The following is a 72,089-nucleotide window of genomic DNA, read 5'->3' as shown; positions in this document are numbered from 1 at the left end:
AAATATTTTATGAACAATATTGGTCTAATAATCTAATTACTCTTTAATTTGAAACCCTAATATATTCATGAAATAGTTTTTCCCCCATTTTATTCAATGTATAATAATTACCCACACAATATATGTACTGTGCGTTATCTTCTGATTGGCCAGATCATTTTGTGTCAGTTTGGCTATTTGTATATGACACACATTGAATCAACCTTCAAGTGGATGAGTAGTAAATCCTGTGGTTAGGTTTCAAAACCACAAGAGATTTCAAACTGCCATACAAACCGCTCTTAAGTAAAATTTACCCCAAAGTCATTGTTTGCTTGGCAGATGTCATTCACCAAATGAACTGTTTTTATTGGTTGATTCATATACAGTGATGTCACAGCAAATCAGACATTGTTTTCTAAAGTGTAGCACATACTGTACTATTCTAAAGATGTGGGAGGAGCAGGGGCGTAGCTATAATGGGTGCAGGGTGTGCCAGGCACACGGCACAGTGGGGGCCCACACTGCACACTCTGCACCCATATTATCTAATACTTAGCTCTCCGAGGTCCCGCATCGGGTGTCTCAGCCCTGTACAAAACGCTGGAAAATTACTGTGCATGTGCAGTAGACTCTGGCCCACTCTATTGCCCAGAGTCTACTGATGCTGTGGTTGGCGGTCAGACGCGTCAGTCTGCTGCCGGCCGCCAGGGAGAGAGGAGGAGGCCCTGGTCGGGGAATGAACACGGGCCCCCTCCTCTCATAATACGCCCCTGGGGAGGAGTTGCATCTATTCTTAATGGTGTAGGGAGGTAATACTTTACTTTTTAACAGGCAGCATTGTTAGTTTAATGGTTAGCATTACTGCCTTACAGCACTGAGGTCTTTGGTTCCACTCCCACCCAAGCTCTAACAGTGTGGAGTTTGCATATTCTCCCCATGCTTGCATGTGTTTCGTCCTACAGTCCAAAAATATACTGTTAGATTAAATTTATCACTAGTGTGTACATGTGGTAGGGAATATAGATTTTAGCCTCTACGGGTACAGGGACTGATGTGAATGTACAAATATTCTCTGTAAAACGCTGATGAATATGTGTACTCTATATAAATAACTTAATAATTATAATCTGCACTAGTTTGTCAGGCTAAAAATATTGTATTTTACTTTTATGGTTTATATCTAACTTTGCTACATGAGTACATTGCTTGGCATATGGCTATTATCATATTTGCCATTAATCAAACAGAGCATGAATCATAGTTGCCTACCTTTGGCTTCTCCTCCCCAGGAGAAGCCTTGGTAGGAGAAGCAGGTGGGCTGTAATTGGGGCGGGCCCTGTAGGGTCGCGTCATTAAGCACCACCCCCTTTGTGACAAATTGCCACGATTGGCGTAAATTTAAATAGGGGGCGGGGCTAAATGATGTGATTTACTGAGAATCGCACCATTAAGCCCCGCCCCCTGCACGGGGACCCACAATCGCCGAGGAAATTCTCCCCACTTCACTAGGAAGTGGGCAGAATGTGGGAGAAGTGCCAACCCATCCTGGGGTGCGGGGGGTTACTGAAAAATCGGGAGCCTCCCACGAAAACCGGGAGGGTTGGCATGTATGCCATGAACAGAATCATACACTACAGTATATGGTCATATATCACCAGATGCCATAACTGTGCCTTCGTGTTGAGACAAAGCTAGACCACTATGGTCGGTATCCAATTAGCTCCAGTCATTTTTGCCACAAAGAAAACGGGCTGCTATCGTGATCTTTGCCCGATATTGGGTCATTATTGGGCTATCCATTTAGAGCCAATTTCATGAGAAAGCACACAGGGTCCAAGAAACTTGTGTGTTATTATCTCTATCACAGGCAAGAAACTGAGCTGTTTTGGGGGATTTTGTTTCGCTTGCAGTTAACCAGGGCCGGATTAAGGTACATGGGGGCCCCTGGGTAACAAACTTGTGGGGGCCCCTATATACCACCATTTCTCGTCACCCTAGGATTTTTTTTTCTTTATATTCACCTTAAAGCCCCTCTTGCAATGCCCACTGTAGAAGTGCCCCTTATGCAATGTCCCCAGTAATGGTCCCCCCCTATGCAGTGCTCCTTATGCAGTGCCCCCTGTAGTAGTTCTCCCTATGCAGTGCCCCCTGTAGTAGTCCTCCCTATGCAGTGTCCCCTGTAGTAGTGCCCCTTATGCAGTGCCCCCAGTATTGGTCTTCCCTATGCAGTGCCCCTTATATAATGCCCACAGTAGTAGTGCCCCCAGTAGTTGTCCCCCCTATGCATTGCCCTCAGTAGTAGTTCCCCCTATGCATTGCCTCAGTAGTAGTTCCCACCTATGCATTGCCCCAAGTAGTAGTTCCCCCCTATGCATTGCCCCCAGTAGTAGTCCACCCTTTTACAGTGCCACCAGTAGTAATCTCGCCTATGCAGTGTCCTTTATATAGTGCCCCCAGTAGTATTCCCCCGAAAGCATTGCCCCCAGTAGTAGTAGTCCCCTATACAGTGCCCCCAGTAGTAGTCCCCCCATGCTCTGCCCCCAGTAGTAGTCCCCCCCTATACAGTGCCCCCAGTAGTTGTCCCCCCATGCTCTTCCCCCAGTAGTAGTCCCCCCATGCTCTGCCCCTAGTAGTAGTCCCCCCATGCTCTGCCCCCAGTAGTAGTCCCCCCATACAGTGCCCCCAGTAGTAGTCCCCCCCATACAGTGCCCCCAGTAGTAGTCCCCCCTATACAGTGCCCCCAGTAGTAGTCCCCCATGCTCTGCCCCAGAAGTAGTCCCCCTATGCTCTGCCCCCAGTAGTAGTCCCCCCCTATACAGTGCCCCCACTAGTAATCCCCCATGCTCTGCCCCCAGTAGTAGTTCCCCGGTATACAGTGCCCCCAGTAGTAGCCCCCCCTATGCATTGCCCCTAGTAGCACCCCCCCTATACAATGCCCTCATGAAGTGGCCTTCCTATACAGGGACGCCTGTAGCGCTCCCCCCTATGCAGTGACAGAGCTGCCCCACACGCACACAAAAAAAAACTTACCTGAATCCCCGCTCAGTGGCGTAACTATAAATTTTGCTCCCCCATGCCAAAAAAGTTTCAGGCGCCCCCCCCCACCCAAAGATCAAACACACCCAAAGACTACGTTTAAGGTGTGTGGCTACATGATACAGCAACGTGCCTTACACATTATGAAACACTAAGTAATGCCACTTATAACACAGTGTGCCACACCGGAAAGCCCCTTACAACACATTATGCCACTCCGGAGTGCCCCTTACAACACATTATGCCACACAGCAATGCCCCTTACACATCCCACACAATAATGCCACATATAACACATAATGACATACAGTAAAGCGCTTATAACAAATTTATGCCATGCTGTAATGCCCCTATTTCACATTATGCCACACTGTAATGCCACATATAACAGATTATGCCACATACAACACATTATGCCACACAGTAATGCCCCTTACACATTATGCCACACAGTAATGCCCCTAATAGCACATTGTGCACACAGTAATGCCAAATACACATTATGCCAAACAGTAATGCCCATTACATCCCACCCTGACAGATATACTTCACCAACCCTCCTTTCTGCTCCTGCCAGTCCGTCACCTCAGCTCAATACAGGTTGCACAGTTTTTATGTCCGTGTAGAACCAGATTATTGGGAACATAGTTTATAACCTGTAAACTGTGTATCAAATTAGTGCCCCTTATACAGTGCCCCCTGTAGTTGTGCCCCAAAATGCAATGCCCCCTATACTAGTGCCCCTTATGCAATGCCCCCTGTAGTAGTGCCCCTTTTGCAATGTCCCCTGTAGTAGTGCCCATTATGCAATTTCCCCTGTAGTAGTGCCCATTATGCAATGCCCCCTGTAGTAGTGCCTCTTATGCAACGCCCCCTGTAGTAGTGCCCATTAAAGTAGTGCCCCTGTAGTTGTGCCCATTATGCAGGGCCCCCTGTAGTGCCCCTTCTAGTAGTTAGCCCACTGTAGTGCCCCTTCTAGTAGTTAGCCGCCTGTAGTTAGCCCCCTGTAGTTAGCCGCCTGTAGTTGCTCCCCCCCCCGAGCGCACGCAAACAAACACACACACACAAAAGAAAAAAACAGAAACACTTACCTTTATCCCCACTCCAGTGCTGCTGCCATCCATACCCCGGCGTCCACTCCTCGGCACTATGAGAATGACGTCATTACGTCACTCCCATAGTGCTCTGCGGGACCCGGAAGACGGAGCTCACTCCTGAGCTCCATCCCCGGCGTCCGCTCCTCGGCACTATGGGAGTGACATCATTACATCACTCCCATAGTACCCTGCGGGACCCGGAAGACGGAGGGAGCCGCTGGGGGTTTGAATAGGAGCAGATGTGTGACCGCACCCCCTGCACCCTCCGTAGTTATTACTACTGCCCCCGTCGCCCCCAAGCTACCCAGCACCTCCAAGCCACCGCGGGGGCTGCGGGGGCAGTAGTTATGCCACTGTCCCCGCTCCTGACGTGAGTCCCGGCTCTTCTGTTGCACAGCGTCATGACGTCTCTCACATCATCACCAGCTGTGGGGGGAAGCCGGAAGGCGGAGCTCATGAGTGAGCTCCAGCCGGCTCCTCAGCTGACGAAGCAGCCAATGAAAGTCTGTGTGATTCTCATCGGCTGCTGTAACATACAGACAGTTGCCGCCGCCGGCTGTGTGTATGTCACTGTGTAATGTGGCTGCGCTCACTGTGTGGTCTACACCACACTAGCGGAGGGGACATTAGCGGTGGGCGCAGACAGCGCACTGCTGCTAGTGGGGGCCCCTCCATGTGTGGGGGCCCCTCCATGAGTGGGGGCCCCTCCATGAGTGGGGGCCCCTCCATTTGTGGGGGCCCAGGGACGACCGCCCCTGTCGCCCCCCCTTATTCCGGCCCTGCAGGTAACACACAATCCTTGATAAGTGCCAACTTATTGGATAGCTCGGAGGATCCATTAGTGCCCGAATAATGTTCAGGGTTAATTGGATACCGGACTTTGTGTCAATTTAAAGTAATAAAATTTCACGACACACAAAATTATGATATGTAAATGCACTTCTACAGTCTTCTCCTGATTTTCTGTCAGTTTCCAATATTTACAGTATGTAACATCTAATAACATCTACAACTTTTCGGCACATCAGCCTGTCACCCCCTAGAAGATGGTCTGACATGGGGGATCACTATGGGTACCCCCGATTTGGCCTGCTGAAGGTAATTGGGGTTTTTAAACAGCCAAGGCAGATGCATAAATGCAGCTTAGAAGAAGTAGTGAAGCATAGCACTTAGCTTTTTTTTGGGGGGGGGGGGGGGAATAAATAGTCCCATCAAATTTGGGGTACATTAAAATGGGTGCAAGCATATTTTTAAGTCACTAAAATGATTTTTAAAAATTCTTAAAAAATCCACCTGCCGCAACCACCCGCATTGTAGAAAACACCTGCCGCATACTTGGGGACCCCCCCTGAGTCTATTTCACGAGTTTTTAATTTTGTCCCCCAACTTCTTTTCTTTCGCCCCCAAAATGAAACCACTTTTTTGAGGTGTTCTATGCTTATTTTGAATTTTTTTTATACAGATTACATTAAGAGGACATTCCAAAGGCTGCATGCTATTATTTTTAAATCCTGCACCCCAAAACCACAATTCTGCTTTTATTTCCCGTCACCTATGCAGTGGTGGAAACTTATCCCCGTTTTTTTATTGAATATGGGGATAAGTGAAAATGTTGAAAATTACGTCATCGGCGATAAATTATCGCCGATAACGGACTTTCCACTCCAAATTGAATATGGCCCTTAGTTGCAAACAAGGAAGTAAACAAAAACATCAAACAACACATACCTAATTCTCAAATGCTATAAACAATGCAAATGTTACATTACTAATACTACAAAAATACTATATTGTAAAATGGAATTGCTATCAACTTGGAACTGTATACTTATATCGCAGTCACAAATCTATTCTTGTTAGCTATTTTCAGCCATAGCTGCTTTAATGATTTTTTGTTTTTTTTTGAAAGGTAAGACCAGCAAAATATGTATTTTCACCTCTGCAATAATGTTTTTACAAATACCATTTTTTTTTCTTGTGCCAGTCAGATTTTTCCATGAAAACTTTTAATACCTCTGATGTAAACTTCAAACATATTTAAGGCATTCAGCAGAAACAAATTGCTTTCTGACATCTGTTAACTAACAGGGCGACTTTTATAGAATGTCAAGTGTCAACACTTGTTAAGTAAAAGTGCAAGCTATATTTATTTTGTCAATAGAGGGTATATTATTATGCAGAGATGACATCTGGTGGTGATATGTGGTTACTACACTTTGTATTTATATAGTGTAGTGTCCTACAAATTACAAACATTGTTACATACATTAATTACTAAAGGGTCTATTTATCAAGCTTTATTTATCATAAAGGTATGTAGAAACTGCAGTTTCTGCATCATTTTATGATTTGTTGCTATGTACTAATAGTACAATGCTGGAGATTTAAAAGAATTCTACTGCTGAAGGCTAATTAACACTGCAGATCGTAGTCACTATTATTATCAATGGGGACTACATTCTGACCCTATGTACCAAACTCTGAAAAGTGAAGCTTTTCAGAGTTTGGCCACGTTAGTATACACTAACATGGAGGCTTACAAGCAGGAGGGAGATCTTCTGATCTTTCTCCTGCAACCTTCGCCTTAAACTGTGTGTATGTGCAGGGTCAGCTGGAGAAATTTAAAAGACTTCTACAAATTTCCCAGGGATGTAACTTTGCAGGGGCAGCGGTTATCACAACCGCTGACCCTGTTAGTTTCCCTTAGTCTATGGTGGGGATATATTCATTACAAATGAAAATAACCACAGCGATACTGATACTTAATAATAGTGGCAGTTCTGCGATTATTAATATATAGGCCCCCAAGTGAGTATTGTCTTCCTCTACCATACTGCAGACTAGTCACTATTGCATATCTCTTGCTGTCTTCACTGAGTTGGCAGGACTCTGGACAATAAATAATAACACAGCAAGATATATTGTGTAACAGTAAAAAAATGCAAAAGTAAAAAAAGCTAAAAAAAAACACATGCGGCACAGAATGTAGGAGCAATTATTTAAACATAGTAAACGTTATCCATTTTGTGCTTGTGATAATTATGGTGGTTGATGTAGTGACTCTCCAGTTCAATTTCAATAAGTATTTTTTTTTAAATTGGTGATATCCATTGTTAGACTGACTTCCCCCTAACAATGTAAATAAATTGACAGGTGTGGTTGTCTTTACTGTTATCCATACGTGTCTACTTCCCTGCCTTTTGTATCTGTACAGGTAGTCGAGTAGATTACAATGATTTATTTCCTGCTTGTACAATTTGCTATACATACTGTAATATCCTGTAGCTAAATGTCATCATTTAAATGTTTTAACATCACATACAATTGTGTTTGTAGGCTAATACAAACAAAAACATTTTTTTTTTCTTATTTGAAAAAAAATAAATGATATAAAAGAAAGCTGGTTCCTTCAGTTTATGTCCTTCCAAAGATTGTCTTGTATAAAATAATATACTTCAAACATAGAGTCACTGGAGCGATACCCTATTGTGCACAAGACATGCCCTCTTTGCCAATCCCACATCCCCAATGTTTACACTCCCCAGTTCTAGACTGACAATTGGGACATGGGGATTCAGTTTTTAAAATTCATATTTGAACAACCAATGTGCGTGGTAGGTCTGGTCTGAGAGCATCAGTGTTTTCGTCCTCTAGTTTCCCAAATGTCTCAAATACCAGCAGCTTGAAATCTCTGTAGTAATAGATTTACTTATAAAGTAAAACATTTGTTAAGAAACAAGAGAGGCATGCATGTGGTATATATGATTGACTAACCCAAAATAGATTATAGGACATGTATGGAAATTAGTGCATAGAAGCAAGATGTTGGAAGTCAAAGCAAACAATCAGATTAGATTTTAACAGTCTGTAATTCTAGCCTAATATAGAAAATGATAGCACACCTCTGATTAATTGGTTTGTTTGCATTAAAGCCTGTGGCAGAACTACAGTCATTGCAGTCGGTTTGTTATGGAAACAGAGGCTTGGCCAACGCTACTACTAATGCTGGGCATACACTATACAATTATCTCAGAGAGAAGAGAAAAAGGACTCCGTATGTGGGGCACACTCCTATAGAATTACCAAGCTATGAAAAATACCTTTTATTGAAATGGAGACTAAGTATCAGGTACTTCCTTCTACTCCCTACTGCTCTCTCATTACTGCCAGCCGCCGGGACTCCCTGTGCTGCTGTTAGGCAACAGGAACAACGGTGCGAATTGGCTTTAAAAGCAGAAGCACCTTATCTTCACTTCATTGTGCCAGTACTGGGGACTCTCATTTTCTGTCCTCTATATATTTATAAGACAGGAAACAGCAGATCCCAGGTGTATAAGTACACAACTCTTTCATCTATATCTATCATAATTTTGTTATACTTAGTCTCATAGGTAGAATCGAGGGACGCCTCCACTACCAATATTAATATATTACTGTGGTTATCTGTGGTGTATAGCAATTTTAATGTGTGTATTTTTTTCACTTTCATATAATTTATTACCCATTTATTATTTCACCCCTTTTTTGCACTCTTAGGCCCTCATTCAGACCCACTCGCGAGTGGCTGTCCGCTCGCAAGTGGGTCGATGGTCTGCACTGCGCATGCGCATGACGGAGGGAGCTCCGTCGTGCGCATGCGCGAGACGCGCCGAGCGAAGGACTTTCCTTCGCTCAGAGTGTCTCATCAAACGGGGCGTGCTGTCGATGTTGACTGACAGCACGCCCCCTTTGGTGGGTGTGCCGGGGGCGTGCCTGCCAGACGGAGGCGTTCCCAAGGGAACGCCTACCGTCTGAAGCCGGCCCCACTGACATCACTAGTGATGTCAGTGGGAGTGATTATGGCTCTGATAGAGCCAAAATCACTCCTGGCCTTGCGGTTGAAAAACTCAACCGCAGGCTGTTGCTCGCGACCATCATCCTGCACGCTCGTATATGCTGTGGGTGGTGACCCACAGCTATACGAGCGTCCAGGAGGACGCTCCATATTAATGGAGGTGGGCCCTGATTCAGAGCGAGTGCTCTGGTCAGAGCGTCCGGCTCTGAATCAGGGCCTTAGAGTGCTCATTTCACTTTAATATGCATGTGTTTTATTGCTGTTACCACACTTAGGAAGATTCACTGTTTATTCCTCTATTGAAAATGGATGCATAGCAGAAATCTACCCAGAGGCAATCCTGAATACCTGCATTGCTAAATGCTATATATACAGTAGATATATATCAGAAACAACTGTGATTACCAATTGTCATATATATTTCAATATACACAGGAAACAATTGTGATTGCCGATTTCATTCAATATTGTTTATTTCAATACTCAATGTCCTGTTTTGTGGTTTTTGAAAGATATGAACATGATATATATATTTATTCCATAGGCACTGACTAAATATACAACATAAATTGAGATGACTGCATAGCAAGAATCTGCTTGGAGGCAATCTCGAATATTTGCTTTGCTAAGTGCTATGTGTATGTGCATATATATATATATGTATGCAGGGTCGCCATCAGGGGGGACTGTCGGGACTGGAGGCCCGTCCGCTATTACCGCCAGTCCACCAGTGCAGAGCCTGCAGCCCGAACTACCCCTTTAAAAAGAAACGGAGCCCGGCCGCCGCTGCTACCCAGGGCCGGCACCTGAGGGGCGGCAGTGAGGCTGTGTACCAGAGAGAGACATCATTATTTTACCTGATATAGATGGCTGCCACGGATCCTGTAAGCCGCAGCCGTCGCTATTGCACTTTTCAGCTGCTGCCTGGCTAAGCCCGCCCCCTTCCCTCTCCGCATGGTGGCTGGCTGCTCCCTCCTCCGGGATCAGCCACCAATGAATCCCTTCTTCTTCCCCTTTTCAAGGCTCCGCCCCTCGTCTCCAAGTTCCCACCCCTTTTTTATTTCTCTGTTAGTCCTCACCTGCACTACTCGGCCTGCAGCTTCCTGGTGTGAGCCAGAATGAAGAAACCACAGATTAGAACCTCATGCAAGTATACTGTAGGTAAGTATCTGTGGAGGGGTGAGGAGTATGGGGTTTTGTATATTATTGTTAAATGGGGAAGTATTCATGTTATCTGTGTAGTAATATTGTGTGGGATGGGGGGTGTATTAGCATTATGGAGTTAGGTACTAATTAGGGGTGAGCGGGTTCGGATTTCTGAAATCTGAACCCCCCCGTGCCCCCCCGATCCGAGGCAGATCCAAGTCAGGCTCGACTTTTCCCGCCTGACTCGGATCTGAAATCGAGGCAAAACGTCATCATCCCGCCTTCCGGGTCTCGCGGGTTTTGGATCCTATATAAGGTACCCGCGTCGGCGCCATTTTCTCCCTCGGCTGTGGACAGTGAAGAGGGAGGGTGGGAGTTAGGGCTGGCTGGGCTGTGTAGTGTAGTGTAGTGTAGTGCAGAGTAGTGTTGTGCTGTGCTGTGCTGCGCTGTGCTGCTGTTGTCCATAGGGCCTGTGTCCACTACTTCAAAGTCCATAGGGGCTAGCTGTGTTGTGCTGTGCTGCTGTTGTTAATAGGGGCTGTGTCCACTACTTCAAAGTCCATAGGGGCTGGCTGGACTGTGTTGTGCAGTCAGTTCTCCATAGGGGCTGTGTCCACTCCAAAGTCCTGTGCAGTGTCCCAGTCCTAAAGGGGTGCTGTAGTGTTGTCCAGGGGGTGCTCTGTCTATCAGGGGTGCTCCCCCAAGTGCTAAAAAAATAATATTTTTGCTGTGTTTGTGAATTGTGTGCGCAGTAGCCGCACGTGCATCAACAAAGTAGTGCCAAGCGTGCGCCTGTGTCATAAGTAAAGGGCCGGCTGGCTTGACCGTTAAAGGGTGCTGTAACCCCCAAAGTACACTCCAGTCCAAACCAAAAAAAATAATATTTTCTGTGTTTGTGAATTGTGTGCGCAGTAGCCGCACGTGCATCAACAAAGTAGTGCCAAGCGTGCGCCTGTGTCATAAGTAAAGGGCCGGCTGGCTTGACCGTTAAAGGGTGCTATAACCCCCAAAGTACACTCCAGTCCAAACCAAAAAAAAAATTATTTTCTGTGTTTGTGAATTGTGTGCGCAGTAGCCGCACGTGCATCAACAAAGTAGTGCCAAGCGTGCGTCTGTGTCATAAGTAAAGGGCCGGCTGGCTTGACCGTTAAAGGGTGCTGTAACCCCCAAAGTACACTCCAGTCCAAACCAAAAAAAAATATATTTTCTGTGTTTGTGAATTGTGTGCGCAGTAGCCGCACGTGCATCAACAAAGTAGTGCCAAGAGTGCGCCTGTGTCATAAGTAAAGGGCCAGCTAGCTTGACCGTTAAAGGGTGCTGTAACCCCCAAAGTACACTCCAGTCCAAACCAAAAAAATATATATTTTTTGTGTTTGTGAATTGTGTGCGCAGTAGCCGCACGTGCATCAACAAAGGAGCAGCGCCAAGCGTGCGCCTGTGTCCCATAAGTAAAGAGCCGGCTAGCTCATTTCTTAAAGGGTGGTGTAACCCACAAAGTGCACTACTCTCCAGCAAAAATAAAAAAATATTTTCTGTGTTTAGCCGCACGTATATATCAAATCGATATAACATAAATGGAGGACCAAACTTTCTCCGATAAAAATAAAATAGAGAAAGATCAAGAACCACTTCCTCCTAGTGCTGAAGCTGCTGCCACTAGTCATGACATAGACGATAACATGCCATCAACGTCGTCTGCCAAGGCCGATGCCCAATGTCATAGTAGAGGGCACTTACAATCCCAAATGACAAAGTTCAGGAAAATGACCTTGAAAAAAACATTTAAATCATCTGAAGAGAAACGTAAACTTGCCAATATGCCATTTACGACACAGAGTGGCAAGGAACGGCTAAGGTCGATCCCTAGTATGTTCATGACTAGTGGTTCAGCTTCACATGACGATGGAAGCCCTCCTCCCACTAAAAAAATCAAAAGAGTTAAGCTGGCAAAAGCACAGCGAAGAACTGTGCTTCTAAGAAGATATCACAAATCCCCAAGGAGAGTCCAAGTGTGGTGGTGGTTGCGATGCCTGACCTTCCCAGCACTGGACGGGAAGAGGTGGCTCTTTCCACCATTTGCACGCCCCCTGCAAGTGCTGAAAGGAGCACCCACAGTCCACTTGCTGATATGTAAATTGAAGATGTCACTGTTGAAGTACAACAGGATGAGGATACTGGTGTAGCTGGCGCTGAGGAGGAAGTTGGCGAGGAGGATTCTGATGGTGATGTGGTTTGTTTAAATCAGGCTCCGGGGGAGACAGTTGTTGTCCGTGAGATGAAAAAGCCCATCACGGTCATGCCTGGGCAGAAGACCAAACATTCCACCTCTTTGGTCTAGCAATATTTCTATCCAAATCCGGACAACAACTGTCTTGCCATATGTACCATATGTAAAGGTGAAATAAGTAGGGGTAGGGACGTCAACCACCTAGGAACATCCTCCCTTATACGGCACCTGCAGCGCGTTCATAAAAAGTTACTGTCAAGTTCAGAAACTTTGGCTAAGACCGTAAGCAGTCCAGGGACACCTAAATCCCGTTGTCCTGTTGTATCCAAGCGCCTGCAAACCACACCGTCAACTCCCTCCTCGTCAATTTCCTCCTTAGTCAGGATCGGAAGTAGTCCTGCAGGCCATGTCACTGGCATGACTGACTCTCCTATCCGGGATTCCTCCGGAGGATCCTGCATTGCTACGCCTCCTGCTGCCGCTGCTGCTGTTGCTGCTGCTGGGAGTCGTTCATCATCCCAGAGAGGAAGTAGGAACACCACTACTTTTACTAAACAATTGACCCTCCAACAGTCCTTAGCGAGGAGGATGAAGTACGACAGCAGTCATCCTGAAGCAAAACGTATAACTGAGGCCTTGACTGCTATGTTGGTGTTAGACGTGCATCCGGTATCCGCCATTAGTGCAGTGGGATTTAGACAATTGATGGAGGTAGTGTGTCCCCGGTTCCAAATCCCGTCTAGATTCCACTTCACTAGGCAGGCGATACCGAGACTGTACAGAAACGTCAGAAAAAGTGTCCTCAGTGTCCTGCAAAATGCCGTTGTACCCAATGTCCACTTAACCACGGACATGTGGACAAGTGGAACAGGGCAGACTAAGGACTATATGACTGTGACAGCCCACTGGGTAGATGTGTCACCTTACGCAGCAACAGCAGCAGCGTCACCAGTAGCAGCATCTCAGAAACGCCAGCTCGTTCCAAGGCAGGCTACGCTGTGTATCACCGGTTTCAGTAAGAGGCACACCACCGACAACCTCTTAGAGAAACTGAGGGAAATCATCGCCCAGTGGCTTACCCCACTTACACTCTCCTGGGGATTTGTGATATCTGACAACGCCACCAATATTGTGCGGGCATTACATCTGGGCAAATTCCAGCACGTCCCATGTTTTGCTCACACAATAAACTTGGTGGTGCAGAATTTTCTGAAAAGCGACAGGGGCGTGCAGGACACGCTTTGGGTGGCCCGAAAAATTTCTGGCCACTTTCGCCATTCAGCGACTGCGTGCCGAAGACTGGAGCGCCAGCAAACGCTCTTGAACCTGCCCCGCCATCACCTGCAGCAAGAGGTTGTGACGCGGTGGAACTCAACCCTCTATATGCTTCAGAGGATGGAGGAGCAGCAAAAGGCCATACAAGCCTATACATCCACCTATGACATAGGCAAAGGAGGGGGTACGCACCTGACTCAAGCGCAGTGGAGAATGATTTCCGTGTTGTGCAAGGTTCTCCAGCCCTTCGAACTTGCCACACGTGAAGTCAGTTCAGACACTGCCAGCTTGAGTCAGGTCATTCCCCTCATCAGGCTTTTGCAGAAGCAGCTGGAGAAAGTGAAGGAGGAGCTAAGACGGAGCGATTCCGCTCGGCATGTGGGACTTGTGGATGAAGCCCTTCATTCGCTTTGCCAGGATTCCAGGGTGGTCAATCTGTTGAAATCATACCACTACATTTTGGCCACCGTGCTCGATCCTAGGTTTAAAGCCTATGTGGTGTCTCTCTTTCCGGCCGACACAAGCCTGCAGAGGTGCAAAGACCTGCTGGTGAACACACTGTCAGCTGAAGCGGAACGTGACACGTCAACAGCTCCTTCTTCATTTTCTCCCGCAACTGGGGCTGCCAGGAAAAAACTTAGGTATCCTAAGCAACCCGCTGGCGGTGATGCAGGGCAGGCAGGACCAAGTTTGGACATCTGGTCCGGACTGAAGGACCTGGCAACAATTTCTGACATGTCTACTGTCACTACTTATGATACTGTCACCATTGACAGAATGGTGGAGGATTACATCGGTGACAGCATCCAAGTAGGCATGTCAGACAGTCCATACCTGTACTGGCAGGAAAAAGAGGCAATTTGGAGGCCCCTGTACAAACTGGCTCTATTTTACCTGAGTTGCCCCCCCTCTAGTGTGTACTCCGAAAGAGTGTTTAGTGCAGCCGGGAACCTTGTCAGCGAAAGGCGTAGGAGGTTGCTTCCACAGAATGTGGAGAAGATGATGTTCATCAAAATGAATTATCAGCTCTTCCAGGGAGACCAGCCTCCAGAACGTACAGAGGGACCTGTGGTGGTGGATTCCAGTGGGGACGAGTTAATACTCTGTGAGGATGAGGATGTACACAACACTGAAGAGGGTGAGGAATCGGTGGATGAGGAGGATGAGGATGACATCTTGCCTCCGTAGAGCCAGTTTGTGCAGGGACAGATTAATTGCCAGCTTGTTTTGTGGGGGCCCAAACGAACCAATAATTTCAGCCACAGTTGTGTGGCAGACCCTGGCACTGAAATGATTGGTTTGTTAAAGTGTGCATGTCCTGTTTATACAACATAAGGGTGGGTGGGAGGGCCCAAGGACAATTCCATCTTGCACCTCCTTTTTTTCTTTGCATTATGTACAGTTTGGGGCCTAGTTTTTCAAACTGCCATCCTGTCTGCCACTGCAGTATCACGCCTAGATAGGTCACGTGTTTGTGCCGCCCACTCGTGTCGCTTAGCATAGTCATCCAGCTACCTCGGTGCAACCTTTTGGACATAAAAACACTATTGTGAGGTGTTCAGAATAGCCTGGAAATGAGTGGAAATTAAGGTTATTGAGGTTAATAATAGCATAGGAGCAGAAAAACCTACAAATTCTGTGATTTTAGCTGTTTTTATGCTTTTTTTCAAAAAAATACAGATCCAAAACACAAAACCCAGAACCCAAAACACGGAAGGGTGGTTTTGGCAAAACCAATCCAGATCCAAAACACGAAGAAAGATCCAGATCCAAAACCAAAACACAAAACACGAAAAGTGGCCGGTGCACACCCCTAGTACTAATGTATTGGGGTATGCTGGAGATATTTGGTGGTGTTACAATGTCTTGTGTGTGTTTGTGTGGGGGGTTATGTACTACTGGTGTATTGGGGTATTCTGTAGTTATTTGGGGGTGTTGTAATGTTTTTTTTGTGTGTGTTGGGGGTGTTTTAACATTTTGTGGGAGCTAATGTATTGATGCTTATGTAAATACAGAGCACTTGGAACTTTTTTTTTTATGTTTCTATGCTTTTCTTAAAAAAACCTTGTTTGCCAGTCTCTGGTGATTATACTGGAATGCAATATGTTTTAAACTCTATGACCGTGCATAGGTGTTATCTTTGAAGAATTTGGTGTGTGCGGAGCATGCTGCATACAATATCCTCCAATATACAGTATATATATATATATATATATATATATATATATATAGGCAGCGCAATGAGTGGCACTCATACGGACTTGGCAATAAATCAACACCACACAAAGACAGCCGATCCTTGGACAGACATATGGGGGACTTGAAAAAAATAGCTTGTATTACACTGTACATGCATGTACAGTCCTGATGAAAAGACCTTAGGGTCTTGAAACATCGACAATTTCTGTACCTATGTTTATTTGAACACTTTTTTCTACCTTCACTGGGAGTGCCACCTTTTCCTTGCTGTTTGTGTTGTCGCTATGCGCCACTAAGAGGAGGATTTTATATATATATATGATTCTGTGGAATCCGAACCGCTCCGAACATAGAAGAAATTCGAGTCCACCCGAAGCCTGTTCGGGTGTTCCCCGCCTGACGAACGGCGGCCTCCTGACGTCGGATTCTCGCGAGAGAATCCAACGTCAGGGCTCCTCTAGTGTAGGGCAGACTGCTGTGATAGCGGTCTGCCCTACACAGACAGAAACACACAGCTGCCAGCGGCTGTTTGTAATAGCAGCCAATGAGAGTCAGGCAGACTTGGCTGCTGCACGGAGGGAGCTGGTTGGAGCTCACCCATGAGCTCCGTCCTCCGGCTCCCTCTGCGCGTAATACAGCAGAGCAGAGCGGACGGCGGCGGGAGCAGGGATTCAGGTAAGTTTTTTTTTTTTTTTTTTTTAATATATGTATGTGTGTTTGTAAGGGGGCACTACTGGGGGCATGCTAATGGGGGCACTGCTACTGGGGGGGCATACTCAGGGCCGTATTAAGGTCTGTGGGGGCCCCTGGGCAACAAGGGGGCCCCCATCAATAAGTTATATATATAAATAAATATATAATATATACATATATATATATATATATATATACATATATATACACACACACACACACCGGTCTATCTGCCTGATGTCCAATGCCCCCTGTAGTTGTGCCCCTGCCCCTGTAGTTGTGCCCTTTCTGCAATGCCCCCAGCAGTTGTGCCCCTTCTGCAATGCCCCCTGTAGTTGTGTCCCTTCAATGCCCCTGTAGTTGTGCCCCTTCTTTAATGCCCCCAGTAATTGTGCCCCTTCTGTAATGCCCCAAGTATTTGTGCCTTTCCTCCAATGCCCCCAGTATTTGTGCCCCTTCTTTTATGCCCTTTGTAGTTGAGCACCTACTCCAATGCTTCCAGTAGTTGTGCCCCCTGCAATGCCCCCAGAAGTTGTGCCTCTTCTTAAATACCCCCAGTAGTTGTGCCCCTTCCAATGCCCCCAGTAGTTGTGCCTCTTCTTAAATTCCCCCAGTAGTTGTGCCCCTTGCAATGCCCCCAGTAGTTATGCCTCTTCTTAAATGCCCCCTGTAGATGTGCCCCATAAGGTAGTGCCCCCAGTAGCTCTCCCTCCCCTCCCACACCCCTGTTAAAAAAAACCTGTCTTCGCTCCATGCTGTCACGGCTCCAGAGTCCCGCCATCACTGCTACTGCCACTGTCTGCTGGATCTAACTGGATCCAGTAGAGGCGCACAGGCTCCTCTCCTCTGCAGTGCGCGGGTGATATCATGACATCACCCACGCAATGCATCACTGGGAACGATGGCCTCTGAAGCGATTAGTATTCAGAGGCCAATGTTCCCACTTACCTTAGTTGATTGCGATCTACGGGCGGGAGCTCCGCGAGCTTCCAGTAGATCATGATCAACCTTTTCGCCGGGCATGTGGCCAGGGGTCGGGGACAGTGTGTGGGGGCCCCCTATGTGTGGGGGCCCCTGGACGACCGCCCCTGTTGCCCTGCCCTTAATCCGGCCCTGGACATACTACTGGGGGCATGCTAATGGGGGCACTGCTACTGGGGGCATACTACTACTGGGAGCCTGCTAATGGGGGCATTACTACTGGGGGCCTGCTAATGGGGGCACTACTACTGGGGGCACTGCTACTGGGGGGCATACTACTACTGGGGGCATGCTAATGGTGGCACTACTATTGGGGGACATGCTACTGTGCTACTGGGGCATACTACTGGGGGGCATGCTAATGGGGGCACTGCTACTGGGGGGCATACTACTACTGGGGGCATGCTAATGGGGGCACTACTACTGGGGGCCTGCGACTGGGGGGCATACTGCTGGGAGGCATACTACTGCGGGGAATGCTAATGGGGGCAATACTACTACTGGGGAGATACTACTACTGGGGACCTGCTAATGGGGGCACTACTACTGGGGGGCATACTACTACTGGGGGCATACTACTACTGGGGGGCATACTACTACTGGGGGCACTGCTGCTGGGGGCATGCTAATGAGGGCACTACTACTGGGGGCCTGCTAATGGGGGCACTGCTACTGGGGGGCATACTACTACTGGGGGCACTGCATAGGGGGCCCTACTACTAAGGGGACTGCATAGGGGGCACCACTACTGGGGGCATTTTGTAAGGGACACCACTGCTGGGGGCATTGTATAAGTGGCACTACTACTGTGGGCATTGTATAAGGGGCATTACTACTGTGGGCTTTGTGCATAAGGGTCACTACTGTGGGCATTGTGTAAAAGGGTCACTACTGTGAGCATTGTGTAAAAGGGGCACTACTGTGTGTCGTAACATATATAAGAGACACTACTTTATGGTGTAATGTGAATCAGGGACACTATGTGCGGTGTAATGTGAATAAGATTGTGCACTGTGACTCATAGGGCTGTAGCCTACTGTGTAAACAAGTACTGTGACTCTGCTGGCCGTGCCCCACTGGGTGGGTGCACTACTTTTCATTTCTGCCACTGCTGTGTGGCAATGTGTCATAGATGTGCTTTAAACTGTGGTGTCTGTGCTGCTGCTTTGTCGCTTGGTAACCAGTCAGCTCACTGCAACCTTTGGCCAATAATGGTGAAAACTATAATTTAAACTGTAAGGTGGTATAAATTTACTGTAAATTACTGGAAATTAAGGTTATTGAGGTTAATAATACTTTAAGAAGAAATTTATGTGATTTTAGCTTTTTTTTGTCAATTTTTGTAAAAAAATCCAAAACCAAATCCAAAGCCAGTCAACGCAGTTTGGCAAATCCAAATCCGGACAACAAATTAGAACCAAATCTAAATCCGGCAAAAATGGTCCGGCGCACATCCCTAATATATATACACACTCTCTAGCTGAAGTACCCAGTGTTGCCTGGGTTTAAATTTCAAGATATTAAGTTTTACTATGTGAGGTCGTCCAAATCCATCCAGTGGAAGGCCTAGAACAGGCTCCCTGGGTCAAAGGGCTTCATTCAGAGGCGGCCGTACGGTCTACGACCGCACGGCCGCCTCGATGTTTGGCCAGTGCGCATGCGCACAAGGGAGCCGGCTCCTTCGTGTGCATGCGTGAGACCCACTACGACCGACAGTGCCGGTCATAGCGGGTCTCTTTCCAAAGGGGGCGAGCTGTCGATGTTGATTGACAGCTCGCCCCGTTTGGAAGGCGGGCCGGGGGGGTGGCAGCACAAACGGAGGCGTTCCCATGGGAACGCCTGCCGTTCGGGGGAGGCCCCACTGACATTACTAGTGATGTCAGTGGAGAGCGTCCGGCTCTGACAGAGCCAGAAGCTCTCCGGGGCTTACGACAAGTGAGACCCTACCCTAGGTCTATGACCATCGCGACCATCACCCTAGCGGTCATTAGAGCTGTGGGTGTAAACCCACAGCCTAACGACCGAAACAGAGGCGGCCGGTCAGGATGCAAGCGGCCGCCCAGTTTCTGAGCGACCGCTTGCATCCTCCGACCGCCTCTGAATGAGGGCCAAAGTTCCGTGAGATCCGACCTGGATCACAACCACTCCATTAGACATCCCAGATCAATTGCCGCCCCTCTGTAAAGTTTTCATCCAAATCCATCCAGTGAAATTCCCGAACAGGCTCCCAGGGTTAAAATTCTGCCCAGAGTACACCAATGGAAGGTCCGACTGGGACCTCAACTCCCTACTATGTCTTCTGGTATCTAATGTTACCACTCTGTGAAGTTTTCACCCAAATCCATCATGTAGAAGGCTCAGAACAGGCTCCCAAGATCAACGTTCTGCCCAGGGTACCCCAACGGGAGGTCCAACTGGGACCCTAACCCCCTAAAAGCCATCCAGAACCCAACTGGACCACCACATGTTGGTTTAATTCCAATCAGTGCAGGGGTGTTGGAATGCATAACCCAGAGGTTCCCAAACGCAGTCCTCAAGGCTCCTTAACAGTTCAGGTTTTAGACATATCCATAAAAAAAAGAAATGAGGTATCTGCGCTGGTAGTTACAGTCAGGTCCATAAATATTGGGACATTGACAGAATTTTCATATTTTGTCCTCTATTCACCACCACAATGGCTTTGAAATGAAACAAACAAGATGTGATTTAACTGCAGACTTTCAGATTTAATTTGAGGGTAATTACATCCAAATCAGGTGAACGGTGTAGGAATTACAACGGTTTCTATATGTGCCTCCCACTTTTTAAGGGGCCAAAAGTTATGGGACAAACTAAACAATCCTAAATCTAACTTTCACTTTTTAATACTTTGTTGCAAATCCTTTGCAGGCAATTACAGCCTGAAGTCTGAAATGCATAGACATCACCAGACGCTGGGTTTCATCTCTGGTGATGCTCTGCCAGGCCTCTACTGCAAATGTCTTCAGTTCCTGCTTGTTCTTGGGGCATTTTCCCTTCAGTTTTGTCTTCATCAAGTGAAATGCATGCTCAATCGGATTCAGGTCAGGGGATTGACTTGGCCATTGCATAAGATTCCACTTTTAGCCTTAAAATACTCTTTGGTTGCTTTTGCAGTATGCTTTGGGTCATTGTCCATCTGCACTGTGAAGCGCCGTCCAATGAGTTCTGAAGCATTTGACTGAATATGAGCATATAATATTGCCCGAAACACTTCAGAATTCATTCTGCTGCTTTTGTCAGCAGTCACATCATCAATAAATACAAGGGAACCAGTTCCATTGGCAGCCATACATGCCCACGCCATGACACTACCACCACCATGCTTCACTGATGAGGTGGTATGTTTTGGATCATGAGCAGTTCCTTTCCTTCTCTTCCCATCACTCTGGTACAAGTTGATCTTTGTCTCATCTGTCCATAGGATGTCGTTCCAGAACTGTAATGGCTGTTTTAGATGTTGTTTGGCAAACTCTAATCTGGTCTTCCTGTTTTTGTGGCTCACCAATGGTTTGCATCTTGTGGTGAACCCTCTATATTCACTCTTCTGAACTCTTCTCTTCACTGTTGACTTTGACACATATACATCCACCTCCTGGAGAGTGTTCTTGATTTGGCCAACTGTTGTGAAGGGGTTTTTCTTCACCAGGGAAATAATTCTTTTGTCATCCACCACAGTTGTTTTCTGTGGTCTTCCGGGTCTTTTCGTGTTGCTGAGCTCTCTGGTGCGTTCTTTCTTTTTAAGAATGTTCCAAACAATGTCACACCTAGAATCAACTCCAGATCTTTTACCTGCTTAATTGATAATGAAATAACGAGTGTCCGTCCTGCACTGTCAGGACGGACACGTGCTTATTGATTGCTGCTGGTTATTTTCTCCTCCTGGAGCTCCTGTGCCGCGGTGTCCACTTCGTGCGGGCTGGTGCCCATCCGCCTGTGGTGTGTGCGGGAGCCGCTTTGGTGGCAATATTCAGCTCAACTTCAACATCCTTTGTGCACCACGTTGCACCTTTCAATAACGGATCTCCGCCATCCACCCAGAGTGCGGGCAGGTGCCGCCTTATGGCGCGATTCAGTTGAATATTATTGCCGTTACATTTCCCTCCTGGTAGCCTCTGTGGGGTAAGGAGTTTTATCTACCGACTATACATATTGGGATGTGAGAGCGATCTGTGACATTGATCAGTTATAGAACCACATTTCTTATATTGGGCAGCCCTTTTTGCACAAACTATAGTGTCAATTGCCTATTCCGTTTCACTGGATATTAAGCTAACCGTTGGGAACAACTGGATACAATTTTTATGAATTAATTACCCCAATTACATGGTTGTTTGTATCTTTTATGGCTATAATTTTTAACATTTACTTGTTACATGTGTGTATGTTTTATTGAACTGCAATTCACTATTGAATACATTTTATTTATATTTGTTCTACTATAAAGGTGTCATATATTTATATATAACTACCAGCGCAGATACCTCATTTCTTTTTTCTATTCTGTTTTGAGGGCATAGTGCAGAAGTCCCTCTGGTATCAGCTGCAGGTTTTTATATTAGACAGCAACTGAACATTCAGCGCACCTATCTGTTTTTCTTTTTAGACATATCCATGGTTGAGCATGGGTGACTTAATTAGTACCTCAGTCAATTTTATTTAACCACCTATGATCAACCATGGGTATCTCTAAAATCTGAAGGGGAGCCTTGAGGACCTCGTTTGGGAACCTCTGTCTTAACCGGACAGACAAACATACCAATGAATTTTATATATAAGAGATTATTTTTATAATACAAAAGTCATGTGTGAGCAACTGAAAGGGGGGGAGGGGTGTTTGGCCAAAATTTTGCCTAGGGTGCAGAGAAACCTAGCACTGGCCCTGCCGCTACCGCCCGCCAACCTGGTCCCCGTTGGTGAATGGATGGCTAGGAGTCAGAACTTGGGAGCTGGAAGAGGCAGCCAGCGCCTGCTCGGGCCGCTCTTCCACCAGCTTACATGATGGCAGGGTAGGGACAGACTCCAAAACAATAAAGCTTGTTTTGGAGTCAGCGCACGTGACATCATGACGTCACGGCGCGCCGCTGGAGGGCGAGGTCGACGTTGGAGGAGCCACGGATCAAGAGGAGCATCCGCGTCTGCAGTGCTGGTGGTGGAAGAAGAAGCAGGATCCTTCTTAACGGAAATAAGGTAAGTGGTATAAATGGCTGGGCAGCAAGGCACATAACGGGGTGGGGAGTGAGGTGATGAAAATAAAAGGCAGGCACACAGGGCCGGATTAAGGTCTGTGGGGGCCCCTGGGCAACAAACTTGTGGGGCCCCCTAACAGTGATCCGAGTATGTATGTGTATATATATAATATATGTATATATATATATATATATATATATAATCACATACACACACAGTGTGCCCCCCTTCCCCCCAACCCCACAACCAGCCCACCAGCAGCACCACACTTTAAGAAAAAAAACATTAACTAACTCACCCTCCGGGCCGAGGCAATATCACAGCAGCAGCTCCTCTCTTCGTTTCACCTCCTCGGGCTCCAGTCCAGACGCTACTGTTGAGGGGGTGGGCTGGTGTGGGGCTGCACAGCGTGACCTCTGACAACACGCCTGCATTGCTGTACAGCCCCATTGCACAGTCTGCCCTCCGGTCGGCCGGAGCAGCGCCGCACTCTGAGCCCAAGTGCTCAGCAAGCGCTGCCCGGCTGAAGTTGCAGAGGACCGCAGCGGAGACAGCTAAATGCTGTACTCCGCCGGTGTCAGTAGTAATGGCAGGGGACAGGGTGTGGGGGCCCCCTATGTGTGGGGGCCCAGGGACGACCGCCCCAGTCACCCTGCCTATAATCCGGCCCTGCAGGCACACAAGTTGGATCTAATAACGGGAGGGTGATGAAAATAAAAGGCAGGCACAAAGGCTGGATTTAATAACGGGGGGGGGGTGATGAAAATAAAAGGCAGGCACACAACCTGGATTTAATAACGGGGGGGGGGGGGGTGATGAAAATAAAAGGCAGGCACAAAGGCTGGATTTAATAACGGGGGGGGGGTGATGAAAATAAAAGGCAGGCACACAGGCTGGATTTAATAACGGAGGGGGGCTGTGAGGTGATGAAAATAAAAGGCAGGGCGCACAGAATGGATTTAATAACAGGGGGAAGGGAGGTGGTTGGAAAAAAAAGCTGAGCAGTAGGGTGCAAGAATGGATTTAATAACGGGGGGGGAGTAAGGTGTTAAAGAAAAAGGCAGGGCGCACTGACTGGATTAAATAATGGGGGGGAATGGAGTGATGGGGTAAAAAAGGCTGCGCAGAAACTGGAATTAATAACCGGGGGTGGGGGGAGGTGATGTGGCTGGGCATTAATGAGGGTGGTAAGGGACCTGCCTAAAGAGTTTACCTTGACGTGGTGGCAGGCTTAATAACTTTTCCCCAAATATTTGAAATTTTTTTTTGTATGTATGGATAAGGTAGCGTGGTGGGGGGCTTAGGGGGGGCCCTGCCTAGTTTGTCTGTCCCGGGCCCCACAATTTCTGATGGCAGCCCTGTATGTATGTATGTGTGCTTATTTCACTTTAATATGCATATGTTTTATTGCTGCTACCGCACTTAGGAAGATTCCCTGCTCATTCCTCTGTTGAGAATGGATGCATAGCAGAAATCTGCTCAGAGGCAATCCTGAATACCTGCATTGTTAAATGCTAATATATATATATGTATATATATATAATATATTGTATAGTTCTGCACTCACATCTGCGATTAACTCAGAAGAGTTATGTATTATATCTTACTTTTTACATTTCTTATTGGTAGGATGAGATGGTGTATGTGCCCTTCTTGTTTGTCTTTGCCACCCTTAATTGCACATATATATTTGGTAAGAGCGGCATGTTGTGTTATTCTTGCCAGCTAATCCTGAATGGTGCCGACTATTTAATATCGGTGGTACCTTGGTGACACTAACTTTTACATTATTTTTATTCTACTGTATGCTAAGCCTGTGTCCACTATGTTCCCTGGGCTGAATCACATGGTCCCTCTATATACGTTTTCCCATCATCCACTTTGATCATCTGTTGCCATTCACCTACTATGGATAGAGGTGATGGGCTGCGTTGCTATGATGGCACGTCTGTGGTGCGCACGCAGCCTTGAGTGACTCGCACGGCTGTGGGCGTGCTACTGGGTGATACAGCGTATGCGTCATGCTGCGCGACCCAGTGATGGGGTGTCAGCGTGGCGCGACGACTGATGTGCGCCATGTGGTCTGGACGGACGGTGTTTTGCCGGTTCGTCACGCCCACCGCGGCGCCTACACCCGATGCTCCATGCTATCGCTGACCCTCCTCCCCTGGTAAGTGGCTTGCCAATCATTTGGCTTATTTGATCATCATTGACACCTGGGATAGGTATATAATTGGGGCCTGTGAGACTGCAGGATGTATCCTTGTGATGTGCTGAAGTTGTTTCTATTCATGGTGCCTTATTTGGACCTACGCTGTATTTTTGTCTTGGATTGATTTACCTTGATAATGGTCTCTGTGTAGACCGAAACGTCGGTAACCTTTTTCTATCAAGCAACTCTGTATGATGAGCCATTGGCTGAATTAAATAAGTTGACCATCTCATATGTGGTGAGTGCCCTTACTCCAACCTTTATTGTGTGTGGTATAGGATTATATATATATATATATATATATATATATTAGGGGTGAGCGGGTTCGGATTTCTGAAAACCGAACCCCCCCGAGCCCCCCCGATCCGAGTCCGATCCGAGTCAGGCTCGACTTTTCCCGCCTGACTCGGATCTGAAATCGAGGCAAAACGTCATCATCCCGCCTTCCGAGTCTCGCGGGTTTTGGATCCTATATAAGGTACCCGCGTCGGCGCCATTTTCTCACTCGGCTGTGGACAGTGAAGAGGGAGGGTGGGAGTTAGGGCTGTGTAGTGTAGTGTAGTGTAGTGTAGTGCTGCTGTTGTCCACTACTTCAAAGTCCATAGGGGCTGGCTGTGTTGTGCTGTGCTGCTGTTGTTAATAGGGGCTGTGTCCACTACTTCAAAGTCCATAGGGGCTGGCTGGACTGTGTTGTGCAGTCAGTTCTCCATAGGGGCTGTGTCCACTCCAAGTCCTGTGCAGTGTCCCAGTCCTAAAGGAGTGCTGTAGTGTTGTCCAGGGGGTGCTCTGTCCATCAGGGGTGCTCCCCCCAAGTGCTAAAAAAATAATATATTTTCTGTGTTTGTGAATTGTGTGCGCAGTAGCCGCACGTGCATCAACAAAGTAGTGCCAAGCGTGCGCCTGTGTCATAAGTAAAGGGCCGGCTGGCTTGACCGTTAAAGGGTGCTGTAACCCCCGAAAGTACACTCCAGTCCAAACCAAAAAAAAATTATTTTCTGTGTTTGTGAATTGTGTGCGCAGTAGCCGCACGTGCATCAACAAAGTAGTGCCAAGCGTGCGCCTGTGTCATAAGTAAAGGGCCGGCTGGCTTGACCGTTAAGGGTGCTGTAACCCCCGAAAGTACACTCCAGTCCAAACCAAAAAAAAAATTATTTTCTGTGTTTGTGAATTGTGTGCGCAGTAGCCGCACGTGCATCAACAAAGTAGTGCCAAGCGTGCGCCTGTGTCATAAGTAAAGGGCCGGCTGGCTTGACCGTTAAGGGTGCTGTAACCCCCGAAAGTACACTCCAGTCCAAACCAAAAAAAAAATTATTTTCTGTGTTTGTGAATTGTGTGCGCAGTAGCCGCACGTGCATCAACAAAGTAGTGCCAAGCGTGCGCTTGTGTCATAAGTAAAGGGCCGGCTGGCTTGACCGTTAAGGGTGCTGTAACCCCCGAATGTACACTCCAGTCCAAACCAAAAAAAAAATTATTTTCTGTGTTTGTGAATTGTGTGCGCAGTAGCCGCACGTGCATCAACAAAGTAGTGCCAAGCGTGCGCCTGTGTCATAAGTAAAGGGCCGGCTGGCTTGACCGTTAAAGGGTGCTGTAACCCCCAAAGTACACTCCAGTCCAAACCAAAAAAAAAATTATTTTCTGTGTTTGTGAATTGTGTGCGCAGTAGCCGCACGTGCATCAACAAAGTAGTGCCAAGCGTGCGCCTGTGTCATAAGTAAAGGGCCGGCTGGCTTGACCGTTAAAGGGTGCTGTAACCCCCAAAGTACACTCCAGTCCAAACCAAAAAAAAAATTATTTTCTGTGTTTGTGAATTGTGTGCGCAGTAGCCGCACGTGCATCAACAAAGTAGTGCCAAGCGTGCGCCTGTGTCATAAGTAAAGGGCCGGCTGGCTTGACCGTTAAGGGTGCTGTAACCCCCGAAAGTACACTCCAGTCCAAACCTAAAAAAAAATTATTTTCTGTGTTTGTGAATTGTGTGCACAGTAGCCGCACGTGCATCAACAAAGTAGTGCCAAGCGTGCGCCTGTGTCATAAGTAAAGGGCCGGCTGGCTTGACCGTTAAAGGGTGCTGTAACCCCCGAAAGTACACTCCAGTCCAAACCAAAAAAAAATTATTTTCTGTGTTTGTGAATTGTGTGCGCAGTAGCCGCATGTGCATCAACAAAGTAGTGCCAAGCGTGCGCCTGTGTCATAAGTAAAGGGCCGGCTGGCTTGACCGTTAAGGGTGCTGTAACCCCCGAAAGTACACTCCAGTCCAAACCTAAAAAAAAATTATTTTCTGTGTTTGTGAATTGTGTGCGCAGTAGCCGCACGTGCATCAACAAAGTAGTGCCAAGCGTGCGCCTGTGTCATAAGTAAAGGGCCGGCTGGCTTGACCGTTAAGGGTGCTGTAACCCCCGAAAGTACACTCCAGTCCAAACCAAAAAAAAAATTATTTTCTGTGTTTGTGAATTGTGTGCACTGTGGCTGCACGTGCATCAACAAAGGAGCAGCGCCAAGCGTGCGCCTGTGTCCCATAAGTAAAGAGCCGGCTGGCTCATTTCTTAAAGGGTGGTGTAACCCACAAAGTGCACTACTCTCCAGCAAAAATAAAATAATATTTTCTGTGTTTGTGTGCGCTTTAGCCGCACGTATATATATCAATATAACATAAATGGAGGACCAAACTTTCTCCGATAAAAATAAAATAGGGAAAGATCAAGAACCTCTTCCTCCTAGTGCTGTTGCTGCTGCTGGGAGTTGTTCATCATCCCAGAGAGGAAGTAGGAACATCACTACTTTTACTAAACAATTGACCCTCCAACAGTCCCTAGCGATGAGGATGAAGTACGACAGCAGTCATACTGAAGCAAAACGTATAACTGAGGCCTTGACTGCTATGTTGGTGCTAGACGTGCGTCCGGTATCCGACATTAGTGCAGTGGGATTTAGACAATTGATGGAGGTAGTGTGTCCTCGGTTCCAAATCCCGTCTAGATTCCACCTGCATCCTCAAAGCAGCAGCGACAAGCGTGCGTCTGTCTGTTAAAGGGTGGTGACACCCTCAAAGTGTGCTACACAAACAATTAAAATATTGCTCTTTTTTTTTCTGTCTTTGTGAATTGTGTGGGCTGTAGCCGCACCTGCATCCTTAAAGCAGCAGCGACAAGCGTGCGTCTGTCTGTTAAAGGGTGGTGACACCCTCAAAGTGTGCTACACAAACAATTAAAATATTGTTCTTTTTTCTGTCTTTGTGAATTGTGTGGGCTGTAGCCGCACCTGCATCCTTAAAGCAGCAGCGACAAGCGTGCGTCTGTCTGTTAAAGGGTGGTGACACCCTCAAAGTGTGCTACACAAACAATTAAAATATTGTTCTTTTTTTTTTGGTCTTTGTGAAATGTGTGGGCTGTAGCCGCACCTGCATCCTTAAAGCAGCAGCGACAAGCGTGCGTCTGTCTGTTAAAGGGTGGTGACACCCTCAAAGTGTTCTACACAAACAATTAAAATATTGTTCTTTTTTTTCCGGTCTTTGTGAAATGTGTGGGCTGTAGCCGCACCTGCATCCTTAAAGCAGCAGCGACAAGCGTGCGTCTGTCTGTTAAAGGGTGGTGTAACTCTCAAAGTGTTCCAAAAAATAAAAAACTATTTTTTTAATGTGTTTGTGACTTGTGTGCGATGTAGCCACACTTGCATCCTCAAAGCAGCAGCGACAAGCGTGCGTCTGTCTGTTAAAGGGTGGTGACACCCTCAAAGTGTGCTACACAAACAATTAAAATATTGTTCTTTTTTTTTGGTCTTTGTGAAATGTGTGGGCTGTAGCCGCACCTGCATCCTTAAAGCAGCAGCGACAAGCATGCGTCTGTCTGTTAAAGGGTGGTGTAACTCTCAAAGTGCTCCAAAAAATAAAAAACTATTTTTTTAATGTGTTTGTGACTTGTGTGCGATGTAGCCGCACCTGCATCCTTAAAGCAGCAGCGACAAGCGTGCGTCTGTCTGTTAAAGGGTGGTGACACCCTCAAAGTGTGCTACACAAACAATAAAAATATTCTTCTTCTTTTTTCTGTCTATGTGAATTGTGTGGGCTGTAGCCGCACCTGCATCCTTAAAGCAGCAGCGACAAGCGTGCGTCTGTCTGTTAAAGGGTGGTGACACCCTCAAAGTGTTCTACACAAACAATTAAAATATTGTTCTTTTTTTTTCGGTCTTTGTGAAATGTGTGGGCTGTAGCCGCACCTGCATCCTTAAAGCAGCAGCGACAAGCGTGCGTCTGTCTGTTAAAGGGTGGTGTAACTCTCAAAGTGTTCCAAAAAATAAAAAACTATTTTTTTAATGTGTTTGTGACTTGTGTGCGATGTAGCCACACTTGCATCCTCAAAGCAGCAGCGACAAGCGTGCGTCTGTCTGTTAAAGGGTGGTGACACCCTCAAAGTGTGCTACAGAAACAATTAAAATATTGTTCTTTTTTTTTCTGTCTATGTGAATTGTGTGGGCTGTAGCCGCACCTGCATCCTTAAAGCAGCAGCGACAAGCGTGCGTCTGTCTGTTAAAGGGTGGTGACACCTCAAAGTGTTCTACACAAACAATTAAAATATTGTTCTTTTTTTTTTGGTCTTTGTGAAATGTGTGGGCTGTAGCCGCACCTGCATCCTTAAAGCAGCAGCGACAAGCGTGCGTCTGTCTGTTAAAGGGTGGTGACACCTCAAAGTGTTCTACACAAACAATTAAAATATTCTTCTTCTTTTTTCTGTCTTTGTGAATTGTGTGGGCTGTAGCCGCACTTGCATCCTCAAAGCAGCAGCGACAAGCGTGCGTCTGTCTGTTAAAGGGTGGTGTAACCCTCAAAGTGTGCTCCACAAACAATAAAAATATTCTTTTTTTTTTTCTGTCTTTGTGAATTGTGTGGGCTGTAGCCGCACTTGAATCCTCAAAGCAGCAGCGACAAGCGTGCGTCTGTCTGTTAAAGGATTACATCGGTGACAGCATCCAAGTAGGCATGTCAGACAGTCCGTACCTGTACTGGCAGGAAAAAGAAGCAATTTGGAGGTCCCTGTACAAACTGGCTCTATTTTACCTGAGTTGCCCCCCCTCCAGTGTGTACTCCGAAAGAGTGTTTAGTGCAGCCGGGAACCTTGTCAGCGAAAGGCGTAGGAGGTTGCTTCCACAAAATGTGGAGAAGATGATGTTCATAAAATGAATTATCAACTCTTCCAGGGAGACCAGCCTCCAGAACGTACAGAGGGACCTGTGGTTCCAGCAGGGACGAATTAATACTCTGTGAGGATGAGGATGTACACACTGAAGAGGGTGAGGAATCGGTGGATGAGGAGGATGAGGATGACATCTTGCCTCCGTAGAGCCAGTTTGTGCAGGGACAGATTAATTGCCAGCTTGTTTTGTGGGGGCCCAAACGAACCAATCATTTCAGCCACAGTTGTGTGGCAGACCCTGGCGCTGAAATGATTGATTTGTTAAAGTGTGCATGTCCTGTTTATACAACATAAGGGTGGGTGGGAGGGCCCAAGGACAATTCCATCTTGCACTTCTTTTTTTTCTTTGCATTATGTACAGTTTGGGGCCTAGTTTTTCTAACTGCCATCCTGTCTGCCACTGCAGTGTCACTCCTAGATGGGTCACGTGTTTGTGCCGCCCACTCGTGTCGCTTAGCATAGTCATCCAGCTACCTCGGTGCAACCTTTTGGACATGAAAACACTATTGTGAGGTGTGAGGTGTTCAGAATAGACTGGAAATGAGTGGAAATTAAGGTTATTGAGGTTAATAATAGCATAGGAGCAGAGAAACCAACAAATTCTGTGTTTTTGGCTGTTTTTATGCTTTTTTAAAAAAAAATACAGATCCAAAACACAAAACCCAGAACCCAAAACACGGAAGGGTGGTTTTGGCAAAACCAATCCAGATCCAAAACACGAAGAAAGATCCAGATCCAAAACCAAAACACAAAACACGAAAAGTGGCCGGTGCACACCCCTAATATATATATATATATATATATATATATATATAAGAAACAACTGTGATCACCAATTGTTATATATATTTCAATATACAAAGGGAACTATTGTGATTGCCGATTGCATTTAAAATTGTATTTCTCAATACTAAATGTCCTGTCCTGTGGGTTTTGAAAGATATTAACATAAGATACATATACTTATTCCATAGTTTCTGACTAAATACACAACACAAATTGAGATGATTGCATAGCAGGAATCTGCTTAGAGGCAATCCTGAATACCTACATTGCTATATGTACAGTATATGTATATATAAGAAACAACTGTGATTATCGACTGTTGTATATATTTCAATATATACAAAAAACAATTGTGATTGCCGATTACATCCAAATTGTATATCTTAATACCTAAAAGTCCTGCCTTATGGTTTTTGAAAGATATAAACATGATATATTTTTTCCATATACAACATAAACTGCAGTAATATTACAGTGTATCTCCTACGATTGGAGAATTGTTTGTTTGTTTGTATTGTTCAACCTGATAGGTATTTTTGGCCATTTTTTTCTCTTTTCCTTTTTAATGAATTTCGAAAAAAAGGTATTTTTTATAGTTTGGTAATTCTATAGGAGTGTGCCCCATATACAGAGTCCTTTTTCTCTTCTCTCTGATATACTCAATGTACTCCGAGGGTGCACCTTGTACCTTTATTACTTTATAACAATCTTTTTTACCCACCAATATTCCTGTGCAATCAGTCCTTCACTACCTCCCCCTTCCCTTATCAATATATACTATACAATTATCTGTCAGATATCTGTCCAATCTGGCTGGTTGAAATGAAAACCTGGTAATGTATGGCAGCAAATGACAGTCGACCATTTGCTCAGAAACACTGGAAAACAGACAAAAATGGTTGTTCAGACAAATTGGTTAAAACACACAAATTTAAACCACTATGAACAATTGTTTATTGTCCGTTTTCCAGTTTTTAAAACCATATGATCGACTGTCATTTGCTGCCATACATTACCAGGTTTTCATTCCAACCAGCCAGATTGGACAGATATCTGACAGATAATTGTATAGTGTATGCCCAGCAGAAGCAAACCTGTTTAGTTGCCTAGAGTTCCAGGGTTTGCATTGTGACTTGCACTAGGCACAATACAGTATAAAGTTATGGAGTGTTCTTGTTTCCTACATAATGTTTCATGTTTTCATATTTAGCACCATTGGGCACTTTATTTCTTTACTGCTTGTAAGATGTACCTGCTACAGTACTATGTAATATTTAAAAAATAACATTTATATTTTAACAAATATATATATTTTTAAATGTTACATTATCCGATTTCCAGATGTAGTGTCCTAATAACTAACTTGGCTACCACCAGAACCTGGCTCAGCTTTAGTGCACTCCCATTCCCCTGTACTGGAAGTCATGTTCCTTGCTGCTAGATAACCTGCTCTAATGACAGCACTCCTGAACTGAAACCCCCTGATCAGGCAATACTGCATACTCATTAGGTTATAGCTGTCCTGACCCTATTCCCAGTAGCTCTTTTTCTTACTGTGCCCCAGCTAAGTACCTCATTTTTCTGTGCCCCAATGTCTCTACACCCATCTATGGAATTATTCTACATATCACCAACTGTTCAGCAGGACTGAGACCCTGGCTTTCCAATAGGTTACTTGGATCCTCATGTCCTTTACTAGATTTTACCCATGACTTGTTATTACAGATTTGCATATATCATACTCTGCTAGTGTAGGATGTAAACATAATTCGCATTTTCTTTAAAGCCAAATTTTTTCCACTGCACTTGCAAAATGATTTCTATGCTCACCACCCCTTGCCCTTGGGGGTTGGAGAGAGCGTGTAAGCCTAGGGAAATGGTATGGAAGGGTATGTACGCGCAAATTCTTCCCATGCTGACCACAAGAAGACGCAGCTGCGCCTGTTGGGAAAAGATGATGATCAGCGGCCACTTCTGACTGGATGAATGCGTCTGTAATTCCCAACTTATACTATAACTATTGTAATGTGGCTGCCGCAGTCTCCTCACATTATGACAGTGATATTTGCAATCACTCCCCAGAAATTAAGCACATTTCCATTTGTTCTAATTAAAGAGGCTATGTATGTGTATAGTGATGTGAACTTACTCTGCACTTATTTGTCATTGTGTCTTGATTTAATATCCTTTTAAATGGTAAATGTTACTTTATTAGTTATAATGCTATACAGATATGTACTACATTCTATATGAATTATGTACTGTCATTTTAGCACTTACTACTACCACTGGGGTGTGGTATTTTGTGCCGACATTCATGTCAGCATGAGAATGGTGACATGATCATAATGTTGACATTTTTGCAATGTTGACATTAACCAGGTCGACATTCATCATGTCTACACTGATGAAATGTTGACATGATTAGAATGTTGACAAAATGTCTCTGGTGGCCTAGTGGTGACTTACCTGGTATGGAGGGTGGGGGCTACAGCGATATCTTCTGGGTTCGGCAGTTAACTTATGATAAATTCTGGTGCATCCAGCAGCGCTTCCGGCGGCAAGTATGCCTAACCCAAACCTCCCCTACTGTAGCCTAACCCTCCACTTCCGGTCCATGCAGAATGTCGGCGTTTCAAATGTCGATATTGTGAACCTGTCAACATTCTGCACACACCAACACATGCAAGGTCTCCTATGTAAGGTTCATTTGTAGGCTGGAGGCCTTGGCTGGTGTGCTGAAAATCATAAATGCCAAATTCAAAAGTGTACTTTACATTTTAAATATAATTTTGGCGTTATACCGGCGATAAACCGAAGTGAAACAGAAAGGAAACAGCCTAGCTACACTCTATCAACAACCTACACTATATTTGGACAAAGTTGGATCAACAAATGTGAGTTCACAATCTCCTTACTATAAGATCCTGCTGACTACATAACCCGTACTTTCATCTCTGGACTCCCTGTTTGGTCACTACAAAAACCTTGTTCCTCACTTGCTACTATTTGTGCTGCCTCTGTGCTTTACATATAATCTTAATGCATACTGTAAATGTCAATTTACCTCTCTAATAATGTCTCTTTAACTTGGCTCTTTTGCTAGTCTTACATCAAATAGCTACTACCACTGTCTACTTTAATATTCAATTTCTGCTCCCATCAAATCTCCACTTTTATTATACTCAATAATATACTTTTGTTGTGCAGACACTTTTTCCCACCCTGTACTTTTACTTTCATTTCTGGAAATCTACACTTTCTCTTACATTTTTTCTTCATTCCTACTTTCAACCTTTACTTCCCATATTTACCTCAACATTAACATGACCATGTTTTCTTCAACTCCCCCCTTCACTCAGTGTCTAAGTATTCTTTGGTTCTGCCCCTTGCTTCCACCTTTATCCTTTCCCCTCTTCTCCCATTACTCCTCTTTCATTCTCTTACACCCCACCGGAGTCCTACTACCCCACTGCTAATCTCTCCTCCCACCCTCCTCTCCCTGTCACTTCTCCCCACCTCCATCCACATCTCATTATTCCCCCTCCCTGACCACCTCCTACAGGTCCCCCTCCTAGCACTGGAGCCCGCACAATCACTACACTAAATTCATCTCAGTCCCAGAAATTAATCTCACCTCCACGTTACAGCAACCCTGATAATCTCATTCACATCTTTCCATCTATCCTGTGCCCTCTGGAATGCCAGATCAGTCTGTAATAATAAACTGGTCCCCACCCATGACCTTTTAATTTCCAACTCCCTGAATCTCCTAGCCATTACTGAAACCTAGATTTCATCCTCTGACACCACTTCTCTTGCAGCTCTCTCCTCTGGGGGACTCACCTTCTCCAACACCCACCGGCCTGGAGGTCACCATGGTGGTGGCATTGGGGTGTTTTTATCCTCCAGTTACTCATTCCAACTCATACCCACAGAACCAACCCTTATATTCTCTACATTTGAAGTTTATGCTATACGCCTCTTCCAATCAGTACACCTTCGAGTAGCTGTCATTTACCATCCACCTGGCCCTCCCTCCAAGTTCCTTGACAACTTTGCTTCCTGGCTCCCTCACTTTTTCTCCTCAGATCTTGCCTCTATTATCCTAGGTGACTTCAATATTCCAATTGAGATCTCCATAGAACCCTCTGCCTCCAAACTCCTCACCCTCACATCTTCATTTGGCCTCTCCCAATGGACCTCCTCACCCTCCCATGTGAGTGGGCATTCACTTGATCTGGTCTTCACTCACCATTACGATATTTCTGATTACTCCAATTCCCCATTCCCTCTGACCATCACCTTCTCTCTTTTAAACTATCCTTCTCTCCTTCCCCTCCACTACCTCCTAAAGCCATCATCACTAAGCGTAACATTGAGGGTTTCGACACTTTCTTTTTCTTCCCTGCTTGATTCACTTCTCTCCCCTATCCTCTATCTCTTTTGCCTGGAACAATCTGCTTTCCTGTACAATGCCTCCCTTACTTCTGATTTTGACTTTGTTGCTCCGGTGATCACTACTCACCCTCGCAGATCCACACCTCAACCCTGGCATTCCAAATGCACCAGATATCTGCAAAAGTGTTCATGAACTGCCGAGCGACAGTGGAGAAGATCACGCTCTAAGGCAGATTTTCTCCATTTCACATTTATGCTCCCATCCTACAGTGCTGCCCTTTCCCTCTCTAAATAGTCATATTTCAAGAACCTCATCTCCTCCCAGTCCTCAAATCCCCAGCGTCTCTTCACCACCTTCAACTCCCTCATCTGCCCACCTCCTCCTCGTCTCCCCTCCTTGCTCTCTGCCCTTGACTTTGCTACCTACTTTACATCTAAAATTGATTCCATATGTCAGGACATCATATTCAACCAGTCCCGCAGCTCTTCACCTCCTCCTTTCCCGGATCGCCACTCCCCATCCATTTTATCGATTCTGACATCCTTCTCCCCTGTATCTGGAGAGGAAATCATGGCCCTCATCCGGACCTCCCCACTTGACCCTATCACCTCCCGCCTCCTCCGCTACCTCTCTCCTTCTGCCTGCTCCCATCTTGCCCACCTCCTTTATCTCTCCCTCTCAGTCTGGCTTCGGTTCTCTCCACTTCACTGAAACTGCCCTCATGAAAGTCAGCAATGACCTCCTTGCTGCCAAATCCAAGGGCCACTACTCTCTGCTCATTATCATTGACCTCTCTGCTGCTTTTTATGCTGTGGACCACCCTCTCCTGCTGCAAATCCTTCACTCCCTTGGTCTACGTGACACTTCCCTCTCCTGGCTGTCCTTCTACCTCTCTGACCGATTATTCTCTGTTTAGTCTCATGACTCCTCTTCCCTCCCACAGCCTCTTACAGTAGGTGTTCCACAAGCATCTGTTCTTGGGCTCCTCCTATTCTCCCTCTATACGTCCTCTCTAGGTGAACTCATCAGCTCTTTTGACCTCCATTATCATCTCTATGCTGATGATACTCAGATCTACCTTTCCTCCCCTGATCTTCCCCCCTCTCTACTGACTCGTATCTCCAACTGTGTCTCTGTTATCTCTTCCTGGATGTCCCAGCGATTTCTTAAACTTAACATGTACAAGACTGATCTGATTATCTTCCCACCCTCCCACATAACCTCACTTCCCACTATTTCTTTATTAACTGATGGCACAACTATCTCATCTAGCCCCATAGTGCACTGTCTTGGAGTTGTCCTGTCCCTCTCCTTCAAACCACATATCCAGAACCTCTCGCAGTCCTGTCATTTCCATCTCAAAAATATTTCCAAGCTCAGACCCTATCTCAATCAGGATGCTACTAAAACCCTCATGCACTTGCTGGTCATCTCCACATTTTACTACTGTAACCTCCTCCTATCTGGCATCCCCAAATCCCATCTCTCTCCTCTCCAGTCTGTCCTCAATGCTGCAGCTCAGCTCATCTTCTTCTCAAAAAGCTCTACATCTGCCTCCTCATCCTATAAACCCTCCACTGGCTCCCCTTCCCTTTCAGAACCCAATTCAAGGTCCTCATACTCTCTTGCAAGAGTATGAGGCCCTCATTCAATCTTATCCCATTTACATCTCTGATCTCATCTCCCTACACTCTCCTGTAAGCCCTTTTTGCTCAAATAATGTACACCGCCTTTCATGCCAATTGATTACTTCTTCCCACTCCCACCTCCAAGATTTTGTCTGTGTTGCTCCCCTCCTTTGGAACTCTCTCCCTCTCCCCATCAGACTCTCCACGATCATTCAAACAGGCTCTCAAGACCCACTACTTCATTAAAGCCTTCCAGCTCCCATCTAACTTGCTACTACATGTTCCTTCCTCCCGGTCTGCCCCATCTGTGTCACACCTGTTTGTCTGCCCCTCCCTTTTAGAATGTAAGCTCTTACAAGCAGGGCCCTCTACCCTCTTGTGCTTCTCCCTACCTTACTTTCATCTACTTCTTACTCCTCACTAGGGCACCTAACACTTGGTTGTTTATGCTCTGCTGCTTATGTGGGTGTTATGGTCGCTAATGTAGCAATGTATATTATCCATGTCCTTGTCCTGCATTGTATTGTACTGTACTGTAAGTCGCTGGTCACCTACTTATTTATGTACTTTGTAAGGCGCTGCGGAAAACTTGTAAATAAATGATGATAATAATAACAACATGTTCAATATTGACTTTTTAACAATGTTGATATCATAACTCTGACCTTTTACACAATTGCAATGCACACATCTGTACTGCTTGCATTACCTGTTAATAGTTTAAAATAATATGAGCTTGCAGAAACCATAATATACATTAAAGCACAACAGATGATAAAATTAGCAGCATGGAGTCCATGGCTATATGAAAATATAAACTGCTTTATTTGACTGCAATATTCTTTGCTCTTCTGCCAGCTAAATACCGGTAATATTGAAAACATTAAGCAATAAATAAGCCACAATGAACAAACAAAATACATCCCAAAACATATTACATTATATCTCGAACTGATTTAGAACTTATTTAAAATGGAGTTTGAGAGTATACAGTATTTTCAGCCAATATTGCAAACAGATTATTTTTGTCAATTTCTTAAAAAACCAACTCAGATTCAGTAGTTTGACTTTATGTGGATCAGAGTTATTGTAGATTTGAGTAAATACAATTTTATGGTATTAGATGATTCAGGGTTCTCGATATATTTAAAAAAAAACAGAAAATGAAAATCACACTTATAAGCCTAGTGCTAATGGAACATTGGTTGAAATGTCTAAGAATCAGGTTTGGATAAGCTGAACCACTGCAGTCAGTCACCTGTAACAGGTAGAAAGAGGTATGTAAGAATTAGATGAATAACATCTCAGCATTGATAAAGATATGTATTTTATTCACATTTATATATACCCAGTGCTAACTGGAAATGGGGTATTAAATAGGAGACAAATATGGACCATATGTCCGTGTAATCTTCTGACACTGAACAGTGCCCATTTTCTGAGTAATCGATTTCAACCCTTGTTGATATGTCAACAGAATAAGCTGGTAATGATTTCACAGAACTGCAGTAAATAGTCATTTATTGAAAATAACTAATACACATAACTAATTAAAGCCCAACTTAATGTTGGCGTTTCCTCAACCCGTCATCCGGGTACTGCTGTAGGGTGTGGTATAAGAGATCGACAGGTATTAGGACGTCAATGTATATGTTGACACCAAATGGTCAACAGGCACTTGGTCAACAGGGTCAAAAGGTCATCAGGTACAAAAGGTTGACTAACAAAAAGGTAAACAGTGAAAATAGTTGACACAAAAATGGTTAACATATTTTTTTTGTATGTTAAGCCTAATCCTAACTTTGACCCTCCCCCAAAGGCCTAAACCTAACCGTAGTAGAACCGTAACCCTCCCCATAGTACCTAACCCTAACCGTTTCCTCCGGCAGCTAACCCTAACCAGCCATAAAATGCCCAAGTCTAAACTTAAAAATGTTGACCATTTTTGTGTAGACCATTGGTGTGTTGACCATTGTCCCTGTCAACATTATGTCAGTAGACTTTTTGTCCTTGTCAACCTATTGCATGTCAACTTATTCATTGTTGACCATTTTACTATTGACCTGTCATTCTGAAACTGCTGTATACATCAGCACAAGGCCCAATCCCAATGAAACATGAATAAACCATATTATAATTGATGTAATTTAATTTAACTAATCACCTTTACAATGTTCTATATACATGTGCTGTATATTACTTACTTAATAAATTAACTTGAAGTGGATCCATTAACATGCTTGAGTCTTGGCATGCAGACATTTCTAGATCATACATATCTTGCCTCAAGATCCCAGCCACTAGCTCCGTACTTATAGGATACTTTCTGGACTCTGATGGTTGTGAAAAATCCAGTTGAATAATTGCGGATCGGTTCTCATCACTTAGAAAATACAATAAACAAAAACAGTTACCACCCATTTATAATTCATCTTAAATCAAACACTGTTAAAGACTTTTTTTCTTATGAAGGGTTTTTGGAAACAGTTCAATTAACACAGTGGAATTCATTTTATTAATGACCTAAACAACATTCTTCAACAATAAACCCTAGTTTTGTTTTAGCTTAACGAATAAAACAACTGTAGTGGTTATTGGTATCTCAATACAAAATTCCTCTACACAATTAATAAATCAGCACACATTTATTCTAGGGGTGAGCGGGTTCGGATTTCTGAAATCCGAACCCCCCCGATCCGAGTCCGATCCGACTCAGGCACGACTTTTCCCGCCTGACTCGGATTCTGAAATCGAGGCAAAACGTCATCTTCCCGCCTTCCGAGTCTCGCGGGTTTTGGATCCTATATAAGGTACCCGCGTCGGCGCCATTTTCTCACTCGGCTGTGGACAGTGAAGAGTGAGGTGGTAGGGCTGGCTGGGCTGTGTAGTGTAGTGTAGTGCAGAGTAGTGTTGTGCTGTGCTGCGCTGTGCTGCTGTTGTCCACTACTTCAAAGTCCATAGGGGCTGGCTGTGTTGTGCTGTGCTGCTGTTGTTAATAGGGGCTGTGTCCACTACTTCAAAGTCCATAGGGGCTGGCTGGACTGTGTTGTGCAGTCAGTTGTCCATAGGGGCTGTGTCCACTCCAAAGTCCTGTGCAGTGTCCCAGTCCTAAAGGGGTGCTGTAGTGTTGTCCAGGGGGTGCTCTGTCCATCAGGGGTGCTCCCCCCAAGTGCTAAAAAAATAATATTTTTTTGTGTTTGTGAATTGTGTGCGCAGTAGCCGCACGTGCATCAACAAAGTAGTGCCAAGCGTGCGCCTGTGTCATAAGTAAAGGGCCGGCTGGCTTGACCGTTAAAGGGTGCTGTAACCCCCAAAGTACACTCCAGTCCAAACCAAAAAAAAATTTATTTTCTGTGTTTGTGAATTGTGTGCGCAGTAGCCGCACGTGCATCAACAAAGTAGTGCCAAGCGTGCGCCTGTGTCATAAGTAAAGGGCCGGCTGGATTGACCGTTAAAGGGTGCTGTAACCCCCAAAGTACACTCCAGTCCAAACTGTGTCCCATAAGTAAAGAGCCGGCTGGCTCATTTCTTAAAGGCTGGTGTAACTACTCTCCAGCAAAAATAAAAAAATATTTTCTGTGTTTAGCCGCACGTATATATCAAATCGATATAACATAAATGGAGGACCAAACTTTCTCCGATAAAAATAAAATAGAGAAAGATCAAGAACCACTTCCTCCTAGTGCTGAAGCTGCTGCCACTAGTCATGACATAGACGATAACATGCCATCAACGTCGTCTGCCAAGGCCGATGCCCAATGTCATAATAGAGGGCACATACAATCCCAAATGACAAAGTTCAGGAAAATGACCTTGAAAAAAACATTTAAATCAGCTGAAGAGAAACCTAAACTTGCCAATATGCCATTTACGACACGGAGTGGCAAGGAACGGCTAAGGTCGATCCCTAGTATGTTCATGACTAGTGGTTCAGCTTCACATGACGATGGAAGCCCTCCTCCCACTAAAAAAATCAAAAGAGTTAAGCTGGCAAAAGCACAGCGAAGAACTGTGCTTTCTAAGAAGATATCACAAATCCCCAAGGAGAGTCCAAGTGTGGTGGTGGTTGTGATGCCTGACCTTCCCAGCACTGGACGGGAAGAGGTGGCTCTTTCCACCATTTGCACGCCCCCTGCAAGTGCTGAAAGGAGCACCCACAGTCCACTTGCTGATATGCCAATTGAAGATGTCACTGTTGAAGTACAACAGGATGAGGATACTGGTGTAGCTGGCGCTGAGGAGGAAGTTGGCGAGGAGGATTCTGATGGTGATGTGGTTTGTTTAAATCAGGCTCCGGGGGAGACAGTTGTTGTCCGTGGGATGAAAAAGCACATCACGGTCATGCCTGGGCAGAAGACCAAACATTCCACCTCTTTGGTCTGGCAATATTTCTATCCAAATCCTGACAACAACTGTCTTGCCATATGTACCATATGTAAAGGTGAAATAAGTAGGGGTAGGGACGTCAACCACCTAGGAACATCCTCCCTTATACGGCACCTGCAGCGCGTTCATAAAAAGTTACTGTCAAGTTCAGAAACTTTGGCTAAGACCGTAAGCAGTCCAGGGACACCTAAATCCCGTTGTCCTGTTGTATCCAAGCGCCTGCAAACCACACCGTCAACTCCCTCCTCGTCAATTTCCTCCTTAGTCAGGATCGGAAGTAGTCCTGCAGGCCATGTCACTGGCATGACTGACTCTCCTATCCGGGATTCCTCCGGAGGATCATGCATTGCTACGCCTACTGCTGCCGCTGCTGCTGTTGCTGCTGCTGGGAGTCGTTCATCATCCCAGAGAGGAAGTAGGAACACCACTACTTTTACTAAACAATTGACCCTCCAACAGTCCTTAGCGAGGAGGATGAAGTACGACAGCAGTCATTCTGAAGCAAAACGTATAACTGAGGCCTTGACTGCTATGTTGGTGTTAGATGTGCGTCCGGTATCCGCCATTAGTGCAGTGGGATTTAGACAATTGATGGAGGTAGTGTGTCCCCGGTTCCAAATCCCGTCTAGATTCCACTTCACTAGGCAGACGATACCGAGACTGTACAGAAACGTCAGAAAAAGTGTCCTCAGTGTCCTGAAAAATGCCGTTGTACACAATGTCCACTTAACCACGGACATGTGGACAAGTGGAACAGGGCAGACTAAGGACTATATGACTGTGACAGCCCACTGGGTAGATGTATCACCTTACGCAGCAACAGCAGCAGCGTCACCAGTAGCAGCATCTCAGAAACGCCAGCTCGTTCCAAGGCAGGCTACGCTGTGTATCACCGGTTTCAGTAAGAGGCACACCGCCGACAACCTCTTAGAGAAACTGAGGGAAATCATCGCCCAGTGGCTTACCCCACTTAGACTCTCCTGGGGATTTGTGATATCTGACAACGCCACCAATATTGTGCGGGCATTACATCTGGGCAAATTCCAGCACGTCCCATGTTTTGCTCACACAATAAACTTGGTGGTGCAGAATTTTCTGAAAAGCAACAGGGGCGTGCAGGAGACGCTTTGGGTGGCCCGAAAAATTTCTGGCCACTTTCGCCATTCAGCGACTGCGTGCTGAAGACTGGAGCGCCAGCAAACACTCTTGAACCTGCCCCGCCATCACCTGAAGCAAGAGGTTGTGACGCGGTGGAACTCAACCCTCTATATGCTTCAGAGGATGGAGGAGCAGCAAAAGGCCATACAAGCCTATAAATCCACCTATGACATAGGCAAAGGAGGGGGTATGCACCTGACTCAAGCGCAGTGGAGAATGATTTCCGTGTTGTGCAAGGTTCTCCAGCCCTTCGAACTTGCCACACGTGAAGTCAGTTCAGACACTGCCAGCTTGAGTCAGGTCATTCCCCTCATCAGGCTTTTGCAGAAGCAGCTGGAGAAAGTGAAGGAGGAGCTAAGACGGAGCGATTCCGCTCGGCATGTGGGACTTGTGGATGAAGCCCTTCATTCACTTTGCCAGGATTCCAGGGTGGTCAATCTGTTGAAATCAGACCACTACATTTTGGCCACAGTGCTCGATCCTAGGTTTAAAGCCTATGTGGTGTCTCTCTTTCCGGCCGACACAAGCCTGCAGAGGTGCAAAGACCTGCTGGTGAACACACTGTCAGCTGAAGCGGAACGTGACACGTCAACAGCTCCTTCTTCATTTTGTCCCGCAACTGGGGCTGCCAGGAAAAAACTTAGGTATCCTAAGCAACCCGCTGGCAGTGATGCAGGGCAGGCAGGGCCAAGTTTGGACATCTGGTCCGGACTGAAGGACCTGGCAACAATTTCTGGCATGTCTACTGTCACTACATATGATACTGTCACCATTGACAGAAAGGTGGAGGATTACATCGGTGACAGCATCCAAGTAGGCATGTCAGACAGTCCATACCTGTACTGGCAGGAAAAAGAGGCAATTTGGAGGTCCCTGTACAAACTGGCTCTATTTTACCTGAGTTGCCCCCCCTCCAGTGTGTTCTCCAAAAGAGTGTTTAGTGCAGCCGGGAACCTTGTCAGCGAAAGGTGTAGGAGGTTGCTTCCACAAAATGTGGAGAAGATAATGTTCATAAAAATGAATTATCAACTCTTCCAGGGAGACCAGCCTCTAGAATGTACAGAGGGACCTGTGGTGGTGGATTCCAGCGGGGACGAGTTAATACTCTGTGAGGATGAGGATGTACACAACACTGAAGAGGGTGAGGAATTGGTGGATGAGGAGGACGAGGACGACATCTTGCCTCCGTAGAGCCAGTTTGTGCAGGGACAGATTAATTGCCAGCTTGTTTTGTGGGGGCCCAAACAAACCAATCATTTCAGCCACAGTTGTGTGGCAGACCCTGGCGCTGAAATGATTGGTTTGTTAAAGTGTGCATGTCCTGTTTATACAACATAAGGGTGGGTGGGAGGGCCCAAGGACAATTCCATCTTGCACCTCTTTTTTTTCTTTGCATTGTGTACAGTTTGTGGCCTAGTTTTTCAAACTGTCATCCTGTCTGCCACTGCAGTATCACTCCTAGATGGGTCACGTGTTTGTGCCGCCCACTCGTGTCGCTTAGCATAGTCATCCAGCTACCTCGGTGCAACCTTTTGGACATAAAAACACTATTGTGAGGTGTTCAGAATAGACTGGAAATGAGTGGAAATTAAGGTTATTGAGGTTAATAATAGCATAGGAGCAGAAAAACCAACACATTCTGTGATTTTAGCTGTTTTTATGCTTTTTAAAAAAAAATCCAGATCCAAAACACAAAACCCAGAACCCAAAACACGGAAGGGTGGTTTTGGCAAAACCAATCCAGATCCAAAACACGAAGAAAGATCCAGATCCAAAACCAAAACACAAAAAGTGGCCGGTGCACACCCCTAATTTATTCTATTGACATAAGGAAAGGAGTACCTAGATGTCTGCACCCAACATACGCTACAAAATAACAATCTAAAGCTCTAATGTTTTAGGAAGACTTTACCATTTTATTGCTGAAAATGGGTTTTAATGTTGTTTATTTTATAATATTCAGCAGTAAAATTGATGTCTCCCTGACATGTACAAGTGTAGCCATGGCTTGTTCTTCTGTTGTCACATATAGGGCACTATGATCACTGCTACCAGGGGATATAGTTATGAGACCGGCGTCCGCGATGCCACTGGTCTCAATCCCAGCGTTGAAAGTCCGACACGCGACTTAAGATAGGCATCGAAATACAGACGCCTATCTTAATCCCGACACCGGAATCCAGAAGGACTTCAGCCCGATAGAGGTAAGTCCGAGCCGCCCTTAGTGTTAGCCGTGAGGGGGGAGAGTTAGGTTTAGGGAGTATAGCGGGGTTAGCATAAGGTTTTGGGGGGGGGGAGGTTGGGGTTAGGCACCCCTAGGGGGTAGAGTTAGGCACCACAGAGGGGGTTAGGGTTACACACTAAGGGGGGAGACTTAGGTTTAGGCACTAAGGGGGAGGGTTAGGGTGCGGGTTGGGGAGTGTTAGGGTTAGACTACAAGACGTTAGGGTTAGGAGAAGAAGGGGGGGTATGTATAATTACCAGACCCCGGTCGGGATACCATCCTTCGGGATGCCACTGTCTGTATTTTGACAGGAGGCATCCCGACAGCCGGCTTTACATACTGATTCTGCTACCAGATGGTTCTATTATTGGGGTAACTTAAATCATGTCTTTTTTTTTTTTGCAAAACAAAAACAAAAAACCTTTGTACAGGTGATTAAAAGAATACTTTTGTTCCTCCGCCAGTACCATGTTTGATCTGTGTGTTACTTTGATTTGTTCTGTGTACACATTATGGGGATTATTTTTATAACACAGGAAAAAATGGTATTAAAAAGACTAACATGAATGATGTGTAAGCCTCCTACTGTTTTATAATCTTTTATTGGGGCTCATGGTGAGTTGGATGTAATTTGCATCTAAATAACGTGCGTTAACTGCTACCCAACAAAGAGGTGTATTTTGCCTAAAATGCAGAGCTACCCATATATGCAGGATGCGTACAGATCGGAAAGCGTTGTATATGCGTCTGCATTGCTCCTCCTGGCTTAACCCAAGGACATATACTACTCAACAGTAATATATGTGCTTGGGTTCAGCCAGGATTTGTGGCTTCACACGTACAGTAGTAGTAAATACTATAATTTATATACAACATTGTACAAACTACATGTGGATACTTAATTAATAACTAGTAAACTCACATTTCCCAGTTGAATAGAAACAAAATTTGCAGGAAAACATTTATAGCCTGATTCTGAGTTGGACGCAGCGGTGATGTTGGACGCAGTGGAACAATACATCCCATTTTGTTTGAACAAATTTGTCACATGACAAATTTAGATGCATGGTAGCAGAAATGTAAGGCGCATTCCTAGATGGTGACTAGAGGTAACAGAGGGCTGGTTAAAAAGACACACGGACATGTTGCGTCTTATGGGAGTGTCGCTGAAAGTGGTTGTGTACAGAGACGCACAGTCCCTAACTTAGGAGACCATACTCAGACACAGAAAATGCACCTATCATAGGGCTGGTGCAAGCTTTAATGCTGAGACTGATGTTGCATCTAAACAAGACGCACCAGATGGTAATGCAGAGTCTGCAGAGTGGGCGTCTCAGTCCTTGCATATTTGGATGCACAGATGTACACAGGGAAAGGCTTTGCAGCAGCATTAGCATAAAATCACAGATGCGACAAAAGACACAAGGACGGCCATGACTGTGTGCGAATCAGAATCAGGCCCTAAGTGAGCCCTTTATATATAATTACAAAGCTCCATAATCATGCATGTGCATAAACCTACATATTAGAGGACCTCACAAGTAGTTATAAATGTTATTCTCTATAAAGCAATTGTTGTCCGGTGCTCAAGAGAAGTATCAAGCCTTGGAGAGAGATAAAGTGGAGAAAGATAAAAGACCTCATTCAGAGCCGCTCGCAAAATGCAAGCGCTCGCTCTGAATGAGGGTGGCCGCTTTTCTTTTGAAAGGCAGCCTCCTGGCCGCTCACTAAGCTGTGGGTTACCACCCACAGCTTTAGCGACTGACTAGGTGATGGTCGCGATGGTCAAGACCATCGCAACCATCGGGGCTTGCGACGAGACCCTTGCGGTAGGGTCTCGTCTTCCTGCTTCCTGCTGTAACAGAGCAGGAAGCACCCTACTGACCCTGGTGATGTCAGTAGGGCCGCCTACAAACGGCAGGCATTGCTTCAGGAACACCTCCGTTTGTCTGGCCACCCACCCACCACGCCTACAAAATGGGGTGAGCTGTCGATCAACATCGACAGCCGCCCCTTTTGTAGCGAGCCCCAGAGTGAGATAATTTCTCTTTCACTCCGGGGCTAGTGCCCCACCATCGACCCACTTGCGAGCGCATAGGTGCTTGCGAGCGGGTCTGAATGAGGTCCGAAGTACCAACCAATCAGCTTCATCATAGCCTGTAAAATGACAGTTAGGAGCTGATTGTTAGGTACTTTATCTCTCTCCAAGACTTGATACATCTGGGGCTGATGCAGAGTGAGTATATGCACAGCTAGTAAAGCGTGTCACGTATGAAATCATTCTGTGCATGCCCAAATGCAGGCACACACATGTGCTTATGCAGACTTGCGTTTTATTCTGCCACTTACACCTGAGTGCATCTGGAGAAGCGGAATGAGGGAAGTAAGAAGTGTTCTAATGTAGGAAGAGAACAGTAAAGACATGGTCAGACAATTGAGAATACTTGCAAATCAAGATACCAATGCATCTACGCAGGGGCGTAGGGACTGCCCGGGCAGCCCCGGACCACAGGCATGCACTGACTGTGTGTGACAGTTCAACTTCTGACTCCTTGGATCAGTGGATCAGAGGCTGAGGGATTCCAGGAATTCATCATGCAGCGCCTCTCCCTCCCCAGTGCCTAGCCTATCCAGGCCCGCCCCATGGCTCTCGCGGGGTAATCAACAGCAGGCAGCTGCTATTAATAGCAGATTGCGGTTCCCTTCTGGTGACGAAAGCTGCTGCATGACGTTGCCTGGCTGTGGGCAGGATTCAGAGAAGAAGACAGAAGATGGCCCAGGGGGTACTTTATAAGTGAGTTACTTAAAGTTACTGCTGGGGGGAAGGTGTGCCAGAGGAGGTGTGTCCTGGGGAGCTGAAAAGTGGGATCAATGTGGAGAGGGATGCAGAGGAACACAAGGGGGAAGGAGAACACAGAAGATAGGGTGGGATGTGGAGGGGGAACATGGGAGCACACACAGTGTGGGGTGGGTAAGAGGAGCACAGTGTGGGCTGAGGGAAAGGGAGCACAGTGTGACATGTGGATTGGGGAAAGGTAGCGCAGTGTGTGATGTGGATGGTGGAAGAGGAGCACAATGTGAGATGTGGATGGGGGGGAAGTGGAAAACAGTGTGGGATGTGAATCATACTTACCTACTCTCTAAGAAGTTGCGAGAGGCTCTCAGCAGAGTGTCCCGATCTCCCGCATCCCCTCACTTCCTAGTGAAGTGGTCAGGATGGGGAGATAATTGTTGGGAATCGTGGCTCTGTATGGAGGGAGTGAGGCTAAATGATGCAAACCCAAATCAATTAGCCCTGCCCCATCCTCACAGTTCTGCGATTCGTTGCAGTTTCCTGTTACAGAGGCGGTGCCTAGTGACATAGGAGCGGAGACGACATTTAAAAAATAGGCATGTATGATGTGAATGGAGGAAAGGGAGCACAGTGTGGGATGTGGGTGGGAGAAGGGGTGCACAGTGTGGGATGTGGATGGGGAAAGGGGAGTACAGTGTGGGATGTGGATAGGGAAAGAGGAGCACAGTGTGGGATGTAGATAGGGAAAGAGGAGCACAGTGTGGGATGTGGATAGGGAAAGAGGAGCACAGTGTGGGATGGTGATAGGGAAAGAGGAGCACAGTGTGGGATGTGGATAGGGAAAGAGAAGCACAGTGTGGGATGTGAATGAAGGAAGGGGAGCACGGTGTGGGATGTGGATAGGGAAAGAGGAGCACAGTGTGGGATGTGAATGGAGGAAGGGGAGCACGGTGTGGGATGTGGATAGGGAAAGGGGAGCATGGTGTGGGATGTGGGTGGGAGAAGGGGTGCACAGTGTGGGATGTGGATAGGGAAAGAGGAGCACAGTGTGGGATGTGGATAGGGAAAAAGGAGCATAGTGTGGGATGTGGATGGGGAAAGAGGAGCACAGTGTGGGATGTGGAGGAGCACAGTGTGGGATGTAGATAGGGAAAGGGGAGCACAGTGTGGGATGTGTATGGGGAAAGAGGAGCACAGTGTGGGATGTAGATAGGGAAAGAGGAACACAGTGTGGGATGTAGATAGGGAAAGAGGAGCACAGTGTGGGATGTGGATAGGGAAAGAGGAACACAGTGTGGGATGTGGATAGGGAAAGAGGAACACAGTGTGGGATGTAGATAGGGAAAGAGGAGCACAGTGTGGGATGTGTATGAGGAAAGGTAAAAAAGTGTGGGATGTGGAAGAGGAAAGTGGAGCATAGTATGGGATGTGTATGGGGAAAGAGGAGCACAGTGTGGGATGTGGAAGAGGAAAGTGGAGCATAGTATGGGATGTGTATGGGGAAAGAGGAGCACAGTGTGGGATGTGGATAGGGAAAGGGGAGCACAGTGTGGGATGTGGATACGAAAGGGGAGCACAGTATGGGATGTGTATGGGGAAAGAGGAGCACAGTGTGGGATGTGGATAGGGAAAGGGGAGCACAGTATGGGAAGTGTATGGGGAAAGAGGAGCACAGTGTGGGATGTGGATAGGGAAAGAGGAGCATAGTATGGGATGTGTATGGGGAAAGAGGAGCACAGTGTGGGATGTAGATAGGGAAAGGGGAGCACAGTGTGGGATGTGGATACGAAAGGGGAGCACAGTATGGGATGTGTATGGGGAAAGAGGAGCACAGTGTGGGATGTGGATACGGAAAGAGGAGCACAGTGTGGGATGTGGATAGGGAAAGAGGAGCACAGTGTGGGATGTGGATAGGAAAGGGAGCACAGTATGGGATGTGGATGAGGAAAGGTAAAATAGTGTGGGATGTGGAAGAGGAAAGTGGAGCATAGTATGGGATGTGGATGGGGAAAAGGAGCACAGTGTGGGATGTGGATGGGGAAGGGGAGAACAGTGTACAATGTAGATGGGGGAAGGGGAGCACAGTGTATGATGTGGATGGTGGAAGGTGAAAACAGTGTACGATGTGGATGGGGGAAGGTAAGCACAATGACGAATATATTTTGGGGGGGCACATTATAATAATTACAGATGGGTGTGTAGTTAAGGGCACAGAGCACATTAATGTCTAATATTGGATGAGTACTTGCAAGCAAAACAAATGGTTATAAACATACTGAAGGCTTAGGGCTCACTGACCTAAACTGGTTGCATATGCTACTGGCACCGATCATCATGTATCTTGCGATGTGTAATCCATTGGACAAGGGAGGAGAAAAGTAAACTTTTAAGTGTTTATTGTAATTTGTGACCAACTTTGCATTAAGGGCCTGATTCAGAGTTGGGAATAGAGAGATAGCACTTAACTGTGTACCTGAGCAAACCATGTTGCAATGCAAGGGGTGTAAATACATTTTTTTTTGCATGTAAGGTAAATACTGTCTGCTTTTACATGTAGCCCACAAATGCTGCACAGCTGTATTATTACACTGCACTTTAGATGTCAGTTTTGAAACACTCCTCCCAAATCTAAATTTCTTTGCACAATTTAAATCTGTCCCACCTGCAGTGCAGCATGGTTTCACCAAGATGATCAGTTGGAGAGATATCTCTCTCTGGGCCTGATTCAGAGCTTGAAGCTCTGACAGAGCGCTCGCTCTGAATCAGGGCCGTCCTACCCACAGCTTATGTGAGCGGAAAAAAAGATGGCCGCGATGGTCAAGACCATCGCGACCATCGGGCTTGCGACGAGACCCTGACTTTATTTGTCTAATACTGGGTACACACTAGACCAGTGGTTCTCAAACTCGGTCCTCGGGACCCCATACAATACTCGTTTTCCAGGTCACCCAGCAGGTGCACAGGTGTATTCATTACTCACTGACACAATTAAAAAAATTCAAGGATGGAGCTGATTATTTCACTTGTGATTCTGTGAGGAGACCTGGAAAACATGCACTGTGTGGGGCCCTTAGGACCGAGTTTGAGAACCTGTGCACTAGACGATATGTCGTCCTATCCGGCGGATCGGAGCGACACATCGGGCACATTGTCTAGTGTGTACCCACTATGTTGCTGATGATGCGCGCTCCCATGCATCGTCAGCATCATCCTCCGTTGGCCCTGCATGCAGGTCCGACAGGGGATATTATTAGTGAGGGCCATGCTGCCGGCAACTGGGTATGCACTTGCCGATGCCGGCTCCCACTACGGGTCCCGTCGCGGAAGATGTCGGACATCGTCTAGTGTCTACCTGGCTTAACAACAATATAGAGCTTGATTTGTGAGTTATTCCAAATGACATGTAAATGCAACCTATCATACAGCTAGGTATACACATAGGTATACGACTGATATCCTATTTGTTATCATACACCTTGTTTTATTCTAGGCACTTCCTGGAACCTAAGACCGGCGCATATGCCACACATCATACAATAGCTGCAACTCTGTATATTGCTCACAATAGCATCTTAATTAGTGGATGCATTTTATGCCTGTGATTTGGGTGCAAATGCGGCATCAGACCCATTATCTGTAAAGTGCTGCACGGTGGCAGAATACCGCCACGGCATAGGGTGCCTTAAGGTGAGAGGGGTCCAAAATGCTTGTCCACCCTCTCAAGGCAAGTGAAGTTCCACCAGAGAAACAGATATGGGCCTCAGGAAAGTGGCTCATTTATGCTGGTAACTGCATACCCTCTAAATTTTATACAAGACAATACCCCCTGAGTACGATGGTCTAGCTATTCATTCACAAGAGGAGGAGCCCTGTGCAAAGCGGCACTAAATATGTCACAGATAATAAACTAGCTCATATGTGCAAAAAGAAAGACAATCTGTCCTGAGGTGTTTTGCCTGTACTGATTATATTTTGAAGTAGTTACATAGTATGTTGCCAATAAATCAATGAAAGTTAATAAATAAACAGTGCATTATAATTACTTCAGGAATTTGGGAATGAGCTTAACTAACATATCAGAAAGTTAAATATTTGGAAGGTACTGGTAAAACCTCTAAACAACACTCAAGCAGTGTTTCTCAATAATAACGTCAGCGGTTTATATAGCCAAGAGATACTAGATTTTTATTTATTTATTACCAGTTATTTATATAGTGCATACATATTCCGCAGCGCTTTACAGAGAATATTTGGCCACTCACATCAGTCCCTGCCTCAGTGGAGCTTACAATCTATGTTCCCTATCACATGCTCACACACATACATACTAGGGGTCATTTGTGTTGGGAGCCAAGTAACCTACCAGTATATTTTTGGAGTGTGGGAGGAAACTGGAGGAAACCCACGCAAGCACAGGGAGAATATACAAACTTCGCACAGGTAAGGCCGTGGTGGGAATTGAACCCATGACCTCAGTACTGTGAGGCAGTAATACTAACCATTACACCGTCTGTGCTACTAGATAACATAAAGCATAATTTTCCTGCCTAAAGGTGTACTTTACATGAATTGATTTTCAGCTCTTTTAAGCTGTTAGTATGCTCAATAGAGTACCTCATGATATATTAAGTACATCTTATCCCTGAGAAATAAGTACTGAATATTTAAAGAGGAAAAAGCTTGAATATCTGTTATTTTGGCATCTAACATGGAGCCTGTCACTCCATATCTACCAGTAGCAGAACATACAGTATTGCTTTTCACAGCACTGCACATATATGTAATAAAATGAAATGGCTTACACTGAATTATACTCTACTTTGGCAGCAATGAAATAATAATGCAGTGATGGTGATGTTTGATATACATTTGTGATCTGTAAAACAAAATATAAAACTTGTTAAACATTATCAGAATAGAACTAGGGACTACTGCTCTGGCTAGTTTCCCCATTATTGCACTGATCTTGCTCATATCCAATATTACCAGCACGTGAAAAAGATTACCTTACAATGAATGAGAATAACCTGACCTTAAATAGAAACAATCACTTTTTAAATCTCAGCTGAGAAAAATGTGCATTAGTATCCTGTTATAGCTTTTAGCTGTTACTCTGACTAATGCTGGTAACATTTCATAATTGACTAGCTTTTGGTTACACACATGGACCAGAATCTTCTTTTACCTCAGAAAAGGTGTAAGCAGCACCTTGACCGTAATATCCTATATGTCTCTCCCTCCAAGAAGTAGCGCACCAATGAACTCTACGTCAGTTTGTATAGTGCCAAATGTGATAGTATACAAGGCCTAGGGGTAATATCATACTTGCTAATTCTCCCTGATTGTCAGGAGTAGCAATCTCCCTGTCTCCCTGAAGAGTCTAGCAATCTCCCTGATTCTACCTTACCCCCATTATGAAGATGTTATATATAAAAATAAACAGAGATATTCACATTCAAATGGTATCATTAGTATAATTTCCCTGCATTGGTTATAAGGCACAATGATGCCTATGGCTACATACATTTTCTGTAATGTATCAGTGTGTTTTCATCAACAAGTAGATCTTACTAACTGCTTTGGGGCTCATTTACAATTGGATGTAAGGTAATGTTATGACGCACCTCTCAGATGTAGCTGTACACGTCCACTTTACAGCTACGCTCATAGGTGGTGCTTTCACAATCTCCCTGAAATGCTTTTTCAAAAGTAGGCAAGTGTGGGTAATATTTTCATGTGTACAAGACCTGCAGCATTACAGTCCCCTTCAGACCTGTAATGATCTTGCATACTGGCTGTACAAATTGTCAATAAACTTAAATAATGGGGTTGTGTGCATGGACCCCAAAAATTGTGCATAGGAAAGCGCTTGCTGCATACATTTTTCTCTTTTCAAAGTGACTGCCAGTGTTTCATGTCACAATGTTTCTGCTGCTCAACTCTACAAGTTTATTATTTTAAGAGCACGTATTGTGTATACTTTCTGTAATACAGCCTCCTATGGGACCGCACTGACAGTACTGACCCTACTTTACATCAGGTGTTACTGGACCTTTCACAGAGGTCTTTACTCTGTGACTGACTTCTACTCTCCACATGTTCTTGTCACTGGAATATTTTAATTTATTTGTAGAACTGCTTTTGCCATACCCTGCTTTGAAATGAAGTTTCATTTGTTATCCATGTCTCCCAGAGACAGGGGTCTGTTACATTAAGAAATCCTGTGAACCTGCAGGTGTTATTTGATTGTAAAGCCACAGACCGTGTTTCATCCTCATCAATATGAACATCTATAATGAAACAGACAGAATATCAATGTAAAACACAGGTATTTTTATGTATGAAAGAAGTTTTTTTTTTTTTAAACACTTTGATGTCAGAGTGCTGACAGCTGCTTTGATAATTTAGTCATCTAGTGACACTCGGAACATACTTTATGCATGATATGTAATTTTACATTAACTTAGAAAGCACCATACAATATTAATGTAAATTTTCTGATATATAAGGTTTTCTGTCTTGTATATCTTATACCTATTTTGATTGCCTGTTGAAACGTTAATTCTGCCTATGAATAAAGTATATTTCGCTTTGCTTTTAAGTACTGTAATTATTCCATTACGAATTGCCCCATTGTCCCTGTTAAAGAAAGGGCATTGGTTGTTGCATGGCAGGAGCCAGTGCAATGGTCTTGGTCTTCAATCTGTGGTCCTCCACTTTGCTGGTATTTGGGGGATTGCAACCAACTTAGAAGCAGGAGATATCCAGCTGGTGGACTCAGGGGTGTTAGTTCATACTAGATGCCCGGAGGTGAGTATTTGCTGATTATTTGTATATATTGAATATGATTTTAATTTAAGAATAAAGCATCATTTACTTAGCATGTTACATTGAGAGACCCATGTATTGTAAGCCTAAAGACTAAGAAAATTTTGTGTTGCCCAGTGACTACTTTTAAAATGATAAATAACTGTTCCAAAACTTTACACATTGAGGGGTATATTTACTGAAGTGCGGGTTTTTAGAAGTGGAGATGTTGCCAATAGGGGATGCGGTCATAATCCCGGAAAGTGGGATGACTGCGCTTAGAATACCAGCGCCGGAATACAGTCACCTGTTAGAATCCCGGCGCCGCATCCCGAAGATAAGAAGTGGGGTTGGGGGGTGGGGGGGGGGGGGTGTTAGGGTTAGGTACTAGGGGGGGTTAGGGTAAAACACTAAGGGGGGAGGTTAGGTTTAGTGTGCAGGGAGGGGAAGGTTAGGTTTAGTGTACGGGGAGGGGGAGGTTAGGTTTAGGCACCGGGAGGGAGGACGGGTTAGGGATAGGGAGAGGAGAAGGGTTGCCTAAGCCTGTTGGGATGGCGGCATCAGGATTTTGACCACCAGCATCCCGTACCCAATTCGCCACTAGCAACCAATCAGATTCTACTTAAGATTTATCAAGCCCCTTCTAAAAGATAATAGGTAGAATCTGATTGGATGCTACATCTCCACTTCTAAAAACCCGCACTTTAGTAAATATACACGTGAGAGCACACACTTCTAGACAATCTATAATAAACCTATAACATTATAATGATGGTACTATTATTATTGTAACATACTGTAAATACAATTTTTAGAGTGAGCAGTATTATATATAATACACTAAAATAACAAGTGTGGTAAATCACACTGCAGTTTAGAAAGACAGGTGCTGTAACTAATAAAATTGGTAAAATTATTTTAGTGAATTTATTAGAATATACACAATAAAACAAATGTATAAAACAGGATGCCTGTGATTTTATTGTTACAATAATGTTGGGTGTGCACTTATAATGATGCATATGACACACTTATACTAGGTGTATTATAGATTTTATTTATTTATTAACAGTTTCTTATATAGCGCAGCATATTCCGTTGCGCTTTACAATTGGAAACATTGATAGAACAAAACAGGGTAATAACAGACAGACATAGAGGTAAGAGGGCCCTGCTTGCAAGCTTACAATCTATATAGATGAATACTGTACCTGATACATTAAAGCAGAGCTTGAAAGTTATGTCATTTGTAGTTACTAATCTTTGCACATTCAAAGTCACACTCTGTGGCCTTTTCAGCATCGCACACAAGTTGGAAGCAATTATACCAGCAGGACGTGCATGAAACTAATACAGATATTTGGTCGTATGCCAAGTTATTCACCTCTATGTGACTGCACTGCCCCATATGTTTGTTCAAATAGCCGTCATCATGATCAGCGCACCCTTGCACTAACACTATACCTGGTGCAAGAGACCCATCTGTAATCAGACAAATCTCTGTCTACACAAAACGCTGCATAGCTCGAAATTCCGACATCATACCCTCACTAAACTTAGCCTATGTGCGAAAGCATTATTGGATTCCCAGTTGTGCCCATTTCAGCCTGAAGTGTAGATGCGAATCACCTGTAGGTGTGCACACTCAGCTATAGAGCATAAGCAGTGCTAGAATATATGATTCCAAAATGCGCAACTTTCCATCAGCCCTTCAATGTCTAAAACTACATATGTATGAAATCTATTAATTTTGTGTATAATAAAAGGTATTGTACACTGTACTAAAAACCAACCAAACACTTATAAACAGGTTTCGAGAATATGAACTGTTGTCATTATTTCAGCTATGGGTCCTAAGTGAGCTACGCAATAACTAGTGATGCAAGTAAGGGATACAGGAAGCTACAGCATAACATCTAACAATCCTGATATTATCACTGCAATGTTCTAGGCCTCACCCTTATTCACAAAGGTCATGCCTGGCCACCCAAACAATGTTACTAAATAAGGAAAACCAGCTGCAATTTGCTTGTTAAAATCAAGACTCTGATGCCAACATTTGGACTACTAGGAGGTATAGAATCACTGTGAGGTGTGGTTTGTCCTTTATGCACAGCCAGAGTTTTGTATCTAGCTCCACCAAATTTGGTACATGGTAGTGTAGTTTGATCAGAATTAGGTTCTTGGATATGTTTGAAGTTCGACGGGGCCGTGGAGGTCTACATGGTGCCCACCAAGTAGGCCATGGAGTCTCTGATTTGAAATTTGTTTTAAGCAAGTTCGCTCAGGATGTCTACCCAGTGCCTAAAACTGCCCTGATCTGAAGGCACTGGCTGATATGTACCAGAGGGGGAGGGGACAGGCAGAGCTCCAACAGAAAAGCAGTCAGTCGAAGGATCAACTGTCACACTGCACCTGCACTGGCAGTTGCTAATTTCCTCCAAACACATTTTCATATGCCATGCTCTCCAATGTTGGGCTCCAATGTGAACAATGCAGGCTGCAGATGTACTTCAAGTTCCATTCTTCAACCCGGTCAACGCCGGGTATCCCAGCTAGTCTAATTACATATATATTCTGAGTTTTGGTGCAACCTTCTAGGATAAAATAAACAATAATGACAGGTCGTATACTAAAATGGCCCAATGGTTGCCGTCAATGTGCACAAGATCGACCCTTCTTCACAAACGACGTTACTCTGCTTCATTATACAACATAAAAGACTAAACCCATGAGGGAGTTTCTAGAGCACTGGTGTCCAGGTTCCTATCCCGGGAGGCACGTGGGAGTATTATGCTCATACGTAATTTGGTGTGATTTATACACCAACCATCGCTGCTCTTTGTTTTTGTGGTGGTGAAATTGAGATTTCGTTTGTGCTTGTATATTCTCCACTGTGTTTGAAATAAACAGTATTTCATGATGTTCGGAATTCTTTTTCTCCCTTTATATGTATAATGCAGACATAAAATCTTGGGGAGTTTGAAGAGAACAAGTGAGACCGTACTGGAGTGGATTATAAGGCACCTGGGACTAAAAGGAGGAATTATTGGATGATTAAGAAGTATCTTATTTATATATATGTAATTGACTGTAACTATTGGGACATTCTAGTATACAACCTTTCATTATTGCTTGTTTTATCCTGGAAGGTTGCACCAAAACTCACAATAGATCTGTAATTATTGTTGTTATTGAAGGTGTGTGACTATCTTAGTGGGTATTGATCTGCAACCATATTTTGAAGCGCAAGGGTCACATATTTCACTTTCCTTATTATCCCAGCTAGTCTGTTATAATGCTAGCTTTAAATATAAAAAAATTATATGGCATAGGTCAATGATGTTTAGTGCTATGGAGATGCTGATTAGAAAATAATTATCTTATCTTTAATACAGAAAATATGGTGGGACTTTTTCGAGAATAAGAATTAGATAGCTTCTTGCCGTAAAGTCAGTACATTCAACTCTTTAGGAGAAAATACACTTTATGATCAGTGAAAAAAGTAACTAATAAGTGTGCAGTACTGATATTATTATTGTTAATAGTATGAGACTGTAGATACTTCAGCTACCATTTTTGTATCATTGAATGTGAGTAGGGCTGTGCATTTTCTAAATATGTAGGCCACTTTTAAGTTATTTTGATGCCCACCTCTGAGTGCTTCTGTATATCAGCAGCAGTACAGTCTCAATTTTTGTTTTAGCAGCACTCTAGAATGCCCAATACATTTCTCTGTTTGTTCATTAGCAAGTTACATTAGCAAATCAGGAGGAGACTTATATCCCCACAGGCATGTTCTTATATGTGAAATATATAGTAGAAAACAGTAAGTGCTCCCCTTGAGCTAGAGGGACTGGGGCATTTTGAAAGAGTGTACCATGGAGTGGACTTGGGGAGAAATGCCTGTAAAAATCTGTGGTATAGAAGTGCATTGAGCACTGTCCAGTGAAACACTGAAGCTTATACTGCTGGTGTCTGTATTCAACTGCTGCTGGCCTAATAATGTTGATTCTCCCTCTCAAACCTCTTGGATATGGGCTTCACAGTATATAGCAAAATGTTTGTTGCAAGGATTAAAAGACATTTAGATATGACGTTTAGGTTTACTTACTTGAATAGACTACAAGACTAATAATTGTCACTACAATGAACGATAGAAATACAACGGCTATCCAGATCATGGGTTTTTTGAAAATTTTCTTATTGCATCTTCTTCGAACATTTTCCTACAAAAAAACAATATATAACAGATTGACGATAACATGATTTACAAAACTGGATGAGTATAATTGCTAATATTTGGCTCAAAATGTAGAGGCTGATGATTTACTTCTACATTTGTACCAAAGATACATCAAGTTACTCATTAGATACAGTAGACCTGTTGCCATGAATTAACAGGTCACCATGAAAAGCTCCCGGACTTGGTACATTAAGGGATGTAGCTGATTAAGGCATGGCTGCAACCCATCAGGTGAATGTTATGCTGCTAGGAATATGCTCCGGAATAACGCTGGATGGCCACACAATATTAGGGTCATGGCTATGTCTCCATGGCTGATCCATACCCCCACACACACCTAACCACCTGTCCATGCTTAGGATGCTGCAAATGCATTTTGAAGAACAGTAAGTCACCAGGTGCTTAAATAGGTTATTCCAAATAAATAGCCAATATCAGAGAATAATACTATAGATCCTTCATGTTGTTGTTCTAACACAGGGGACTACCGACCCCCCAAAACATATATATATATAAATTATATATATATATATATATTACCAAAACAAGGACAGCACTAGGGGGAGGGTTAGGCTGTGGGCGAAAGGGTTGGGTTTGGCTACGGGGGGGGAAGGTTAGAATTAGGCTGCGGGGGAGGATTAGGTTTAGGCTGCAGGGAGGGAGGGCTAGGTTTAGGGTTAGGATACTTACCTGCAGGTATCGGCATCCTAAACCTGTCGGGATGCCAACATCGGGTTTCTGACCGCCAGGATCCCGAGCCCCGGCATCCTGTACCCAACCCAATATCATACCCAATCCCAGAAAAAGTATCTCTCTGATCAAAATAAATAAGATCCAAAAGTACATCTTGAATCTTATTAATTAGGAGTACAGTTTTCTTAATCCATTTGTGGGGGAAAATACCTTTTAGCTACAGTAACTATTAGTATTACAATTGGAAAAATAAGAGAAATATTGAAACTAATTCGATATATGCTATAATTAGCAAATAGTAAAGGTATAGGATGTAAGGATTATTGGAGGTGAAATAGTATGGTAGCTCAGGATCTTTGGGAACAACCACATGCCATGAATATTATCTGCACGCAGTGCATTATATTGCATTTAGGAAATGGCCATTCTCCCCAGGAAGCACATGCTGACGTTGTGAATGCGAAACATATGTCCAATGAAGAAAGATGGACCTCCTGTAGTGTAGAGGAGCCTAAGACCTTCAGTATCTTAACAGTGGCAAGAAGTAGATCAGAAATATCAATAATGTTGGGTAAATCATTGGACTATGCAACTTTCAAAGAGTTCCACAATATATCAGGGTCTTATGCCATCAAATCTGGGTAGAGATAGCTAATGCAAAATTAATTCAAGGTTAAAAAACACAGTAAGGAACCAAGAGTGTTAGTGGAAGGAAAAAATGGTCGTTAAACTGGGAAGATTTGCAGGATACAAAATGCTGTAATTGTAGGTACATAACGAAATGTGAGTGGGAAACATTAAACTTGTCACACAATTACTGGAATGACAACATTCCAGTAATTGCCCCCAGAGTCGAAGACATCAATTATGGCTCTATGTCCCTTGCATTTCCATTCCAGAAACCAGGCATTATGTAGAGAGGGAAGGAAATCGTGATTACCACAGATGGGAATGTATGTGGAACTAGTGTCATCCCTATGTAATTTCCTATTGATAGAGTCTTCAGCTGCAGTAGATCTGAGAAGTTATGTTAATGCAGCTGGAAGCGTCTTTTGTAAAATGACTCCCTCTGCTGGCTTCTCAGACTGCTGTCTGCATCCAAAGACTCAGCATTGGATCACCATTGTGGCCATCGGACATCTACGCAACTCTAAGGTTGCTCAGAATATTCAGCTGCTAAGACCAGTAAAGCTTCATTCGTCAACTCAGTTGCTGGCTTCGGCACGACCCTGAAATGGAGGCGACATGATCAATCTTCTGAAACGTGTCCCCATCCCGCCCCCAAAAGCCTGCAGCTTCCCCCACACTGCAAAGGTAAAGCTCTCTTAGTAATGAAGAAATCTGTGAGGGGAAGCCGAATTTTAGATTGTACAATCTAATAGAATTCATTGGTCAGGTCATCAGGGTCATGAGTTTAAGGGGTTTCACTACTTTAATCACCACTTCCACATCCTCTGCAGTGATAAAGGCCAATAAGGGAGAAATGTGCTCAGCGATAGCTGCGGTAAAGACAGATCAATCCATAATGTGCCCATATTAGCTACATCTATTGCATCTTATGTATGAATATCTCATAAGAAACATTTGAAGATACCTTGTGTCACCTTCATTTAAAAATTCACCCCTACAATTTTTCAGAGCCTTAACATCAGCAGGCAGCCGGTAGCCATGGTGCAGGTTAGAGAGTAAACAGCCCGATTTGTTGCAGTGCTTGTGGAACAAGTACCGGTCCCTGGTGAGACATTGCTCCCCCTTTTGGGGATGAACATTATCATGTTGTATTTTAGCTGATTCATAGGCTTAAATAGTAGAAGGAGATGGGTGGGATTTCATGGATTGGTAGGAAGTCATTAAGTACTGTTAAGCAGCTAAAATGGAGTAGCTAAATCTTTCTTATATTTGGAAGTATAGGATATTCTAGCACCTCATAGGATGCATTAGCTGCCTGTCAGTATAATAGAGGGTCCTCAATGTGAGATGCATTAGAAAAGGTGACTGTGTCCCAGGTTGCTAGTAGCAGGTCTTTAAAGTTATGAGAACCCCTACAAAAGTCAGAAAGCGCCATTGTTTATTATAGCCTGAGTTACTATAATCTGGCAATGTTGTCAATGGGGGCATTATCGGGCACCAAACTGGTGTCAATACTAGTATCTAGAACTTAAGAAATTAAAGTTGGGATGGGAGCAGGTAGTCTCGTCTACAAAAGGATAAGTGGGGGGGAGAAAAGAAAGTATATTCCCTGTCAGTGGAGTGATGTAACCGCCACGCATCAGTTAAAAGCAGCTGGTCACATATTTATTATATGTATTGTATGCCAATTTTATAGGTATGGGTGGAATGTGGAGCTGTAGGTTGCTTGTATTAAATATTTGAGACCACCATATTCAAGAGTCCACCCAAAAGGATATGAGAGTCCTTGTGAGAGTATAATCTAATAATAAGATTCAAAAAGTATAATTTGGAATATACAGTATATTAGGCACATATACATTCGCAATGACATGCCGGTGACCCGCAATGAGATTATAAATATGCCAGCTGGATCCACCGTGGTGTGATGGATGTCCACCTATAAGTCCTTACAGGCTAATATGATGACACACATTGAATTAGAAGAGTAGGAAGAAGAGTCCAAAAATTGATGACGAGGCATATTAAGTTTGGCATGTTCAGTATCAGTGAGATGGGTTTCTTGCAGCAGAGAAATATCAGCATGGGTTTATGTCAGATAAGTTAAAATAAATGTCCTCTTTATGGAGGAATTAGCATTATTGACATTCTAGCAATATACTTTAAGGACAGTCATAAGCCCAGAGTTTGGAAATAAAGGACAGAGCGGCCGACATAATGAGATCAGAGTGAAACATTATATTGTGAGTTAGGAATAGTGAAGGGATAGGAGGAGGAGATGAACACAGGAAAGGAGAGGGGATTCCTTGATGTTGAAAGCAAACCAGATGTCCATATATGAAGCGATAAGTGGTCATAAGGAAGAAATTAAAAGAACAGGAGAGAAGATAAGCACCTGGAAACATAAACCTCAATCAATACAGTAATATTATACAAAGTGATTGGTAATGACATAGAATAACAGTAGTAAATACACACACTACAGCTGTGAGGAGAACATATAAATTGAAAAATCTTATTAAAAATTGTAGTACACAGTAAAGTCTGATACACTTGCATCAGGAATAAGAGATAATAGAGTAATAATAAAGATTCTTGTAAATGCAAAGCCCTTCTGGGAAAAGCAAGACAATCTTTACATGTGCCCTGACAAGCTAAGTACAAACGGAAGCCATAACACGACAGACTCTTGCAACTTCTGTGGAGTCATCCTGAAACAGAAGAAGGGTAAGATCGTTCCATTTAATTAGTCCAACCTGATGCATTGTGGACCACAGTATCATCTTGTGATGGAAATTAAGGCAGAGGAAATTGACAGCTCTGGGTCTGGATTCCATTGCAATAAAGACCAAGTCTATGTACATGTTCTACTTTAAATGTAGAGATCTCCTCTGCAACACCCAATATTTCAGGAAGATCTTTCTGCAGGATTAACAACAGATCACTTAAATAATTCCAGAAGGAAGGCCAATTAGATGGAATGTTCCGTCAAGATCTATTTTCTAGATTATCTAATTTATTTCTTATTTGATATACATAGCTGGGCGACCAGGTCTTTGAGTTCAAAGATATCCTGTAAATGCGTTGACCAATCACAGCTACTTGCTTAGATGAGCGTTGCAGTTGGTCTTTAAGATCTTTAATAGAGGCAGCACATTTTCCAGCCTATGTCTGCATAAGGGGCTCCATTATTTCTTTAATAGTCTGTACAACATCAGAGAAAGTAGCAGGTGGAGACTAAGGATCCATATTATTGAGATGATGGAAAGTGGCAGATGGTTTCACCTCATGAGTGGGAGTATCCACTAAAGAGTCTGCTGCAGAAGAAGGAGGCAATACCTGATGTTTGCTGGATGAGCACAATGAGGCTTCGCTTTAGTGGAAGAGGTAGAGTGGGTGAACATTCACATCACAGAAAAAAGATAATGTTAGCAGGGAAAATAGTGCACAGAAATCTACAGCAACTTAAGAGTACAGCAAAAAGGAGAAAAATAGTAGATATGATTATACAGTCATAAAATGGAATGGAGAACAAACAAGGTCATTTAGCTACCAATGCCACATGGTCGGATGACCACTAGATGAGGTCTATAATAGCAAATGCCACATAAAGATGGAAATTTATTTCAAGTAGGGAAAATGTCAGGGACAAATCCAAAAAAGCCATCATCGGGCAAGGCACACCTGCAGATTGAGGTCACAGTGTGGGAGGCACAGCAATTTAAGAGAGCAACAGTCCCAGCAGAGTTGATTAGGAGACAAGCTCTAGGCATGATGTCATATGCAAGATGGCTTCTGCAGCGTGTATAGTGAAGAGAAGAGGAATCTGGATGAGGTGCAGGGATGTAAAGGAGGCATGAATATGTGTGTGGCGAGCGTAGCTCCAACTAGCAGTAACTCCAACTAGCAGTAACTCCGTGTGTTTCGGGAGCAGTGACTACAGTTATTAGGTGGGACGGGAGCCCAGAGATCTAGGAGTCCCATCAGCGGGGACACGCTCCAAGATCCAGCAGGCCGCAAGCACACAGAGAGCCCTCCGTCTATACGACTCACTGGCCCAGGGGGCAGAGCAGATGGTATGGTGGTGGAACAGTCGCTAACGGGCAGCACAGCATGGTTCCGGACTGCGCAGTGGTAGGCAGCGTAGAGCTCCAGCACCATGCACCCATCCTCTTCAGTGTTCAAGTCATGCCCCCATAAAAATATACTTTCAAAAAAAATATTTAAGTTCCATGAAGGTGGAGCTGAAGGCCAATGTGTGGGCTTCCAGTTCCACTGTGCATGCGAGAGCCAGCAGAAGGCCCTAAGTTTGGGACCAGAGTATCGCTCTGCTGCCCCAATGAACTCTACTTGATAAATTGCAGCAATAATAATAATACTAATAATAATAATATTATCTATATAGTGTTGTTCTGCTAATAGGACTTATATTGCTTTACATCTGCAGATTAAAAAAACCCAACATGATACAGAATAAATGTATGTATTAACAGACTACAGAAAAGAAAGCTAAGCATTTGGGCTGTTATACTTATTTAGAATATAAAGGGCATTAATGAATGGCTCAGTAAGCATGTAAGTCTTCAGTCTGTGTTTGAAGCTTTGTGGAGGCTTCTTGAACTTTGAAAGAGAAGACTTTTATCATTATGGTAAGTAAAATGCAACTAGGGGGCCTATGTATCAAGCCTATTTTTCATAAAATGATGTGTTATATAATTTTATGTATTATAGTTATGTACATTCACAATGCAGAATATTTCACAGAAATCTCTGGCAAAGAGCTAATTAGCACTGCAGATCACAATCCCTATTATTATTAATGGGGACTACGATCTCAGCCCTATAGTATGTACCAAACACCAACAGGGGTATTCAATATGGGTGCGATAACATTGTTTTTGCGTTAATATCGCAATTATGACGTCATTACCGCAGGTTTTACTTTTACACCCTATTCAATTTCAAAGACTTATCGCAGTTTTGACAAGTCTTTGATAAAAAACGGTGATAACTTTTCACCATTGAATGTGTCGAAAAAAAGTGCAGAATTGGGGTTTAGGGGTGCAGGCTTAAAAAAAATAGCCTGCACCCCTGAGAATGACATTTAAAAAAGAACTGTGTTAAAAAAAGTAAAAAGAAAAATAGGGACACCCCAAAAAATTTATTAAAAAATTGGGGTGCAAAAAAAAAATGGGAAAAAATTGTTAAACAATAGGGAAATAGGTTCAGGGCTATTCTGCAAGTATGCGGCAGATGTTTTCTAGAATAGAATTATAGCGGCAGGTGCACAAATTCAGAATTTAAAAAAAAATTACTTTAGGGACACCAAAATATGCTAGTACCCATTTTCATGTACCCCAAATTTGATGGGACCACTTAAAAAAACAAAAAAAATAACCTAAGTGCTCTTCTGCATCACTTCTTCAATGTGGGGAAAAAAACACCTGCTGCGGCTATTTAAATCCCCGACTTTCAATTAAAGGCTAAAACATGGGGTACCCATAGTGTTCCCCCATGTTTTTACAACTTTAGGGGATCTTACAATTATTTTAAGGAATAATTTGTAACTTTACGCAAATCCAACTTCGGAGTTTCCCATTTTCGTTAATTTGATATTGAATATGGGGATAAGCGGGAGCGCGCACCAGACTTTAACGCAGAAAAAACTCCGATATGAAACGTTAACTTCGACAGTGACGTTAACGTTTCATATTGAATACCCCTCTAAGAGGGGTATTCAATATGAAAGGTTAACTTCCCTGGTGAAATTAACGTTTCATATCGGAGTTTTTATCTGCGTAAAGGTATGGTGCGCACTCCCGCTTATCCCCGTATTCAATATCAAAATAACGAAAACGGGAAACTCCGAAGTTGGATTTGCGTAAAGTTACGAATTTTTCCTTAAAATAATTGTAAGACCCCCCAAAAGTTGTAAAAACATGGGGGAACACTATGGGTACCCCCGTTTTAGCCTTTAATTGAAAGTCGGGGCTTTAAATAGCCCCAGCAGGTGTTTTTATTTTTTTCGGTTTTTTAAGTGGTCCCATCAAATTTCTGGTACATGAAAATGGGTACTAGCATATTTTGATGTCCCTAAAGTAAGTTTTTAAAAATTCTGCATTTGTGCACCTGCCGCTATAAATCTATTCTAGAAAACACCTGCCGCATACATGCAGAATAGCCCTGAACCTATTTCCCTATTGTTTAACAATTTTTTCCTATTTTTTTTTTTTGCACCCCAATTTTTAAATTAATTTTTTGGGGTGTCCCTATTTTTTTAAAAAACTTTTTTTGACACAGTTCTTTTTTAAATGTCAATCTCAGGGGTGCAGGCTATTTTTTTTAAGTCTGCACCCCTAAACCCCAATTCTGCACTTTTTTTCGACACCTATTCAATGGTGAAAAGTTATCACTGTTTTAAATCAAAGACTTTTCAAAATTGCAATAAGTCTTTGAAATTGAATACGGTGTAAAACTAAAACAAGTGATATCAACGCAAAAACGTTAAAAAGTGCGATATTAACAAAAAAAACGATGTTATCGCACCCATATTGAATACCCCTATAAGAAGCAAAGCTTTTCGGAGTTTGTCCCTGGTAGTTTACACCATCTTCAGGTGGGGTAAACTGCTTTAAGCCTACAGAGGCTTAAGCTGGCCACACACTAGACCAACTTACATCCAACCAGCCAACTTGTTGATTGGTTGGAATGAAAATCTGGTAAGGAATGGGAGTAAATGATGATCAGCAATTTGCTCATAAATGCCAGAAAACAGATGAAAATGGTGATAGAGACAAGTTTGTTAAATGTTCGATCTAAACAATTTGTTCAAACAACAGTTTTTGTCTATTTTCCGGCGTTTGGGAGTAAATTGCTCATTGTCATTTGCTTTCATGCCTTACCAGGTTTTCATTCCAACCAATCAAATAGTTGGATGGTTGGATGTAAGTTGGTCTAGTGTGTGGCCAGCTTTAGGATCAGGAGAGAGATCTTCCAAGTTCTGTCTCGCAGCCTCCAGCCGACTCACCGGGACAATAGTTACCTCAACTGCTGTACCCGCGAGTTCCCCTTGGTACACAGTGGAGATATCTTCATCCCACAATATAGAACCTTAATCGAAAACCCATAGACCCAAAAATTGGTGTCAGTTCTATAATAACTGTACCCTAGTTTTACAAACATGTACTGATTGGTAGTGAACCTTTCTTTACTACTTTCACTTTCTGAAAAGTTTTAGATTAAATACATAAAAATGTACATAAATAATAAACAAATTACATTCCTCTGTTTATGGATTGCTTATTTATTTTATGCTGTACTGTTGTAAAATTCCTTAATGAAAAATGTATCGAGCTAATCAAATAAATAAATCAGCATGAGCTCGTGTGTAGTGTACATACATATACTGCCCCCTGCTGGACAAGCAGTCTGTTCGGGACTACACGCCCGTAATAGTCAAACAACCAGCACCCATGAATAACCCCCACCGGTCACCCACCTACTATTTGTTTTATAGTATAAAGGGAAAAACAGCCTTAATCGTTTCTAGATTTCTTTTAGTTATTAATGCTTGAAGTAATTGATGATACAAATGTATTTATTGTAAATATTATAAAAAATAAGATATTAATAGGATAAGACCTTACCGTATTATTGCCTAGTAAAGACATCTCTACCATGTGGTTATTTTGATCTGAGGCCATGATGGTGGCAGGAGGAGTATAGCCCAGGTCCCAGGACAGCGAGTGAATCAGTGATATATCCGGAAGGAATCGATTTCTCTTTTGCTTCCAGCTGCTGCTGCTGTGATATATACGGATACAAACTTACAAAGTGGTTCCTGGTAAGGTGTGGCCTGGCTGAGCAGCTACACACAGTCACAGCGTTATCTGGTTTTTCCAGTCTGTCCTCATATTACAGCAGCAGCAGCAGCAGCAGCAGCACAGTTACTTGTGCACCAGATGGAAGACGTGACTGAGCTAGAGAACATGAGTACGAGAAAGAGAAGGAAATAAATTCAAAGGACTATTCTCATAGCTAATACATGTTGTACTGTCCTGCAGCAGGCTGTTACCACACTGCAATATAAGCCACCTGGTAATATGCCCGTAGAGGGAAGCTGGAACATTCTTTCTCAGCCAGAGGTGTTGGCTGTGTATTTCTCTGATCAGGGTCCAGGGATTAACACCCAAGCAAATTATTGTAACCAGACTGTGTCCACTTCGGGTACAGTTAATTACTTTGATGCTTATCACCGCCTCCGATCGGTCAGTCTGTCACACAGCCAGTACTCCGGTGAGGTTCCCCCCCTATACAAATGACAAACATGGAATATTGTTTACATAATGAAATAAAATTGTTGTAATATAAATAAAACATTATATTTTTACTATACAAAGATTCGTTCTCTCATAACATTTATTCCAGTGTACAGTATATTGATGTTACATAATAAATATGGTATGCTGAAAGCACAGATCACGACTGTACAATTTTTACATCCATTTAAAAATGCTGCCATCTGCTGATGTAATGGGGGAACTTCTACTTATTCTGTGAACGTTTCAAGCTCATATACCAGAAGTTGAGAAGTATGATTATTTTTGTCACTGGTTACCACCTTTAATTTATAAAAAAAAATGTATCTCCGATACAGATGAACAAGCCGGCTCACATATCTACAATGGAGTTGAAGGCTCAGCCTTGGGCATTTCATTCCACTGATGTAATACACACTTGTAGATAACACATATTTGTTTATGTTAATATATGAAATATTTTTAAACATTAATTTGTTAGCCTTAACCTATAACCAGTAAAAGCCCAAGTGTCATGTTTGTCTTCACTGCGGTCCCATTTATTCCTATGCAGGGGCATCGGAACAATTTTATGTTGGGGGGCAACATAAAATCATTTAGATGCCCCTGTCCCCTCCCCCCTCTAACCCCCAACCCCGTCCTCCCTCTCTCTTACCTGGGCACGCAGGGAGTCGGACTTGGACTGTACCAGCTGGTCAGGGACTATGCTTTATAGCAATAGGCTACCCGGCCCCTGCATCACACGGAGGAGTAGTTGTAATGTGTGTGCAGTTCATTAACTTAAAGACAGCACATTACACCACCTCCTCCGTGTGGTGCAGGGGCCGGGCAGCCTATTGCTATAAAGTACAGCCCCTGACCGTCTGAGGCCGTCGTGCCTTTCAAATGTTTGGGGAGGGGGGCCAGCTTCCCCCTGGCCCCCCACCCCGTTCTAATTCTCATGTTCCTATGTGAGTGTCCATGAGTAACATTTTAGTAGAGTCAGGATCCCAGAGAGAGAAGTTGTGTTGTTTTTTTTATTTTGCAAAGTACCCATGGATGCCTACATGGACAGAAGAGGACCTGTCCCAGAGGATTGTGTAAGATATAATGAGTAAACAAAGGGTGTGGGCAGGGGCGTATCTATAATGGGTGCAGGGTGTGCGGGGAACACAGGCCAATGGGTCCAGGGGGGCCCGCACCGCACACCCTGCACCCATAGAATTACTTACCTCTCCGGAGACCCACATCGGCGCGGGGGTCCGGGGCTGTAAAAACAACTGGAAAATGGCCGCCGCGGCCATTTTCCCATCGTTTGTGCGTGCGCAGTACAGGGAAAATGGCCACCGCGGCCATTTTCCCGGTGACCAGCACTTCAGACTCTGGGTGCACTCGAGTGCCCAGAGTCTATAACTCCAGCGCTGGCCGCGCACAGCTCAGTGCGCTGCCGGCCGCCGGACAGAGAGGAGGGGGCCTGTGTCGGAGACTGCACACAGGCCCCCTCCTCTCCAGAAACGCCGCTGGGTGTGGGGGTGTTATATTTCAGGATTCAGTCAGAATGTCTACTTTCAGAATGAGCTGCTTCTCTATTTTTCACTGTGCCACTGTCTGTAGACTCACCTCCCATCCACTGCATTAGCAAACGGGAGAAAGCACATCCCAGATCAGATAAGTACACAGGGACTTTGGACCTCATTCAGAGTCAGTCGTTGCGGCCGCACGGTCATACGCCACCGATGTTCGCTAAACTGCGCATGCGTAAAGTTCGCAATGCGCGTGCGCAAACTAGCGGCTATGATCAGAAATTTCTCTCTCCTTGAACACAGCCAGGTCGGTAGTTTGAGTGACAGAATGAGGCGTTTGTGGGTGGTAACAGGGGAAGGTGCTTGAAAACGGGGGAGTGGAGATCCGAACGCAGGCGTGCCTAATTATGCGAACGGCGTTTTATGGGAGTGCATAATTAACAAAGTAGTGTCATGGCACCCGTGACATGGGTGGTTTGTACACTGACCTGATCGTAGTGCTTAAGAGAGGGTATGGTCAACCTTAAGCTCTACGACCAGTTCCGATGGTTACCGATTGTCTCGATTAATCCTTATATGGCCGGAGATGACGTGTAATGCGTACGAGAAGGGGGCGTATTTTTTGTCTTGCGGCCGCATCCTCCCCTTGGTCGGCCAGCTAACGATCCGATCTTAAGGACGCAACTTGCGAGTGCATCATTTGCATATCCGGCCCCTTTTCCTTACGACCGTGCGGCCGCAACGACCGACTCTGAATGAGGTCCTTTATTTCAAAATAATTGAAAACACATCTCCATCTTGGAATTGATCATCTCTCAATATTAGAGCTAATCCATTTCTCTTGTATCTCCTTCTACCTAAAATTGTAACTGAGGGATGCCTCAGTTTAGTAATTATTTTAACATTAATTAATTCATAATGTGTGGTATATTTACTAAGGATAAAAACATGGTGATTATCATCTCCAGCAAGTGACAGAATAGTGTCTATGTTTAATGCTTTAAAAACTTGCTTCCTTTCCCATGCAACGTGTCCCAAAATCCTGAAAACTTTCTTTGCAGCCAGTACTTCCACGTTGTGGCTTATATACCTACAGTGCCAGCTCAAAGTGTTCCACAATTGCATTAAACAAGTAGAGAATGAGAAAATGACAGCTATAGAGCTATTAGCCATTCTTAACAACCTTGTTCAGAAAAGTTTGTGACAGAAAAGAAAGTTTTCTGCCCATAGAAACACACTCACTGTTACAACAATTGCATGATGAGGGGGACTTAGCCAAGCAACGTTTTCATAGCCAGAGTGACGAGTTTTACGATGCCTGTGTGAACAATATTGAAAAGTGGGTAGCTCAAAATCCTACAGAGGAATTAGCTCATTTGTCATGGCTTGGGCTAACCACAAAGGACAATATAAGTTGGTCTGGCGCTAGATCATCTTTAGCTGTTGTTCAGCAATTTCTTCCATTACTATTGATAAGAGATTCATTCATATTTTGACTAGTATGAAATAGTTTAAAGGTGTCTTAAATCAAATTGGGAGAAGTGAACTTCTAATTCAGAAGGCAATCTTTCCTTTGAATATAAATGGTTTCATCTTTACAAAACATTCATTGAGGAAGGAATTCATGTTTCAATGTTTTGTTTTCAACTGTGCTAGAATTTATATTCTGACTTCCAGCAAGTAACTCTTGAGTAGACATGTATTCTCACTTATGGGGCCAAATATAAGAGGGTGAGAGTTTAGAAAATGTGAGTTTTCTTAAAGTTTTTAAACTCGGCCAAAGTAATAGAGTCCGCGAACATGACGTCTCTGCCATAGTGCAGAACAGGCTGGCCAGGGCGGCGAAGGAGTGGACGACGGCGGGCATAGGAGCAGGAGCGGGGATTCAGGTAAGTGTTGGTTTTTTTTGTGTGTGTGTCTTTGTCCTTATATATGTAAAGGGCACTGGCACTGCTGGGGTGTGCTAGGGGGGGCAACTACTGGGGGCACTGCATAGGGGGGACTACTTCTGGGGGCACTACTGGGGCACTTTATAGGGGGGAACATTACTAGGGGCACTGCATAGGGGGGACTATTACTGGGGGAACTATATAAGGGGCACTACTGTGGGGCACTGCATATGGAGGATTACGACTGGGGGCAATGCATAAGGGGCACTGCATAGGGGGGATCACTACTGGGGGCACTATATAAGGGGCACTGCATAGGGGGACCACTACTGGGGACACTGCATAGGGGGGACTACTATTGGGTGCACTGCATAGGGGGGACTACTACTGGAGGTACTACTGGGGGCACTGCATAGGTGGGACAACTACTGGGGGCACTGCATAGGGGGGACTACTACTGGGGGCACCGCATAGGGGGACTACTACTGGAGGCACTATATAAGAGGCACTACAGGGGCACTGCATAGGGGGGACCACTATTGGGTGCACTTCA

General features: G+C 44.4%; 1 protein-coding gene across 1 annotated transcript; it reads right to left on the bottom strand.

The window, feature by feature from the left end:
- Positions 1-37,676: 37,676 nt before the first annotated feature.
- On the bottom strand, positions 37,677-68,885 carry CUNH3orf52 (chromosome unknown C3orf52 homolog). The gene is made up of 7 exons (XM_088455956.1): positions 68,801-68,885; positions 67,474-68,136; positions 58,373-58,487; positions 53,602-53,741; positions 52,254-52,327; positions 39,094-39,272; positions 37,677-38,147 (listed from the first exon to the last, which is right to left on the bottom strand). The coding sequence occupies exons 2-7, from the start codon at positions 67,528-67,530 to the stop codon at positions 38,140-38,142; spliced, it is 573 nt and encodes a 190-aa protein (XP_088312082.1). The 5' UTR covers positions 67,531-68,136; positions 68,801-68,885; the 3' UTR covers positions 37,677-38,139.
- Positions 68,886-72,089: the final 3,204 nt, after the last annotated feature.

The sequence above is a fragment of the Taudactylus pleione genome, unplaced genomic scaffold (genome assembly GCF_031769625.1).
Source record: "Taudactylus pleione unplaced genomic scaffold, aTauple2 ptg000682l, whole genome shotgun sequence".
In the NCBI taxonomy this organism is placed as follows: domain Eukaryota; kingdom Metazoa; phylum Chordata; class Amphibia; order Anura; family Myobatrachidae; genus Taudactylus; species Taudactylus pleione.
This window is presented reverse-complemented; position numbering and strand designations above follow the sequence as displayed.

Coding starts and splice junctions, on each gene's coding strand:
- CUNH3orf52 (XM_088455956.1), bottom strand. CDS start 67,530: ATGGCCTCAGATCAAAATAACCACATGGTAGAGATGTCTTTACTAGGC. Junction 58,488..67,473: donor CTTTACTAGGCAATAATACG/GTAAGGTCTTAT, acceptor GTTTTTTTGTAG/GAAAATGTTCGAAGAAGATG. Junction 52,328..53,601: donor AAACTTCATTTCAAAGCAGG/GTATGGCAAAAG, acceptor TTTGTTTTACAG/ATCACAAATGTATATCAAAC.